Source organism: Gossypium arboreum, chromosome 2 (genome assembly GCF_025698485.1).
Source record: "Gossypium arboreum isolate Shixiya-1 chromosome 2, ASM2569848v2, whole genome shotgun sequence".
NCBI classification, from domain to species: Eukaryota; Viridiplantae; Streptophyta; class Magnoliopsida; order Malvales; family Malvaceae; genus Gossypium; species Gossypium arboreum.
This window is the reverse complement of record NC_069071.1, coordinates 67,760,112-67,832,200: the sequence shown is the minus strand read 5'-3', so window position 1 is coordinate 67,832,200 and position 72,089 is coordinate 67,760,112. Positions and strand designations below refer to the sequence as shown.

General features: G+C 35.9%; 1 non-coding gene across 1 annotated transcript; it reads right to left on the bottom strand.

The window, feature by feature from the left end:
* Window positions 1-44,894: 44,894 nt before the first annotated feature.
* On the bottom strand, window positions 44,895-45,000 carry LOC128289452 (small nucleolar RNA R71). The gene has a single exon (XR_008279100.1). It is a non-coding gene; the product is annotated as a small nucleolar RNA R71 (small nucleolar RNA).
* Window positions 45,001-72,089: the final 27,089 nt, after the last annotated feature.

Here is a 72,089-nt window from a genome sequence, read left to right as displayed (position 1 = left end):
TAAAATTTATTATTAAAATAAAATTGAAATATTAAATCATTTATTAAAATAATAAATTATATTTATTATATTAATAATTTATTATATGACTAAATATAAATAATTAAATATGTATGTTTAATAATATTGAAAAACATAATATTTTAAATATTTTTAAAATAAAAATTATTATAATATAATAATATTAAGCTTGATTTAAGTTAATTTTATATAAAATAAAATTATCTATAGATGAGTTTTTTTCGAAAATGATTTACGCTTTTCAAAGTGGTAAGTCATTTTACAAGAAAATGACTTATTTTACCTTGACCTGTTGTAATGACTTAAAATTCACGGGCATCGGAAAAGTACAATATCGGGCCTCTGTTTTAGTAAAATGGGTTCGTAAATAATTATTAGAAGTACTTGAGTCTAGTGGTGTGTATAATTAAATTTTGATTAAGTGAATTTAGCGTAATTAAGAGAAATCGGAAAAAAGGACTAAATTGAACAAGATGTGAAAGTCTAATTATAGATTAAAAGAAAATACGAGGATTAAATAAGAAATTAAGCCTATTCCATTAAATGAGGAGGCAAACAAAACAAAAATCTAAGATTTTTGTTTGTTTAATAAATATAAATAAATAGATTAGTTATAAATTTAATTATGTTAAATTATAATAATTATATTATAATTATATTATATTATATTATGAAATAAATAAAATAAGGACAAGTGGATGGTAATGATAATATACAATTGTAAAAAAAATATGTGTGCACAACTGTAATACATATATTTGTTATTAAATAGATGTTTGTTATTATTATTTAATTGATATTAAACTATAAATTAAATTAAATAGTTGACAAATGTAAGGTGATGATAAAACACATTTGTAACAAATATATATAAACATTTGTAATATAATTATTTATTTACTTATATTTTAAGCTAAATATATTTATTATAATAATTATTATTAAATTAATTTATTATAAATATCATATTATGAATTGAATTAAATAAAAGTCAAGTGTATGGTGATAAAAATATACAAATGTAATAATAGTATTTATACATTTGTAATATATTTATTTAATTACTTTTAAGTAAATAGATATTTATTATTATTATAATATATTATTATTATTAACATTATTAACTAACATATATATATATATATGAAATAAATAAAAAAAAAAAAACAAAGAAGAAAAAGAACAGAAGCTATTTCGAAACAGGGAAAGGACGGAAGGAAAGAAAAATAAAAGGAGAAATTCAGGTTTTGAAGTTTTAAACTTTAATAGGTAAGTCAATCAAGTCTTTTTTACTTAATTTTGATGTTTTAGAAGATTTAGGACAAAGTTTTGTTGAAATCAAGTTGAAATTTTGGAAATTCTTAGGTTTTTGAACATAGTTCATGTTGAATAAAATAATGAATTAGGGTTTAATTGAATGAATTTCAAGTTAGAATTTATTAAAGAATTAAATTGTAAATTAGGCTATAAGTTTTGTGTTGTAGGGATTAAATTGAAAAAATTTTACATTAGGGTTTTATTATGAACATTAGATAGTGAAGTAGAATATGGAAGGAAATTGAATGGAAATAAAGTATGAATTGAGTTAGAAAAGTAAAAGAGTTAATTAGGATTAAATTGAATTAGGGTATAAATTGGATAGAAATTCAATTATTATTATTATTATTATTATTAATTAGTGTTGCAATTAATAGTGTAAATTATTATTATTTTCGTAGTTAGCAAATAACCCGAGGCATTGGCACCGAAAGGAAAAGAGAAAGTTATCGATGAGTAATTACGAAATCCAGGTTTGTATTACTATAATTCAAATCTATTTATTATTAATTGTTATATTTTAATTAAAATGCATGGTAAGTAAAATTAGGTAAGCAATTGAGATGACAATATTGATTTGAATGAAATTGATTCAAAAATGTTTATGGCTATTGAAATTGAATGTGAACAAATTGGAAATTAAAAGTGATTTAAATTAAGTAATTGAATTATGAATTATGTGAATATTTGAAAGTATATTGATTGGAAACTAAGAGTGATTTGTATTGAATCAAATTGAATTGAATGAAGAAAATATGTGAGTATTTGAAATGTATTTTGATTGAAAAATAATTAGTGATTTGAATTTGATTGGAAAATGAATTGAAAATATGAATTAGTTTATGAATATGTGTGAATATGTGAATTGAGTATTGATTGAAAAGTGGTTTGAATTGAATCGAAATATGATTATATGTGATTATCTGAAACATGTATTGGTATTGAATTGTTTATTGATTAGAAAGTGGAAAAGTGAATTTGAATTGAATGAGAATTGAATTGAATTGTGAATTTGAATCAAAAGTGAAATTGACATTGAAAGTGATTTGAAATGTGAATTTGGAGACCCTATTAACTAGTCGGGCTGAATCGGATATAGTTGGCATGCCATAAGATTGGAAGAGTTCAGGGATACTTCGACCTTGAGTTGATGAGACACTGGGTGTCACTATTTTACTTCGGATAGATTCGATGAGGTACTACGTACCACTTTGGTCCAGCTCTGCCGATGAGACATTGGGTGTCAACTTTGCTTCGAATTATCAGATGAGGCACTGGGTGCCAATCTGGTGTGTTTGGTTGGATCCCCGTATCCGCCAAAATCTGAGTCTGTTAATAGGGGTAATTAATGGAAAGTTAAATCAACGGAATTGAATCGATTGAGCCATTGGAAAGAAATGAGAAAGTAGATTATAAATTGAAAATGTGACTTGAATTTGTGAATGGAATTAAGATGTGAGATTTGAAGCATGAACTTAAGGTTTATGAATTTGCTAAAATATCGAATTATTGATATTGAAATCAGTTGAATAAATGAAATGAGAAAATTAAATGAATTGATTGATTGAACTATTGAAAGTATGAGAAAGTGAAATTATGAATTGAAATGTGAATTGAAATTAAGATATAGAAATAAGAAGTGAAAATAGAATGAATTGGAAATAATGAAATAGTATATGAGTTAATTGAATATAATCTTATGAATTAATTATAATTATTTTTATTGAAAATGTTGGTTTAAATAATTATTGAAAGTCTAATGTTGTAAAGTTTTAGATATGAAATAGAATAAGTTATTGAATTGGGATATAGAAATGAAATATATAAAATAATGATTTTATGAAATGGTTATTGATGAAATGCATGAATAAAATGGATATTGATATAATAATTAAAATAAAGAAAAGCTATTTAAAATATATATTATTAGAATAAATTTAAAGTTTAAATGCATAAATGATTAATTGAAGGTAAAATAGTGGTAAGATTTAATGTGTATATATATTGTTTTTACCTTAAGTATTTGAATTATAGTAATACCACTGGGTGTATACTCAGTGTACGGTTTGTTTCCATGCACAGATTAGGTACAAAAATTTTGAAGAGTTGAGATTACGAGTCTTCATCTCATCACATCTTCAAGCAACAAGAAGGTACGCTTTAAAATTTTGAATAGAATGATATGTACTTAGAAAAAATTAAGTATGTCCCAAGTAGTAGTAATGGATTTAAATATAAATTATTTAAATTTATTATTTGTTCGTTTTTATGTTCAAATATAATAGTAATTACCCAAGAATTACTTTGGCACCAAATGTAATATTCCTATATCAGGTTTCTTGAGTCGAACATGGTATAGGGTTGTTACACCTGTAAGTCATTTTCCGTTGACCAAACTATTTTCTGTGAAACAAACACAGGAAAATACAGAAAACGTTTTTCTTAAAATCTTTTACATGTAAACAAACAGACCCTAAATTCAATAAAAAATAATTAAAACATCATTTAAAACAAATCATTTTCAAATAATTAAAATTTATATTTAAAACTTTTAAAACAATTTAGAAAAAAATTTAAAATGGTTCCCAAGTTTTTAGAGGTGTTCAAGATTAAGTACAAGTCTCTTTGAGGGTCGAAAAAAATAAAATAAAGGAGGGACCTTGTTCTGACCTTGTTGTATCGATACAACCATGGACTTGTACCGATACAAGTCCCTGGTACTATTCACTTTTGCTTACTAACTTACTTGTATCGATACAACTAACCATTTGTACCAAAACAACTTTGTTTGAACCCAAAAATCACCTCAAAGCACCCCTATTTTGACCCAAAATAATACCTTAATTAAATCAAAACTTGGATTACTCAAAAATGATGTTTAAAACACCATTCCCACTCACATTAACATATTCAAACACTATAGACACAATCATGAACAAGAAGAATCAAACTTAGCCAACAAGCAAGATTATTTGGCATGCAAGAAACGAGTTATTCATATAAATACCTTCATATTTCTAGTTCTCATTTTAACCATGACTGGATTATTCTATAACATATTCAATATGATTAACATAACACACAATTAAGCTTAGAATACAAAAATCTTCCATGTTATTCATTTGAAATCGACAAAATGGACTCCAACAACTACTTATATTCTAGGTACATGCTAAGACACTTCTAGTGTTTACTATGAGCAAATCAATTTTAACGGAGCTGGGTTATAACCTTTGGATGCCTTTGAACTGTACGAACATGATCCAACATTGTTGACACCTACGTACAGAACAAACATGTCTGCACGCTAAGCATTAGATATAAAGTGGTGTTAGTATAATTTGAATTCAATACATAACATATAAAATATATAAACTTATTATTAGTATACTATATAATATCATCTAATCAAGTCCACAATGGAAAATCAATATCTCATAAAATTATTTGCTTAAATTTTCTCAAGAATATCATAATTTCAAGCCATTTATCATTTGTTAGCTTACCAATGCACCCTCAGATCTTTACATCTCATTTTCATATAGCAAATAAAATTAGTTTATTTACACAGTAGAACATGCCCCCCAGGGCTTTTAACTAGTAATAAATATGATCTTTCACATGCTTTTCATATGTTTTCATTCTTGTTTTTGATCATATTAGTACGCTTATAAGGCTAACATTCTAATTTCATGTATCAAATATTTCGGTTCATTTTATAACATCATTTATATCTCAACTCACATTAATTAATTATCAATTAATGAGTTCAAGCAGGATTCATTTAGTATTTCATTTACAAATCATTTTTGTATTTTCAACCATATTATAACAACCTAATTTTTAGTTGCATCAAAAATGCAATTTCGGGACCCCATTTTCATAAACCAAGTTCATAAATATAAAATAGGAATATTTATAGAGCTAATATAAGAATCTAATAAAGAATGGTCAAGAAATTTAGCTAGTAAAATAGTTAATTAAAGTTCGGGATTAAATTGTAAAAATCCAATCGCTATTGAGTTTTAATTAAAAAAATGCTTGAGGACCTAGATTGCAATTATCCTAAGGAATAAAATGGTAATTAAAATATTGTTTTCTTAAAGTTAGTGGATGATGATAAAATTCCCATTAAGCTTAGTTAATAGTTAGTTTATGATGATTAAAACATGATTAAGTTAACTAAACTAGATTAATTAATGAAAAATTAAAGTATAAATAAGTAAATTAGCGGGATTTTCATCATCTTCTCTATTCTTGCAACCGTCCATACTTAGGAAACCTAAAGAAGAAAGCTTTGAACCCCTCCAACATTCGGCCATCAATTAGGTAAGAAAACCAAGCCTTTTTCTTGTAAATTTTATAGATTTATAATAGGTTCCCTAATAAAAGAATGTGAAATTGTATTATGATCAATAGCTAGGAATCGAAAGACATGCTTATCCCGATTTTAGGGACTAAAACTGAATAAAACGTAAAATATGTGTGTAATAAAAAGGGAAATTAATTAGGATCATGCATTTCACAACATTGTTGTTGTGAGCCAATTAATGGCTATTGTATGTTAATATATGATATTGATTTGGTATGTATATGTAACACCCCTAACCCGTGTCCATCGCTGGATTAGACTTACGGGGCATTACTGATAAAATCACATCAATTTTACATACTTTAAACATTCATAGTCATAATTATACAGAACACAATCATATTGTCCCTTACAAGGCTCTTCAAGGCCTTAAAACATGCTTAGAAGTGGTTCGGGACTAAACCGATAACATTTGCAAACTTTAGAAAATACATAAAATTTTCAAACATTAAGGGTCACAAGCCTGTGTGAGCAGGCCGTGTGCCTCACATGGCCACTAGACACACCCTGTCCAAGCCGTGTGGAAATAGGGCATACATACTGATTTGCATCACACGGTCAGAGACACGCCCGTGTTCCATGGCCATGTGAAAATTGGAGGGTATACTTACCTGGGTCACACAGCCGACCACATGCCTGTGTGCCAGCCCGTGTGCCACACACGACCAGTAGACACGCCCGTGTGTCTAAGCCGTGTAACTTACTGACTTGTTTTAACTAGGATTCAGGGGTCACACGTCGAGTCACACGCCCGTGTGCTCAATCCTGTGGCATGAAAATAGGCTTGATTTAAGCCATCTTTCCCACCTATCTTTCATGTACCTAAAAGCATTCTTTTGGCATCATTTTCACATACAATAGGCAACCAAAAATGACCATTTTATGCACATTTCATACCATTTTATATCTATTCCTTTACTACTCATCTAATGACCATAAACTAGCTCAAAACTATACCAACTCCATATGATTCATCATTCACTACTTACTAAATCATATACCAATTCATCAATCTTCGCCAAACAATATGACATTCAAACATCAAACAGTTAGCTAACCAAAAACATCATTTCCAATCATGCCATTATACACCATCAACAACTAGTCATTTGTGCATCTCAAAACCATACCAAGATTTCCAAATTCACAAGGCATACATATATACATCACATACCATATTGCAATTCATACTATAAGCCAAATACCATTCCATCATCAAAATTATTTTCAAGCCAACTCACATGGCTAAATCTACAGCTCAAAATATACCATAATGACACTAGCCTATACATGCGATATACCATATTTACAAAGCTTCAAAAGTACCAACTAAGTGATCGATAGTGTGACGACATTTCCCGTCGATCCCCGAGTCCGAGCTAGCTTCGATTATACAAATAAAAGCTCAGTAAGCCATATACAAATAAAATCAGCATATAAAACAATTATATTTCAATTCAATTATACAAGCATGGCTAAAACATATACATAAGTATCTATCTTTCTCATTTAATATACACAACCACATCTAAACTCATCACTTACCTTTCCTTTCAATACACATAAGAATTTCATACGTACCTGTGTCATTTAATTTCATTTACACAATCTTTCTCATCTTTGCTTTGCCCGTTGAACCATTCGGAATCGTTAAAGATACTAGAAAATCACATATAGCTCGTACAATGCTATATCCCGGATATGGTCTTACATATTATCACATATCGATGCCACTGTCCCAGACAGGGTCTTATACAAAATCATATAACGATGCCAATGTCCCAGGCATGGTGTTACACGTAATCACATCTCGGTAAACTAATGTCATGACATTTGTATCCTATACTATTCCTAAGGTTCGTACGGGTCTTTTGAACGTCGTAACCGTGTCGATACTTGCTCGTATTTGATCATTCAGTATTCAATACAATTCAATGGTAAATAAATACTTATAATTCAATTTAAAGACATTTATTTACATATTAACTTACCTTGTATATACGATGAACGGATCAGATCAACTACTCGATAACTTTCAATTTCCCCCGATCTAAATCTAATTTCTTTCTTTCTTGATCTTATTTAAGAATTAAAGGTGACGAACCCTAAAGCTTGAATATAGCTTTCTTTTTCTTCAAAATTCAGTGCAAAAAGATGATACATGGCCACCATTTTGTTTTGTTTTAATTTAATTAAACTTAAATCACAAATTACTTAATTAACCTTTGTTTAAACATTAATAAAACATATAATGGATGGCTATTCAGGTCAATTCCCACTATCAATGGTCTATTCACAACATAAGGACTTCACATTTAATTATTCATAACAAATAAACACTTAAACAATTAGAATGCAACTTTTGCATTTTACGTGATTTGGTCCTTTTGTCAAATTAACCATCCAATCGATAAAATTAAAACACGAAACTTTTACACATATCTAAAAACATGTTTTAAACACTAAAAATAGTATTAAAATATTTTTTTGACCTCAGATTTGTGGTTCTAAAACCACTATTCCGTTTTAGCTAAAACCAGGCTGTTACAGTATATATATATTTATATAGAACAAGAGTTGGATAAAAGTGGAGCTATTAGAGGAAAGGAAAAAATTGTAGAATAGTCCCTGAGGAATCTACTTGTTTTGTGTTTTGAAAGGTAAGTTCGTTCTTGTTTAATAGGTATGCTTCCTTGTGGAATATTCCCTTCCTTGCTTACATTAAGATTTTGGTGGAAATTAACATTATTGGCTAGAAAATGTAATTGAACTGAGATGAATTTAGATAAGTGTTTTAGGCTATATTTAATGATTGTAACTAGAAGAAAGACAAAAGATATTAAATGTATCATTAAATGTATGTATGATTTATTTTCAGATTCAATCGAAGGAATTCAGAAATTGATATGTGATAGTCACTATTTATGTGTATGCAAATATGAATGATTGATGACCATGTGAATGTAGTAAAATTCTAGGATACAATTGGCATGCTAATAGAGTCATATATGCGCTTGTTTAAGGGTTAGTTGACGATGTGGAGATTATGAAATGTTATTTCTGGATCCAACACTTGATATGGATTAACGAGTATTCATTGTCTCACAGAGACCTGGGTATAGTGGAGGGATGTATTGAATATGCATATAAATTTGATGCCTACGGAATTTGCACTTTGGTGCCTTGGTGTGGTGTAGTTTATGCACAGATGAGCTATCTTGGTGTGGTGTAGTTCACCTATCACAATTGAAACTATTAAATTAAAGTTTGGTCTTGATTAAAGATAAGATATTAATTAAAACAATTATTTTGAATTAAATTCCACGGTAAGCAAGGGTATCAAGTTAAGAAGTTTTTAGTTCAAAAGGGCTTTACTATGAATTATTGAATCTTGATAATCGATTGGTAGACAAGTTGAATTTCAATTTTGGTCCCATTACATTAAAACTAGATGGTATAATTAGGGAACAACATGATTATAACTTAAATAATTTTATATTAAATTTTAGAATTGGTGAATAGAGGTGAGAGGAGTATAAGTAATAGAACCGAAGATTTTATTCTTCGATTATCTTGTTATGATATTTATCTTCTTCATTTTTCCTTTTCTTTTTCTAAAATATTAAGGAAGTAAGGAGCAGTTTGCATGAAGGAAAAATAGACGTGTTAGCTTGAGAAATTAAGAATTTGGCGAGCTGGTAACCTTTCTAACCTTTCTATACCTTTTAGCTGAAGGGAAGAGGCAAGAAACTTGTAAGTTGCGATAGAGTTCATGGTATTGAACATAAGATCTTAGATAGCTTACAAAAATATTCTGCATGCTAATGAATTTCGATTGTCTCACTTACGAATGCTTTTATTTTGATTGACAAATGGTTATTTTCCTTAGCCAACTAAAGAGGAGGTTAGAGGGACAAAGGAAAGGCAAAGCAAGTGTAGGGTTCTAGGATCTGAGCGTTTTGTGAGTGAGTTTTTGAACTCCAACTTTTATTTACATTTTGTATGCTGCAAGGTTATGTTTTGCTAGAAAATTCTATTACATAATCTGGGGATGATAAACTTAGTAGTAGCTGTGTGAAAGTGTTGTCAATGATGTTTTGTTTGATTGTGAATATGAGGTCTAAATTTAAGACTACTTGCATATATAATTGTTGTCTGCAAAAGCTGTTGAAGTATTAATTGGTAGTGAACTATTGTTTGTTTGTGATTCTATGGTTATTGAATGAATGCGGTTAAATGGAATATGAATTGCTCTTTTGTTGGCCAGCTGTAAAACTAAAAGTTGAAGGCTTGTTAATGTAGGAATGCTTATGCCTTCTTGATATTAATTGAATAAAGTATCAAATTTGTGGTGGGATGTTAATTGAAAGAATTATTGGTGTTGTGGTGGGACGTTAAATTGGAAGAAGTATCGGTGTTGTTGCGGGATGTTAAATGAATGAAGTATCGATGTTGTGGCGAGAAGCTCATTAAAAGAAGTATTAGTTTTATGGTGAGATGTTAAATGAATGAAGTATCGATGTTGTAGTGGGATGTTAATTGAAAGAAGTATTGATGTCGTGGTGGACTGTTAATTGAAAGAGAAGTTTGGTGTTGTGGTGAGATGTTATTTGAAAGAGGACCGACTTTGTGGTAAGATTTTTCTCCAAGTCGCAAGTTATGGCAGTTTGTTAGGACTTTTCCTTACGTATACAAGCTGGTGATAGTCTACAGGACTTATCTTTAAGCGTACAAGCATGTGTCAGCACCAGAATGAATCTATATATATATATGATAATCAACCAAGCATGATCCACTAGGATCATCCATGAAACCTGAATCTGCGTGTAAAAATTCACTACATATGTATTCGCAAGTGGGTTTCTCTAAATGAGAATTTAGGTTTGTAAGTTTGCGAAAACCATAATTGAAACAAGAGTTCGCATAGATTACCATCCCAATATGAGTTCACCGGATCAACCGTAAGTATAAGTTCGTAAAAATTATATTAAAAGCTAAGGAAGTCTAGGACTTGTTCTCAAGCTCCTAGGATAAGTCAGTCCTTTGGGACTCCGCTATATGAAAATTAATAGAAATAAGTCCACCAAGCAAGTCTGAGCAAACAATTTCGCATAGTGAGAGTCTGAGCAAACAAGTTTGAGCACAATTGCATGAGAAATATTCATTGAATGTGGGTTCGCAAGAGTTATCTTTAAGAATAGATTTGTATATATAAAGACATGTATGTGTAATATCTCGAATTAGGGCCTAATCGGAATAGTGGTTTCGTGACCATAAATCCAAGATAGAAATAATTATTTTATAATTATTTTGAGGTTTATGATATGATTGCATGATTCTGTGAAAAATTCGTGATGAAATTCTATGCCTAAGGTGCTTAAATTGAAAGTAGGGACTAAATCGAATAAGTTGCAAAACTTGCATTCTAGAAGTTTTTAGTATGAAATTGATTTGGAATATTAATGAGGAGGTCTTAAATAGAAATTTGACCAATTTTAAGTTCATGGACAAAATTAGGACATGGAAGGAATTTTTGGAAAGTTTAGTAGTAAGGGTATTTTGGTCATTTAGTTATTAAAATGAATTAAAAACAAAATTAAAAGCCAATTTTTGTCCATCTTCTTCATTAGGCCGAAATTTCAAGGGTTCTCCATAGCTAGGGTTTGTTTCAAGCTTCCAAGCTCCATAGTAAGTGATTCCAAGCCCCGTTTTTAATGATTTTTACGTTTTTGAGATCCCGATAACTCGATAAAGCTTATGTTAGCAATAATTTAACCTAGGGTTTATATTTGGAAAAATACCCATAGGTGAAATTTGTGTATTTTGGTGTTTTATGATAGAATATGAGGTTTTAAATTATGTTAGACAACTTGTACTACTCGATTTTAAGCAAAAACGAGTAAAAGGGCTTAATCGGTAAAAATACCTAATAGTCATAAGTACATGTTAGAGTGAGAATTTGATGTTGCCATAGAAGAGAAAAGTGATCAGCATGTTGTAAAACATAAGAATAAGGAATAAAGTTTCATCCCGAGCCTAGGGACAAAAATGTAAATATGCAAAAGTTTAGGGGTAAAATTGTAATTTTGCCAAAATTTGAGTTAAGGATTAATTTGATAATGTGGGTATTAAATAAGCTAAATGTGTTATTTTAGATCAAGAAAGACGTGGAATCGACCTCAATCGAGGAAAAGAAAAGATTATGGACTAAAGTGCAAAATCTTTGTATTTTGGTACCAAGGTAAGTTCATGTGTAAATAATGTAGCATAATGGTTATTTTAAGTTATTGATGTTAATTATATGTTATGCTGAATTTTATTATGAAATGTATGCTTTGTGGTTAATTTCAAATAATATGTAAATTATGTGAACTACTTGTTAAATATAATTGTTACCAGTATTGATTTGGCATTCTACTAAGACTGCAAGGATAAGTGTTCGAGGAAAAGCCCGTTTGAACCTTAGGAATAGATTAGGATACAAGTGACATGTCACTAGGATGGTTGAGCATCCGAACTCGTTGAGTTGAGTCCGAGTTCACTTATGGATGCGAATGTCCGAACTCGTTGAGTTGAGTCCGAGCTCGTGAAATGTAACTAGGCATCCGAACTCGTTGAGTTGAGTCCGAGTTCACTTATGGATGCGAATGCCCGAGCTCGTTGAGTTGAGTCCGAGTTCGCTTATGGGCGGGTTACATGATTGCTTGATTGCATATATGGCACTTATGTGCAAGTTATCCATGTATCCGAATTATATTCCAATGTGTTTAACGGGTAAAGTCCTACTCAAATGGAGGAATATTCGAGATGTAAAGAGACGTATTGGTAAGTGATGTGAAATGGATATTTTGGACAGGTATGTATTTAACCCTCGGGTTGAGTATTGATACAACCACGATAAGGTAATAAGATGATGAAAAATGATTAAAAATGTGATATGTGTTTTAGTGATACATGCTAATGTTGATTGGTATGACTGTTTGTTATGTTACTTATTATTTGCATATGAACTTACTAAGCATTTATGCTTACTCCTCCTTCTTACTCATTGTAGTTTTGGACAAGCCACTTCGAGAGTCGGGATAGGTCGAAGGCTCACCACACTATCCTAAGACTTTTGGTAATGGCTTGTAAATTTAAGTATGGCATGTATAGCAATATACCTTTTTGTGTAAATGATCTTATGGTATGGTGATGGAATGGTTGAGGAAATGCTTGATAATGATAAATTATGAAAATAGTTAGTTTAGATTATATTTGATGTTAAGGAAAATTTTTAAGATATTTAGTGCATAAAAACTCATAAAAGTGATGAAATTTGCCATAAATGAATCTTTGCAAACAACAACACGCGAGTTTAAAATTTACTAAAATCATAAAAATTGAACTTGGTGATGGACTACATATCAAATTGAAGCTTATTATGTCTAGTTTCACATGAAACAAATGAAACAGGTAATGGAATTATATGTTACAAGATATTTGAATTTTAGTGAAACAGGGTCATAGCAGTTTCTGAATCCCCTGTTCCAACTTTAGAAATTCACCATAAGATATAATTAGGTATTGTATTTTATATTCTCAGAATCCTTATTGAGTCTAGTTTCAGGAGAAATAAACCTCATAGTCATATGGATTTTGTACAGAGAGAAATATGGTTCGTAGTAAATGCAGAGTCGACCAGTCAAGTCCTGAAACAGGGGTAACTTTAACTAATAAACTGTACTAATTGGCCCAACCAAAAATTCTAGAAACAAATTAGTAGATAGGTATATGAGTCTAGATTTAGGGAAAATTTACGGATCTTGATTTTGAGTTTCGTAACTCGAGATATGATTTTTCTTGTGACTGTGATGCAAGTAGCTTAAAAGCTGTGAATGTAGAAATAAATAATCCAAAGTTCTAAATATGTTAAATTAAGCTTAGTAACACCTCATACTCGACTCCGACGACGGTCTCGGGCGTGGGGGCGTTGCAGTATGAATCTGCAAACTTGAGTCTGTAAGTATGTGTCCGCAGACAGGAATCCATAGGCATTTGTCTGGTGTATATTAGCCAAGTATGGTTTTGCCAAGAATTTTCACCTGTATAAGTTGCATTGGGTAAATACACTTATACTTACTGTAACATATATGTTCGTAGAGAGTGAAGGCGAATTATCTATTTGAGCAAAGTGTATTGTATGCCTGTTGTTTATATTCTTACGTGAATTGTTTAACGTATTAGTTGTCCTTATACATGACTTATATTCTGTAACGCCCCGAATTTTGGGCCTAGATGAATTGGGCTTTGGGCTTTGGGTCTCATAAAATTTTTAAGTGAGCAAGAAAATGAAAATGAAATGTTGGCTTTAAGGGTTTAAGGAACTTGGAGTGTCCAGGTATGTTGGAGAAGTTTTGGGTTCGAGTTTTGTGGTGGAGGAATTTTAATTTAATTATTAAAAGAACCAGGGTTGGGAGTAGTTGGGCTTTTAAATAAAAATAGGGGAAAATGACATCAAACAGCCTTGTGGAAGAGTGGCTAAGTGACGCAACTTAGAGTGTAGGGAGGTGGCGTTAGTAGCTAGCAAGGAGATCCAAGGTTCGAATCCTAGCTTAGTATTTTTAGGAGTTTAATTTTGGGCCTTCTAGAAGTTTGGAAGTGGGGTAAAGATAAGGGGAGTGTTCAAAAGAGAAAATTTAGGAAATAGATTGGGGAGTTATCAGGGAGAAAAACGAGGAGATGAGAAGGGGGAAGTGATGGAGCCGAAATGGGAATTTAGCCATAAAGAATTCAGCTATAGGGGCTATAAATAGGTGCCGAATGCAAGGTTTCCAGGCTAATGCCAAAATCTTTGTCACCCTTTTACCGAAAACCATTTTCTCTTCATGATCCAAAAAGCTGAAAACCCTTGCTTCTTTCTTTCTCTTCTTGTGCAGATTTTCTATTCTTTTTCTACTCAGGTTTTTGATTCATCTTTTTTAGTCTAGCCGACTTCTTCTTTCTTGAAGCCGAATAACTCTCTTTTGCCATACAAAATTCAAGGGCAGAAACTTTCTTGGCCAAATACTCTTGGTGCCGCCAGTACCTTTTCTAATCAGTCAAGCCTAGTGTAAGTGCTTTGTTCTCATAATCAGTTTTTGCTAAGTATCGAGTATATAGTCCCTCACTTCTTCTAATAGGTTTTGGGTAGGAATAGGTAACGAATCTCAGTTTTTGGATCTCTGCCGATTTGCTCCTCAGGTGAGAGACTTTGGTATCTTGATCTTCGTTGGCCAAATGGTCACAGTTAAGGTAAGGGGACTTGTGTTGGATACGAGTCACCTATTATTCTGGTTTTAATAAGTAAGATTAATGCAGATCTAGGGAGTACGTGATCAAGGAAAAGCTATTAGGGATTGGTGTTCAAGGTAAGGTTAAGGTAAGGTTTCGGTTTTAGTAAAGATATGTATTAGGCATGCGATTAATTGAAGGGTGATATCGCTGTAGGTTGGTGACTGAGGGAATCGTAGCACGCTTGCTTACCAGGTGTGTACATACACTGCACACACAAGTAGATAGACATATCCCGAAAAGCCGAAATGCCGAAAAGCTGAAAGTTTGGCTACGGTAGTCTTGCGAGTGTGCGAACACTCACAAGGGGGAAAACGATAGGTTTCCTGGGGCCCATGGGCGATTCCATGGACCTGGGTTGTGAATTGGCCAAATGGGCTAGAATGGGCTAAATGGGCTCGATGGGCTGTTGGGCCCATAATAGGCAAAAATTTATATTTGATGCTATGTGATGGAAAATTGTATGTGAGTATGACTGTAATTGTGATTTGGGCCTAGTGGCCATATGAATGTGATTTGGGCCTAATGGGCCACATAAATGTGAATGGGCCTAATGGGCCATATGAAAGAGATTAAGCCTAGTAGGCCATATATATAAAAGTATGTGGATTTTTCGGGGTTTTGTAAGAGGTTATAGGCCTAGTATATGATGACTGCATAAAACTTAATTAATATATTGTGATCATGGACAAGTCATAGGGTTAAGGTGTGGCAGCGGGTATATGCATGTCTAGGATTGGATCTAGGGAGAGCTTGGTACTTAAGCGGTCTTAATGACTCACCTCCTCTTCTCTGGAATCCTACCTGGTACATATTATTCGTTCATCTTAGCTCACGAGATTTGTTAACGGGCCGAGGTAGGTGGAAACCGTATTAAATAGAAAATTATTGAAATGCCCCTAAGGGCAAAAATGACCAAAAATACCTCTAGGTGTTGAATGTAAATTTTATGGATGTGACACGCATATCTGCTGCATACATATCATATTCTGCTTAGGTTGCATATGGGTTGGGAAGTATGGAACGGAGGAAGTATATGAGGATCGCATGGTTGCTTGACAATCGTGGATCCACCGACGGTTTTTAAAGCCCAATATGTAAATGAAGGTAGTTCCGCAACCAGGCTACCATTGGTGTGTGGGTTGGGTGGGTTGATATCTATATCACCCACATGGTGTGACGGGGGACGGAGCTGGTGTGTAACGGATGGATAATTTGGAAGGGATTGCATTGCATGTTTGCTGATATCTCTTTGAATGCTTGTTTTTCCATCAAGGGTTGTACACACCGAGTTTGCGAAAGCTCACCCCCTATTTTATTTTATTTTCAGGTGATGCTCAATAGAAGGTTAGATGTTTGGAGGGACTCTGGGTGGCCGGCTAGCAAGATAATTCCGACTTGGTTTTTTTTTTTAAGCATTTAAGTTTTTATTTCTTTTTAAGTGTGTTCAGACCAGGTTGTAATAAGGTTTTCATTATGTTATTATTACTTGAATTATTATTATTATTTTCAATTTAATTACGAGAAGTTGAACATGAATTTATTAAATTATAGTATGTTTTCTACGTTTTCGCAACTTAATTTTTTTTAAAAAAAATCAAAATTTTAAGCAAGGCTTTCGTAACTGAAAGGTTATTTTTTAGTTAATTAGGGTTTCTTTTATTTTAAGAAGGGTTTTTAATGAAAATACGGTTTTTGCTAAAACACTTCAATGTGACACGCCGAATTCGGCCATAACGTCCGGGCCAGGTTTGGGGTATTACATTTAGTGGTATCAGAGCCCAGGTTGCAAAACTCAGGCTGTGAAGTGGGCCTTATTACTTGGTTCTTTTCGTGTTTTTAAAAAAATTGAATTACAATGTTTTTTGAAAAGGGGAAGTCTTTCTGAGCGGCACACCGAGTCTCCGACGTCAAACCAATTAAGTTCTTCTATTCTTGAGCCTATTTAAATTGCTATACAGTAGATAGTTAGAGGGCTACTTTAGACGATTATGTTAGAATGAAACTGAAGCCCTAGGATCTTGAAACTGTAGAGGATTTATGAAAACAGCTCTCTCTTCAAATGCTTTCATAAAACATCGGGTTAATTATTGAAACTAACTAAAACTTCATAAAAATTTTAATCTAGAAAATACGTGAATTGGTGATAAGTGCTAGAAGAGGTGCGAGAGGCCACGGCCGAGGCCGCGGAAGTGTGAGGGCTGAATCATAGGCATCGGGCCATATGCCCATTGTTGGAGTAGAAGAGGCTCCGGCCTCACCTGTGGCTGAGAATGGACCGTATGATCGGGCTGCGGGAGAAGATGCATTGTCGCAAGCAATGTTAAGAATTTTGGAAAGGGTCGCTAGGCCCAATAATGGCACTGGAAATCGGGGGTCCATTCCGGAGCGACTTCGATCGAACGGGGCTGAGGTCTTTAAGGGCGTGGCTGGTATGGCTCTTAACGTGGCTGAATATTGGTTGGAGGCCATGGAAAGGGTAATGGAGGACCTAGACTGTTCACTGGAACAAAAGCTAAAAGGAGTAGTGTCACTACTTAGGGAAGAAGCCTATCAGTGGTGGTTGACAGTGAAAGAGGGCACCCAACCGGAGCGGGTCACTTGGGAGTTTTTCAAAGCTGCATTCCAAGGGAAGTATGTGGGTGCAAGCTATGTGGATGCAAGAAGGAAGGAGTTCCTGAACTTGACCCATGGAAACAAATCGATGGTGGAGTATGAAACAGAGTTTCTACGCCTTAGTAGGTATGCAAGAGTAATGGTGGCAACGGACTATGAGCGTTGCGTTAGGTTTGAGGGTGGACTTAGAGGTAGCCTCAGGGTATTGATAGCTCCACAAAGGGAGCGAGTTTTCTTGAGTTGATGGAGAAAGCAAAGATAGCGGAGGAGGTGAAGCGCACGGAACGCCTAAATCGGGAGAAAGAAATGGGTAAGAGTAAAAGAGAGCCTGAGACTCCTAGTGTTGGACAGATGCCTAGGGTTAGAGCCAAAGTTAATGGGTCAGATAGAGCAAGGCCCCCTGCTGTTAATCTAGGGGTGCCACCTTGTGCTGATTGTGGGAGAAGCCATGGAGGCGAGTGTTGGAAGCGGATGGGAGCCTGTTTAGCTTGTGGGTCTATGAAGCATAGGATCAAGGATTGCCTTCGAATGCTAGGTCGAGAGCCAGTAGTGGGCCAAGGTGGTGCTCAACCACCAAGGGGTGGTCAACTACCGCCAAGGGGTTGTGGCCAGGCCAGGGGCAGTGATGGCAATGGACGTGGACGTGGAGCACCAGGCGAAAATGCAGGCCATGCTGAGGCAAGATAGCCAGCTTTGGTTTATGCTGCTTGTCCCCGAGAAGACGAAGACGCTCTAGAAGAAAATACTGGTACGTACTTTATCCATAGTGTGCGATCTATCTATTTCAGAATTAGAAATAGAGTGCGCAACAGAAGCATAGTGGTGTAACCTAGGTGGTACGGCTATTGGGTAGTTGGAAATTTCGAGGACGAAATTTCTTTTAGGGGGTAGAGTTGTAACGCCCTGAATTTTGGGCCTAGATGAATTGGGCTTTGGGCTTTGGGTCTCATAAAATTTTTAAGTGAGCAAGAAAATGACAAATGACATGTTGGCTTTAAGGGTTTAAGGAACTTGGAGTGTCTAGGTATGTTGGAGAAGTTCTAGGTTCGAGTTTTGTGGTGGAGGAATTTTAATTTAATTATTAAAAGAACCAGGGTTGGGAGTAGTTGGGCTTTTAAATAAAAATAGGGGAAAATGACATCAAAAACCCTTGTGGAAGAGTGACTAAGTGATGCCACTTAGAGTGTAGGGAGGTGGCATTAGTAGCTAGCAAGGAGATCCAAGGTTCGAATCCTAACTTAGTATTTTTAGGAGCTTAATTTTGGGCCTTCTAGAAGGTTGGAAGTGGGGTGAAGATCGACTCTAAGGGGAGTGTTCAGAAGAGAAAATTTAGGAAATAGATTGGGGAGTTATCAGGGAGAAAAATGAGGAGATGAGAAGAGGGAAGTGATGGAGCCGAAATGGGAATTTAGCCATAAGGATTTCGGCTATAGGGGCTATAAATAGGTGCCGAATGCAAGGTTGCCAGGCTAATGCCGAAATCTTTGTCACGCTGTTACCGAAAACCCTTTTCTCTTCAAGATCCAAAAAGCTGAAAACCCTTGCTTCTTTCTTTCTCTTCTTGTGCCGATTTTCTATTCTTCTTCTACTCAGGTTTTTGATTCATTTTTTTTAGTCTAGCCGACTTTTTCTTTCTTGAAGCCGAATAACTCTCTTTTGCCATACAAATCGCAAGGGCAGAAACTTTCTTGGCCGAATACTCTTGGTACCGCCAGTACCCTTTCTAATCGGTCAAGCCTAGTGTGTAACACCTCTAACCCACATCCTTCATCGGAACAGGGTTATAAGATGTTACCGAAGTTTATGGAATAATTATACAAAAATCCCATTATTTACCTGTATTCACATCAAAGCTGTCCACTCAAGTCATAGTCACCAAATTATTTATATCTGGAGCTACGGAACTCCAAATTAAGATCCGCTAATTTTCCCTAAAACTAGACTCATGTATCTTCCTACCACAAAATTTTCAGCATTTTTGGTTTAGCCAATAAGTACAGTTTATTCTTTAAATTCTCCCGTGTTTCACTACTCGATAGTTCTGACCACTCTTCACTAAAATTTAATTATCTATTTGTACAAAATTCAAATAATGTTATGGGTTATTTATCTTAAAAATAGACTCATTAAGGAATCTAACCATATAAATTATGTCCCATAATTATTTTTACAAGTCAGAACAGGGGAGCTCGAAATCACTCTGACCTTATCTCACAAAAATTCAAATATCTCCTGATATGAAAGTCTTTTGCTTACACCGTTTCTTCTATGTGAATCTAGATTCAATAGGCTTTAATTTAATATCTTATTCAACCTCTAATTATATTTTCATAATTTATGGTGAATTTTCAAAGTAAAACTACTGCTACTAATCAAAAATTGTTTTAGTACAAAATATTGTTAACTAGTTTATAACATCTTTACTTCAATTTATTTAAACTCTATACATGCCATATAAATCTTTAAACATAAAACAAAAGCTACTGGAATTGATCTGGATAGTGTGCCTTGTTGTGTTGATCCGATCTACCAATTTCACTTCAATTCAATCTACATAAAAATATCAAACCCACACAAGTAAGCTTATTGAAGCTTAGTAAGTTCTTAGGTTTAAAAGTAATGCTTACCAAACATAATATTTCCAAACAATACCAAAACATTTACTAAAGTTTCCTGCCATTCACAACCACTGTTATAATACTTCACATAGTTGAGCTCAACATTAACAACTACTCAGTCTTTTTCATTTGGTTCACTTCTCTTGTATTACTTATTATCAAATTAGGAAACGGCTTAGGAAATTGAGTACGTCGTTGTTCAGTGCCACAATTCATAACTCAGTATGGTTTTCCTCATTGAAATACCATACGTACATTTTACAACTCGGTATGGGAAATGCCATACCTACGTTTCTTAAGTCAGTATGGATTTGATAAAACCATACCAACATTTCACAACTCAGTATGGATCATACCATTGTAACACCCCGTACCCGAGTCCGTTACCGGAGTCGAACACAAGGTGCACACAGACTTAACTTAATCATTTCACAGTCCATTTAAAATTTTCGATTTAATTTGGTTCTTGCATCACCGTCACCTTAAAAATCATATCTTGAGTTCCAAAGCTCAAAAATCAGTTTCGTAATTTTTCCCTGAAATTAAACTCATATTTCCATCTACTATATTTTTTCTAGAATTTTGGTCGGGCCAATTAGTACAGTTTATTAGTTAAAGTCTCCCATGTTACAGGGGTCGACTACACTGACCTTCGCGCGTTACAACTTGAATATCTCCCTGTACAGGGCTTCAATACTGATGCCGTTTGTTTCAATAGAAACTAGACTCAAAGAGGAATCTATAAATATATGGTATGACTCCTAATTATCTCTGGTTAATTTACAATGAATTTCCAAAGTTGGAACAGGGAATCCAGAAACCGTTCTGGCCCTGTTTCACGAAAACCTAAATATCTCTTAACATACAACTCATATGACCGTTTCGTTTCTTCCATATGAAAGTAGATTCATCAAGGTTCATTTACATAATTTATTCTCCATTTAATTCCATTCCTAAAAATTTTAGTGATTTTTCAAATCTACACCACTGCTGCTTGTCAAGATCTGTTTTCAAGGTAACTTTACCTATTTCGTGGTTTCCATGGACCAACTAGAGTTTTGTCATACATAGGTCTACCTATGATCATGTTTAACCATTCCAAGGGCTGATCATTGCCCAACACTTCCATTCCAGTCCATAGTCACATCATGAAACCACATATACATACATAAACACAAATGGTCTAATGCCATACTCCACTTCTACGAGCCATTTTCGCATGGCCGTACACACATACATCACAAAAGTACTTGAAAAACAACAAAGGGTAGTCCTATACATGCCATATCTAGAGTTCAACTAAAGAGTACCAAAAGGGCTTTGATAGTGTGGATGACTTCGACTTCAATGATCCCGAATCCGATAGCTAACGAGCAAAATCTATAAAACAGAGAGCCAAAGCAACGGGGTAAGCATTTTAATGCTTAGTAAGTCTCAAGTAATGAAATCAGCTTTGACTAAAGTATTGCATTCACATAGCTAAATGAATCACTTTAGTAATACACATTCTCATAATCATATACACACACAAGGTATCAACCTATCTAAGAGCCGAAAGTTCGTTAGTCGATCGAACGAACACTATTTCAAACGAATCGACTTTTCCGATGCACATGTAAACATACCTTATCGTATGGGTTTTTCGAGCGTATTAATTGAATTTATTACAGCACCAAAACGCTCACCTTCAAACCGAGCTTCTTCGGAATTTAGCCGGATATAACCACAAGCACAATTGCCTTCGGGTCTTAATCCGGATTTGGTAACTTGCACAAATGCCTTCGGGTCTTAGCCCGGATATAACAACTCACACGAATGCCTTCGGGTCTTAGCTCGGATATAATCACTAGCATAAATGCCTTCGGGACTTAGCCCGGATATATTCACTAGCATAAATGCCTTCAGGACTTAGCCCGGGTATTATTCAAATGCTCATGTACACATATATCAATAATCACGACACATCCATATTTCATTCTCGTTACTAAGGCTCAAACACAAAACATTTATCAAACCTTTCCCATTTCGGCTCAATAGCCACACACAAAGAGCATGATTTCAATTGACTTTATAACTTAGTCCCTACGCACATTCGGCTGTCCACCATAATAGGACAAATCATTTCAATATAATTCAAGTAGGGTCATTACTCGAAGACTTACCTCGGACGTGGTCGAGCGATTTCAACGGCTACTCGACTACTTTTTCCTTCCCTTTATCAGATTTAGCTCCCCTTTGCTCTTGAGCTTAATTTAACAAATAAATTGATTTAATCATTTGAGCATCGAAAGAGGAATTCAAGGTACTTAGCTCACATATTTTCATTAGACATTAAAGTCACATATGTACGAAATCATGAATCAAACTCAACACATTAGTTAGTACTCTCCTTAGCGAATTTTCTAAGCCAAGAATAGGCATCAATATGCTTGCCTCTAACCGAATGCATGCACACCAATTCCCTCCTGTGGTCGAATATGCATGTCCATGTTGAGGCCAATTATACACTTAATACCACACAAAAACAAAGATACATTTTACTAACTAACGATTCCATATTGTAACTCAATACGCATCAATCATTTATTTCATAACCAAACATCATCATATGCAAATATATACCTTGAGATGGTATATATGTCATACCAATACATCATGTGCAAACATGTATATCTATATATATATATGCTAGAGCCGAATCTCAAAGTTGCTTATCCAAATATAAACATATATCCAAAGCTCAAATCTTACCTACCATGCAATATGCATAAACCATACTTATGGATATACCATGGCGAATACACCACAACACCATACCGTTTCAATTTTGGTCATGGTTAAACAAAGAACTTAATGTCTTACTCAAAATGCTAAAAAGAAAGTCCAAGAGCCATCAATCCACCATCACATGTATCATTAGCAAGCTTCATATTTAACATGAAATGGCATTAACACAAAATCCACCTTGGCCAAATACCATCCCCATGATATAACAAAGATTTGAACCATGGGCTAATAAAAGCATCAAGCTATCAACTAAAAACATGCATGAATCTCATGGCACAACCTCAAACATACCTTAATCTAGATACAAGTATGGCCAAACCTCCTCCTAATCCTTTTCCAAACCAAGCATGAAGCAAAAACCCCCTCCTTCTTCCTTAGGATTTTCGGCCAAGAGAGAATGAAAGGATGAACAAATTTTTTCTTTTCTTTTCTTCAACTCACGGCAATGGGGAGGAGAGAAGCCTTCACACATTTTTTTTTCATTTTTTATTACCCATGCACCTTATTTTATTTATTCCAACATGAAACACTTACACAACATGTTTCATGACATGTTTTGCCCATACTCCTTGTCATGGCGGCCACTAGCAATTAGGGGAATTTGACATGCAAGTCCTCCTTTTGATTACATGCACTATTAGGTCCTTATAGATGAGCCTATCACATTTCAAAGTGTCACACAAGTCCTATTGACTAAATTCACATGAAATTTACTAAATCGAAACTTGAAATTTTCACACATTCACATATACATATTCTAGACAATAAATATTACGTCCAAACATTTCGGTGACTCGGTTTAGCGGTCTCGAAACCACTTCCCGACTAGGGTCAATTTTGGGCTGTCACAACTCTCCCCTACTTAAGAAATTTTCGTCCCCGAAAATCTTACCGTAAATAGGTTTGGGTATCGCTCTTTCATAGAGTTCTTGGGTTCCCGTGTAGCTTCTTCTATCCCGTGTTTGAGCCATAACACTTTCACTAAGCGGAACCCTTTTGTTTCGCAACTCCTTCACTTCACGAGCTAGGATACGAATCGGTTCTTCTTCATAACTCATATCGGCTTGAATTTCAACCTCGATGGACTAATTACGTGCGATGGATCGATCTATAGCGTCGAAGCATCGAAACATGAAAGACGTCGTGAATCTTTTCGAGTTCGGGGCAAAATCAAACGATATGCAATCGGACCGACTCGTTCGGAGACTTCATATGGCCCGATGAACCTCGGACTCAATTTGCCTTTACTACCAAATCGAGTATCTTTTTCCAAGCGAAACTTTAAGAAACACTTTATCTCCCACGATACTCAATGTCTTTTCGCTTCAAATCCACGTCACGATTTACGATGATCTGGGCGCCTTCGGACTTTCACGGATTACCTTTACTTTCTGTCAAAGATCTTTAATCAAATCAACTCTGAAAATTTTACTTTCACCGAGCTCGGTCTAAAACAATGGTGTACGGCATTTACGATTGTACAAAGCCTCGTAAGATGCCATCTTAATACTTGATTGAAAACTATTGTTGTGGCGAATCCAATCAAAGGTAAGTACTGCTCCCATGAACCATCGAACTCGAGGATGCAACATCTCAACATATCCTTAAGTATCCGAATTATCCGCTTGGATTGACCATCGGTTTGGGGGTGAAAGGCGGTCTTTGAAATGCAACTTGGTACCCAAAGCTTCTTGCAATTTCTTCCAAAATCGCGAGGTGAATCTCGGATCTCTATCCGACACAACAAAATCGGTACCCGTGTAATCTCACAACGAGAAACGTACAATTCAGCTAGTTTATCCAATGAAAAATTAAATGCACGCGGGATAAAGTGAGCCGACTTAGTCGATCTATCAACAACAACCCAAATCGCATCCTTCTTACTTGCGGACAATGGCGGTCCGGACACAAAGTCCATTGTGACTCGATCCCATTTCCACTCGGTATCTTGATCGGTGAAGTAATCCGAAGGCACTTGATGTTCCGCTTTCACTTGTTGACATATTAAACATCTCAAACAAAGTCGAGATGTCTCGTTTCATACCATGCCACCAAAACCGACGTTTCAAATCGTTGTACATCTTCAGATTCCCGGCGAATTGACATTCGGCTACAATGGGCTTCGTTCAGAATCATCGAAATGAGTTCAATTCCTTGGAACACACAAACGACTTCAACCTCAAACAATCATCATCATCAATTTGAAACTCCGATTCCTTGTTCTAACACACTCATTTCATTTGCAACCAATTTATCATCGACTTTTTGAGCTTCACGAATTTGATGAATCAATAATGGTTTGGCTTTTAATTCACTACTAACACATTGTCGGTAGAAACGCATAAGTGTACATTCATCGTTCATAAAGCTACAAGTGATTCCGCTTAAGGCGTCCGCAACCACATTAGCCTTTCCCGAGTGATAATCAATGACCAGCTCATAATCTTTCAACAACTCGAGCCAACGTCTTTGTCGCAGATTCAAGTCTCTTTGAGTCATCAAATATTTGAGACTTTTGTGATCCGAATACATGGCACTTCTCACCAAATAAGTAATGTCGCCATATCTTTAAGGCGAATACGATGGCGACTAATTCGAGATCATGGGTCGGATAATTTTTCTCATGTGGCTTTAATTGTCTCGACGATAGGCCACAACTCGACCTTCTTGCATCAATACGCAACCTAACCCAAGTAGGGAGGCGCCACTATAGATGACAAACTCTTTGCCGATTCGGCCGCACTAATCTCGAGCTTCCGTCAAATGAGTTTTCAATTGATCGAAACTTTTTGACACTTTTCCGTCCATTCAAACTTGACATCCTTCTCAAGCGGTTTACGTCATGGGTGTGGCTATCATCAAGAATCCTGTTACAAACCGTCGGTAGTAACCAAGTCCCAAAAAGCTCGAACCTCGATAATATTTCTGAGGCTTCCGTTAAGTATGGCTGAAATTTTGCTCGGTCGACTCGAATACCGTCAGATACCACATGACCCAAGAAGCTAACCTCTTAACCGTAACTCACACTTCTTGAACTTAGCATATAACGCTTATCCCATAAAATTTGCAACACTAATCTCAGGTGCTCCACATGTTCGGTCTTATCTCTTGAATAGACCAAGATGTCGTTAATGAACACAACTACGAACCGATCCAAATATGGTCTGAAGATCCGATTCATCAAATCCATAAATACCGCAGGGGCATTAGTGAGCCCAAACGGCATCACTAAGAACTCGTAGTGACCATATCTCGCTCAAGGCGCTTTTGGGTATGTCCGAATCTCGAATTCAAGAATCGATAATAGCCCGATCTCAAATCTATTTTTGAGAACACTGAGGCTCCTTTCAGTTGATCGAACAAATCATTGATACGTGGTAACGGATATTTGTTCTTTATTGTCACTTTATTAAGCTGACGATAGTCGATGCACAACCTCATGGTTCCGTCCTTCTTTTCACAAACAACACAGTGCACCCCAAGGTGAAAAACTTGGTCGAGCGAAACCTCTATCCGTCAACTCTTGCAACCGAGCTTTCAACTCCTTCAACTCGGTTGGTGCCATACGATCTGAAGCTATCAAAATTGGCGTAGTCCTGTACAAGCTCAATACCAAACTCTACTTCCCGAGCAGGTGGTAAACCCGTAATTCTTGGGAAAAACATTCGGTATTCACAAACCACCGCAGCCAGATTCGGGTTTCTTTTCCAATTCCTTGTCATCAAGTACATACGCAAGGTATGCTTCGCACCCCTTTCTTACATATTTCTGGGCCAACATTGCTGATATTACAGCTGGCAACCCCTTTAAGTCCGTAGACTCAACTCGGATTATCTCGTTATTTGCGCACCTCAAATCAATAGTCTTGCTTTTGCAATTCACAACCGCATCATGCACGGTCAACCAATCCAAACCAAGAATAACATCAAATTCATCAAACGACAAAAGCATCAGGTCTGCCGGAAAGCAGGAACCTCGAATTACTAGGGGGCATTTCTTACACACTTTGTCAACAAGCACGTAACGACCCAAGGGATTTTACACCCTAATTACGAACTCAGTAGACTTAATAGGTAAAGTCTTACTGGATGCTAAGGTTTCGCATATATAAGAATGAGTAGAACCAGGGTCAATCAAAGCAATCACATTAGTATCAAACAGAGTGAAAGTACCGGTAATAACATCCGGCGAGGAAGCATCCTCGGCGTGCGCGTACAGCATAAGCCCTAGCAGAGCGCGAGCCTCGGATCTGGTCGTAGCATCTCTAGATCCTCTCGACCACCACTAGCATTGCCCATATTTCTAGATGGTCTACCTCGGCGATGGTAGCGCCCGCTTTCCACTCGATCTACATTTTGTTCGCACAACCGGGCAATCTTTAATGAAGTGGTCAACGATCCGCACTTGTAACAGGCGGTCACGGAATCTACAACTTCCGAATGCCATTTGCCACAATGTCGACACTCCGTTCTATCTCGACGTTCATTCCCAATCACGGCAACCGAAGTGCCTCGTGTACCCATTGTGGGTCGATCACGATCTCGTCTAAAAAGGCCCGAAGTGCCTCTAGACCGACCCACATCATCTCGAAATTTCTTCGATGCCTGTTGAAGAGACTTTCCCGAGGATCTTTTACGAAACTCCCCAGTTCCCACATCAACTTTTTGTTTTTCTTTTCTAAGCTCTTCGGCTTTACAAGCTCGCTCGACAAGTACTACGAACTCTCGTATTTCAAGAATGCCAACAAACATTTTTATATCTTCATTCAGCCCATCCTCGGCGTTTACACATGATAGCCTCGGACGAAATACATTCCGAGCATATCTACTAAGTCTAACAAATTTTCGCTCATAATCGATGTGACATAGAACCTTGCTTAAGCTCAAGAAATTCCTTCCGTTTTGATCAACAAATCTCGATCGATATACTTTTTCCAAACTCGGTTTGGAAAAACTCCCAAGTTACTTACTCTCGGGCACAATAGAAGTCGAGTACTCCACCAATAGTAGGCGAAATCGCGTAGCAAGGAGATAGTACACTTTAGGCATTCATCGGTGTACAAGATAGCTCATCGAGTGCGGATAGTGTTGTCCAACCAAAATTCAGCTTGCTCGGCATCGTCGCTATCCGTAGCTTTAAATTCAGTAGCCCCATGTTTTCGGATTCATCAACTGGGGCTTATTCGACCTTATTTGGTCGATTCTGGGAGGCATTGTAGGTGCGGAGGTCAGTGTTTGTTGGGAATGGAGGTTGTGGAATAGTCAGTATTAGTTCGAATGTATTGGTTGAACCAATCATTCATCACGCTATAAAAGGCTTGCCTAGCCTCATCATTCGGATTGCTAGCAATAGGTTGAGAGTCCGCGGCGCTGTCCCTTGTCGGGAGCAGCGCCACACTCTCCACATCATCACTATCGCTCGGTTGGGATCGAGATCCATTACTATAAATAAACACAAATTCAAATGTCAGAAATCACCACACTATCAATTAATCACAAAATGGCATGTATAGCTAGACCCAAACGTATTACGGTAGTCCTAGAATCGACTAAACCGTAGCTCTGATACCAATAAAATTGTAACACCCCGTACCCGAGTCCGTTACCAGAGTCGAACACAAGGTGCACACAGACTTAACTTAATCATTTCACAGTCCATTTAAAATTTTCCAGACGAGCTGGTTACTGCATCACTGTCACCTTAAAAATCATATCTTGATTTCCAAAGCTCGAAAATAAGTTTCGTAATTTTTCCCTGAAATTATACTCATATATCCATCTACTATATTTTTTATAGAATTTTTGGTCGGGCCAATTAGTACAGTTTATTAGTTAAAGTCTCCCATGTTACAGGAGTCGACTACACTGACCTTCAAGCGTTACAACTTGAATATCTCCCTGTACAGGGCTTTAATACTGATGCCGTTTATTTCTATAGAAACTAGACTCAAAGAGGAATCTATACATATATGGCCTGACTCCTAATTATCTCTGGTTAATTTACAATGAATTTCAAAAGTCGGAACAGGGAATCCAGAAACCATTCTGGCCCTATTTCACGAAAACCTAAATATCTCTTAACATACAACTCATATGACCGTTTCGTTTCTTCCATATGAAAGTAGATTCATCAAGGTTCATTTACATAATTTATTCTTCATTTAATTCCATTTCTACAAATTTTAGTGATTTTTCAAATCCACACCACTGCTGCTGTCAGCATCTGTTTTCAAGGTAACTTTACCTATTTCGTGGTTTCCATGGACCAACTAGAGTTTTGTCATACATAGGTCTACCTATGATCATGTTTAACCATTCCAAGGGCTGATCATTGCCCAACACTTCCATTCCAGTCCATAGTCACATCATGAAACCATATATACATACATAAACACAATTGGTCTAATGCCATACTCCACTTCTACGAGCCATTTTCGCATGGCCGTACACACATACATCACAAAAGTACTTGAAAAACAACAAAGGGTAGTCCTATACATGCCATATCTAGAGTTCAACTAAAGAGTACCAAAAGGGCTTTGATAGTGTGGATGACTTGACTTGATGATCCCGAATCCGATAGCTAACGAGCAAAATCTATAAAACAGAGAGCCAAAGCAACGGGTAAGCATTTTAATGCTTAGTAAGTCTCAAGTAATGAAATCAGCTTTGACTAAAGTATTACATTCACATAGCTAAATGAATCACTTTAGTAATACACATTCTCATAATCATATACACACACAAGGTATCAACCTATCTAAGAGCCGAAAGTTCGTTAGTCGATCGAACGAACACTATTTCAAACGAATCGACTTTTCCGATGCACATGTAAACATACCTTATCGTATGGGTTTTTCGAGCGTATTAATTGAATTTATTACAGCACCAAAACGCTCACCTTCAAACCGAGCTTCTTCGGAATTTAGCCGGATATAACCACAAGCACAATTGCCTTCGGGTCTTAATCCGGATTTGGTAACTTGCACAAATGCCTTCGGGTCTTAGCCCGGATATAACAACTCGCACGAATGCCTTCGGGTCTTAGCCCGGATATAATCACTAGCATAAATGCCTTCAGGACTTAGCCCGGATATATTCACTAGCATAAATGCCTTCAGGACTTAGCCCGGGTATTATTCAAATGCTCATGTACACATATATCAATAATCACGACACATCCATATTTCATTCTCGTTACTAAGGCTCAAACACAAAACATTTATCAAACCTTTCCCATTTCGGCTCAATAGCCACACACAAAGAGCATGATTTCAATTGACTTTATAACTTAGTCCCTACGCACATTCTACTGTCCGCCATAATAGGACAAATCATTTCAATATAATTCAAGTAGGGTCATTATCAAGACTTACCTCGGACGTGGTCGAGCGATTTCGACGGCTACTCGACTACTTTTTCCTTCCCTTTATCGGATTTAGCTCCCCTTTGCTCTTGAGCTTAATTTAACAAATAAATTGATTTAATCATTTGAGCATCGAAAGAGGAATTCAAGGTACTTAGCCCACATATTTTCATTAGACATTAAAGTCACATATGTACGAAATCATGAATCAAACTCAACACATTAGTTAGTACTCTCCTTAGCCAATTTTCTAAGCCAAGAATAGGCATCAATATGCTTGCCTCTAACCGAATGCATGCACACCAATTCCCCTCTGGGTCGAATATGCATGTCCATGTTGAGGCCAATTATACACTTAATACCACACAAAAACAGCATACATTTTACTAACTAACGATTCCATATTGTAACTCAATACGCATCAATCATTTATTTCATAACCAAACATCATCATATGCAAATATATACCTTGAGATGGTATATATGTCATACCAATACATCATGTGCAAACATGTATATCTATATATATATATGCTAGAGCCGAATCTCAAAGTTGCTTATCCAAATATAAACATATATCCAAAGCTCAAATCTTACCTACCATGCAATATGCATAAACCATACTTATGGATATACCATGGCCGAATACACCACAACACTATACCGTTTCGATTTTGGTCATGGTTAAACAAAGAACTTAATGTCTTACTCAAAAATGCTAAAAAGAAAGTCCAAGAGCCATCAATCCACCATCACATGTATCATTAGCAAGCTTCATATTTAACATGCAATGGCATTAACACAAAATCCACCTTGGCCAAATACCATTGTAACACCCCTTACCCGTTACCGTCGCCGGAACAGGATACAAGGTATTACCAGAACATAACACATACCATTAAACATAACCGAAATATAAATATGTCTTGAACAATATTAGCCAACTTTAATGGCTTGTACAAATTAGCTGGTCGAGTACTGTAACTAATATTTTAAACCTAGACAAATATGACACGTAACAAAATAATTAAGCCTACTATACATGCCATAATTCAAAACGTTTAGTTCAAATACCTAAAGTATGATAGTGCGGATAGATCTTCACGATCCTTAACTCCCGAGCAAGCCAAGAACACTATAAGACAAAGAGAGAAACAAAGTAAGCTTATAGCTTAGTAAGTAAGTATGTAAATACTAATTAAAAAATCTAACATGTTTACACAACAATTCAAGTACATCTACTTTAACTTCACTATTCATTCCACTTTGATTAAGCTGTCTCTGCTGCGTCATATTCACTAAATAAATCATAACTCGAGTTACAAAACTCGAAATTCAAATCCGTAAAATTTCCTGAATCTAGACTCATAAAGCTTTTTGCTAATTTTTTTCTATAATTTTGGTTCAGCCGATTAGTACAGTTTATTAGTTAAAGTTTCCCTGTTACACAGCTCGACTGATCTGACCTCTGTTCACTACAAATTGAATTTCTCTCAGTACACAATTCAAACAACCCTGAAGTCTGTTTCATTTAAAACTAGTCTCAATAAGGAATTTAGGCATGTAAACTATATTTCTTAATTTGCTTTGTACAATTTTTAATGATTTTTAAAAGTTGGAACAGGGGATCACGTATTCATCCTGAGCAAGTCACATATAATTGTAAATATCTCAAAATATAGAATTCCTTTGCTTGCTCTGTTTCTTTTATATGAAAGTAGACTCATTAAACTTTAATTTCACATCTCATTCAACCTCTAATTATATTCCTCCTATTTTTGGTGATTTTTCAAAATCACGTCACTGCTACCATCTAAAAACAGTTTTAATGCTAATTTCACTCTTTCACAAATTCTTTATGCTAACCTCATTTTATCTTATATTTGTATATACCACAAATCATTTTCACCACATTTCATTCACCATAAGTGTAGGTCCAAACCACAATATCACCACAAAACCATCCCGTTGAACAATTCGGATCAATCCTCGATATTTAATGGTTTCAAGACACACCCCACCATCATACTTCGTTTAGTTCGGCTCTCTTGTACACATGGTGAACACTTAGTACCACTCATGCGACCTAGCCGATTTGTCTCGTAGCTCTCTTGTCTACATGGTGTCCGTCACTTGGAATCACGCATGCGACCTAGCTACATTTATCTTTCACGTAGCTCTCTTGTCTACATGGGATACATCTCGTATCACACATGTGACCTAGCTACTACAGGTGTCTCGTAGCTTTCTTGTACACATGATGTGCACTCGGCATCATACATGTGACCTAGCTACGCTCCTCTATTTCATTCGATCTCTCGAATGTTCAACTGGGATTTCTCTCTCTATATTTATTTCCATTCTTCCAATAGTCGATTTATATTTTAACATCAGCTAGTATATTTATATAATAGGCTGAAATATAAGAATGTACATGAAATTATTGTAATATTTACATACAAACTTACCTTGGTGCAAAATGTAGAAATTTTGCAATTTAGTCCAAAACTTTTTCCTTCCCCCGTTCGAGATCAATTCCGCGTCTTTCTTGATCTATAATAACACATTTAGCTCATTTAATACTCATACTATTTATTTCAATCCAAAAATCACATCATGGAAAAATTACATTTTGCCCCTAACTTTACAAAATTACATTTTTCCCCTAGGCTCGGAATTTAATTTCAGCCCTTATTCTTATATTTTATGATATGCTGAACATTTTCTCTTCTACAACAACATCAAATTCTCACTCTATCATATAGTTATGAACAATAGGTATTTTTACCGATTATCTTGCTTTTACTCGTTTTCACTTAAAACCGAGTAGCACAAGTTATTTAACATAATTTAAAACCTCATATTCTATCATAAAACATCAAAATACACAAATTTCACCTATGGGTATTTTTCCAAATGTGAACCCTAGGTTAAATTATTACTAGCATAAGCTTAATCGAGCTTAGGGATTCCAAAAGCGTAAAGAACATTAAAAGCGGGCTTGGAATCACTTACTATGGAGCTTGAAAATTGAAGAAACCCTAGCTATGGAGAGAGGAGAATTCGGCAGCAACTAAGGAGGATGATGATCAATTTTGTGTTATTTTTCCCATTTTATTTCATTTAATATCCAAATGACCAAAATGCCCTCCTTACTAAACTTTCAAAAATTCCTTCCATGTCCTAATTTTGTCCATGAACTTAAAATTGGTCAAATTGCTATTTAAGACCTCCTAATTAATATTCCAAAACAATTTCATACTAAAAACTTCTGGGATGCAAATTTTGCAACTTATTCGATTTAGTCCCTACTTTCAATTTAAGCACTTTAGGCATAGAATTTCATCACGAAATTTTCACACAATCATACAATCATATCATAAACCCCAAAATAATTATAAAACAATTATTTCTATCTCGGATTTGTGGTCACGAAACCACTATTCCGATTAGGCCCTAATTCGGGTTGTCACAACCATCCCCATGATATAACAAAGATTTGAACCATGGGCTAATAAAAGCATCAAGCTATCAACTAAAAACATGCATGAATCTCATGGCACAACCTCAAACATACCTTAATCTAGATACAAGTATGGCCAAACCTCCTCCTAATCCTCTTCCAAACCAAGCATGAAGCAAAAACCCCCTCCTTCTTCCTTAGGATTTTCGGCCAAGAGAGAATGAAAGGATGAACAAATTTTTTTTCTTTTCTTTTCTTCAACTCACGGGAATGGGGAGGAGAGAAGCCTTCACACACATTTTTTTTCATTTTTTTATTACCCATGCACCTTATTTTATTTATTCCAACATGAAACACTTACACAACATGTTTCATGACATGTTTTGCCCATACTCCTTGTCATGGCCTACCACTAGCAATTAGGGGAAATTTGACATGCAAGTCCTCCTTTTGATTACATGCACTATTAGGTCCTTATAGATTAGCCTATCACATTTCAAAAGTGGCACACAAGTCCTATTGACTAAATTCACATGAAATTTACTAAATCGAAACTTGAAATTTTCACACATTCACATATACATATTCTAGACAATAAATATTACGTCCAAATATTTCGGTGACTCGGTTTAGCGGTCCCGAAACCACTTCCCGACTAGGGTCAATTTTGGGCTGTCACAACCATACCTACATTTCACACTTTGGCATGGAACAACCATGGTCTTATCCGTCAATTCATCTCATGTCACGATACGAACGTACTCAATCCTGCGTTTTTCCTAATTTGCATTTCCATATTTATTCTTTCATTAAAAAAATTTTCACAATCCCACAACAAATTCATATATAATAACACATTATATCATTCAAGAATTCACAAATAAACATCTAAATTCAACCATATGAACTTACCCGGCTAATTTGTAGAAGATATTGAAATTTAGGGACTATTCCGCAACTTTTTCTTTTCCTCGTTCTTCTTTGGATTCTTGATCTATAATATAAAATATTTCCACTCATTAGCATTTATTTGATTTCTATTTCACTTCACAATTTATGCTCTTCAACTTTCAAAATTACACTTTTACCCCAAAATTTATAGTTTTTACAATTTAGTCCCTGCTCAATTCACCCATCAATTGAACTAATTTTTTTCAATTAACACTTTATTTTATCATTATAAACTATTTCAAAACCTTGAATATTCTGAATTTCAACACCAACCTTCAATTCACAACTTTTTCACAATTAGGTCCTAAATACCATTTTCTATCAAAATCACTTAATAAAACCACCTTAATATGAAATTAGAACTTAAATTTCATAATAATTCATCATAAAATTCCCTTAACCATCCAAGGTAACTTTCAATTTCACCCATAAAATCAAAAACTAATGAAATCTAAAAGTGGACCTAATTGTAAAAGTCATAAAAAGATAAAAATTATCAAGAAAAAGCAAGAATTAAAATCACATGATGTAAAAATATGAAAAACCAGCTTTCTCCAGACCTTCTATGGCATTTTGGCTGAGAAAATATGAAGAGATCTCTAGATTTTTCAATTTTGTCCTTATTTTATATGTTAAAATTATAAAATTTCCAATTTTACCCTTATTTCCCTTATTTTACTGCTGATTTTTTACCCTTACTGTCCAACCTATTCACTTTTAGGCTTAATTTCCCTTTAAATCCTCTTTCTTTTAACACTTGAGCTATTTAATCCTTCTAGCAAATTTTATTTTTGTTACAATTTAGTCCTTTTTATTTAATTGACTACCTGAACGTTAAAATTTCTCAACCAAACTTTAATACTAACTAAATGACACTGTATAAAAATTTATAAAAATATTTATAGCTTGGTTTTCAAATTCGAGGTCTCGATACCTCATTTTTGACCCGTTTGACATAATAAATTCTTTTAATTCACCAAATTCACCAATTCACAAATTCTTCTAAATTCTTACTTGACTTATAAATATTAAATTACTATCTTGTTTAATCTTACTTGTCGGATTTAGTGATCTCAAATCACCATTTCCGACACCACTGAAAATTAGGCCGTTACATAGTGTAAGTGCTTTGATCTCATAATCGGTTTTTGCTAAGTATCGAGTATACAGTCCCTCACTTCTTCTAATCAGTTTTGGGTAGGAATAGGTAACGAATCTCAGTCTTTGGATCTCTGCCGATTTGCTCCTCAGGTGAGAGACTTTGGTAAGTGCACTTGATCTTGGTTGGCCAAATGGTCATAGTTAAGGTAAGGGAACTTGTGTTGGATATGAGTCACCTATTATTCTGGTTTTAATAAGTATGATTAATACAGATCTAAGGAGTACGTGATCAAGGAAAAGCTATTAGGGATTGGTGTTCAAGGTAAGGTTAAGGTGAGGTTTCGGTTTTAGTAAAGCTATGTATTAGGCATGCAATTAATTGAAGGGTGATATCGTTTTAGGTTGGTGACTAAGGGAATCACAGCATGCTTGCTTACCAGGTGTGTACATACACTGCACACACAAGTAGATCGGCAAATCCCGAAAAGCTGAAATACCGAAAAGCTGAAAGTTTGGCTAAGGTAGTCTTGTGAGTGTGCGAACACTCGCAAGGGGGAAACTGATAGGTTGCCTGGGGCCCATGGGTGATTCCATGGACCTGGGTTGTGAATTGGCCAAATGGGCTAGAATGGGCTAAATGGGCCCGATGGGCTGTTGGGCCCAAAATAGGCAAAAATTTATATTTGATGCTATGTGATGGAAAATTGTATGTGAGTATGACTGTAAATGTGATTTGGGCCTAGTGGCCATATGGATGTGATTTGGGCCTAATGGGCCACATAAATGTGAATGGGCCTAATGGGCCATATGAAATAGATTGGGCCTAGTGGGCCATATATATATAGGTATGTGGATTTGTCTGGGTTTTCTAAGAGGTTATAGGCCTAGTATATGATGAATGCATAAAACTTAAGTAATATACTGTGACCGTGGACAAGTCATAGGGTTAAGGTGTGGCAACGGGTATATGCATGTCTAGGATTGGATCTAGGGAGAGCTTGGTACTTAAGCGGTCTTAATGACTCACCTCCTCTTCTCTGGAATTCTACCTGGTGCATAGTATTCGTTCATCTTAGCTCACGGGATTTGTTAACGAGCCGATGTAAGTGGAAACCGTATTAAATAGAAAATTACCGAAATGACCTTAAGGGAAAAAATGACCAAAATACCCCTAGGTGTTGAAATGTAAGTTTTATGGATGTGACACGCATATCTGTTGCATACACATCATATTCTGCTTAGGTTGCATATGGGTTGTGAAGTATGGAACGGAGGAAGTATATGAGGATCGCATGGTTGCTTGACAATCGTAGATCCACCAACGGCTTTTAAAGCCCAATATGTAAATGAAGGTAGTTGCGCAACCGGGCTACCATTGGTGTGTGGGTTGGGTGGGTTGATATCTATATCCCCACATGGTGTGACGGGGGACGGAGCTGATGTGTAACAGATGGATAATTTGGATGGGATTGCATTGCATGTTTGATGATTTCTCTTTGAATGCTTGCTTTTCATCGAGGGTTGTACACACTGAGTTTGCGAAAACTCACCCCCTCTTTTATTTGATTTCCAGGTGATGCTCAGTAGAAGGTTCGATGTTTGGAGAGACTCTGGGTGGTCGGCTAGCAAGATAATTCTGACTTGGTTTTTTTTTAAGCATTTAAGTTTTTTATTTCTTTTTAAGTGTGTTCAGACCAGGTTGTAATAAGGTTTTCATTATGTTATTATTACTTGAATTATTATTATTATTTTCAACGTAATTACGAGAAGTTGAACATGGATTTCTTAAATTATAGTATGTTTTCTACGTTTTCGCAACTAAGGTTTTTTTTTTTAAAATCAAATTTTTAAACAAGGCTTTCGTAACTGAAAGGTTGTTTTTTAGTTAATTAGGGTTTCTTTTATTTTAAGAAGGGTTTTCAATGAAAACACGATTTTCGCTAAAACACTTTAATGTGACACGCTGAATTCGGCCATAACATCCGGGCCGGGTCTGGGTTGTTACATATTCCACCAAGTTGTATGTGTGGTCGGGTAAACATCATGAAAACTCACTAACTTCATCTTGAACTTAAAATGTTCCTTGATTTATTTCTTTCATGTATCAAATGTCATTTTGAACTACGGGAAAGGGACTAAGCCATAACCTGTTATTTTTGTTGTAAGCCTATTAATTGTATATTTGTAACATGTACATATCAGGGCAATCCACAGGCTAGTAAACTAAGAATTTGGTTTTACTGTATTTAGCCAAAAATCTTTTAAAAACAAGACAATATGTATGGTTAGATTAAATATACATTTTGTAAACTTTTAAGTATTTTTCAAAAACGAAATAAGTTGCCAATTCATGTTATTGCACATACCAATAAGTTGAACGTTTCAAAATCATTTAAGTATTCGGTAATAATATCATCTTGTTCGAGTCTGGTGACTGGATCGAGATTATACATATCGTCCCTTAAATGGACCCTTGAGGCCCAATACGAGCATTAGAATCAAGTCGGGACTAAATCGAAAAATCTAAGAATTTTTTGCGACATTTTAAAAATTTTCCAAGTTACAAGGCTCACATGCTCGTGTGGTCCAACGGACATGCCCGTGCTGTAGGTCATGTTCGTACCTGTGTAACTCTCTAACTTGAGCACACAGCTATGCCACATGTCCGTGTAGCACACACGACTGAGACACACGCCCGTGTCTCTACCCGTGTGGTCAATGCTGATCATCCTGTTTCTCGAATTAAAGGTGTAGGGGACACACAGCCTAACCACACACCTAGGTTCATTTCTCACCCAAAATTACACCAATGACCTGCACTTAAACTCACATCCAAATACCAACCATTTCAAGCATTCAAATTAAGCAAACTCTATCATTCAACATGACATATCATTACATGCATACATGTTTATAATCTTACCTTGGTATATTCCATATGTTAGACATAATTTGAACAACCATTAACATGTATGTAGCTACCATAGTATGACATTACAAGTATATCAAAAACAACCATTACTAGTCATTCCAATGGCTAGATTACAAACCACATATTTAAACCATCTATGACCAAGTTAGCGTATACATGTCATTATACCCAAATGATTTTACTATATATACCCAAAAAAAGCCAGTGGATAGTGTGATGACGCTCTAATGATCTCCAACCTTCGCGAGCTTCTGAGTACCAATTAAGCCATGAAAGTTTCTTCTATCTCTCCTAAGGTTTCCATGTATTTTTGGGAAGAATATGAGTAAATAAGATGATATTTTCTTTTTCATCTTTTAATTAATTAAATTATTTCAAATTCAAATTTAGTCCTCACCCTTTTTCTAAATTTCCATGGATGAGTCACCAAAATATCTACATACTTTTCTTTAATGGTCTAATTACCATATAAGGACCTCAATTTTTGAATTCCATAGCTATTTAATCCTTCTAGCTACTAGAATTCAACTTTTTCATTTTATGCGATTTAGTCCTTCTCGTAATTAAGCACATAATCAATAAAATTTTCTTATCAAAATTTTCACATGACATTTCTAACATATTACGAACCATGTAATTAAATAAAAATAAATTTTATTTTCAAATTAGATTTGTGGTCCCGAAACCACTATTCCAATTTATCTGAAAAATAGGCTATTACAACTCTCCCCCTTACGGATTTTCGTCCTCTAAAATCTTACCAGTAAAAAGATTCAGGTATTGCTTCCTCATAGAATCCTTTGGTTCCTAAGTAGCCTCTTCTATACCGTGTCGTTACCAAAGAACTTTTACTAATGCTACCTTTTTATTTCTTAACTCTTTTGTTTCTCGAGCTAAGATTTTGATTGGTTCTTCACTATATGTCATATCAGGCTAAATCTCTACCTCTGTCGGAGATAACATTGGAAGGATCGGATTGATATCGCCGTATCATAGACACACGAAAAACATTATGAATCCGATCAAGTTCTGGTGGTAAATCTAACCAATTTGCAACCGGTCCAATTCTTTCTGTAATCTCATATGGTCCAACGAATGTGGACTCAGTTTTCCTTTACGACCAAACCGGAGAACTTTCTTCCAAGGCGATACTTTCAAGAATACTTTGTCACCGAGTTGAAATTCTATTTCTTTTCGTTTAAGATTAGCATAAGACTTTTGACAATCAGAGGCTGCTTTCAAACTGTCCCGAATTACTTTCACTTTTTCCTCGGTTTCACAAACTAAGTCAGCTTCGTGTAACTTTTTCTCACTGAGTTCTGTCCAATAAAATGGAGTTCTACATTTGCGACCATACAAAGCTTCATACAGTGCCATTTTATTGCTGGACTGATAACTGTTATTGTAACCAAATTCAACTAAAGGAAAATAATTTTCCCAGTTACCTTCAAACTTAAGTATACAACACCAAAACATATCTTCCAAAATCTGTATAACACGTTCAGATTGACCATCTTTCTGTGGATGAAATGCAGTGCTAAATAGTAACTGAGTATTCAGAGCTTCTTGCAAGTTGCTCTAGAATTGAGAGGTAAACTGAGGGTCTCTATCTGAAATAATGAAGACAGACACTCCATGCAATCTGACAATCTCAGAGACATATAATTCAGCCAATCTATCCAAAGAATAATCCATACATACTGGAATAAAGTGTGTAGACTTTGTGAACCGATCAACAATCACCCAAATGACATCTTTCTTCTTTAGAGACAGGGGTAATCCCGATACAAAGTCTATGGTAATTCTTTCTCATTTCCATTCTGGTATCGTAACTGATTGCAATAGTCTAGAAGGCAACTGATTTTTAGCTTTATCTTGCTCACATATCAAACATTTAGACACAAACTCAGAAATATACCGTTTCATTCCTGGCCACCAGTACATCTTTTTCAGATAATTATTTACTACTACTAGGATGAAGAGACATGTTACCATTATGGGCTTCATTCAAATCTTCTGTACTAGTTCTGAATTTTTCGGTACACATACTCTGTCTTTGAATAACAAACAACCATCAATCCTGATCTGAAATTCTGAGTCAGGAGTCAATTCACTTTGTATCCGATTTGCTTGCAACTTACTATCATTTTTCTGAGCTTCAGATTTCTGTTGCAAAAATGTCGGTCTACCTTTTAACTCAGCTATAACTAAACCATCATCACTTAATGGCAATCGGGTATTCATTGCTCACAAAGTGTACAAGGACTTTCTACTCAGAGCATTTGCAACTACATTGGCTTTTCTAGGATTGTAGTCAATAACAAGATCATAATCTTTCAGTAATTCAAGCCACCTGCCCTGCCTCAAATTCAAATCTTTTTGTGACATCAAATATTTCAGACTTTTATGATCTGTGAATATATGAAATTTTTCACCAAACAAATAATGTCGTCATATTTTCAATGCAAACACTATGGCTACCAATTCAAGATCATGTGTCAGGCAGTTTCTTTCATGTAGTTTTAGCTGTCTTGAAGCATAGGCTACTACTTTACCTTCTTGCATCAAAACACAGTCTAAACCATTCAATAATGTATCATTGTAAACTATAAATTCTTTACCCGATTCTGGCTGAATTAACATTGGAGCTTTTGTCATTAAAGCTTTTACTCTGTCAAAAATCTGCTGGCATTTATCAATCCACTCAAATTTCACATCTTTTTGCAATAGACGGGTTAGTGGATAAGCTATCATTGAAAAACCTTTTACAAATCTCCGATAATAACCAGTTAGTCCCAGAAAACTTCAGATACATTCTTCTATGGCTTCCAGTTAACAATGACTAAAATTTTATTTTGGCCCACCTTGAAACCTCCAGTAGATACTATATGCCCAAGAAAACTAACTTCCCATAGCCAAAATTAACATTTACTAAATTTGGCATACAATTGTTTCTCTCGTAAAGTTTGCAACACTATTTTCAAATGCTCCGCATGTTCATTTTCATCTTGGGAGTAAACCAAAATATCATCTATAAATACCACCACAAACCTGTCTAAATATAGGCTGAAAATTCTATTCATCAAATTCATAAACACTGTATGTGCATTTGTCAAACCGAATGGCATCACAAGAAACTCATAGTGTACATACCTAGTTTTAAAAGCTGTCTTTGGTGCATCTAAATCTTTTGTCTGTAACTGATAATAGCCAGAACGGAGATCAATCTTTGAAAATACAGTGGCATATTTTAACTGGTCAAAAAAGTCATCAATATGAGGCAATGGATACTTGTTCTTTATTTTAACTTTGTTGAGTTGTCTGTAATCAATGCACAACCTCAACGATCCAACTTTTTTCTTTACAAACAAAACTGACACTCCCCGGGGTGAGAAACTAGGTCAAGCAAAACCTCTGTCAATCAATTCTTACAACTGTGCTTTCAGCTCCTTCAATTCAGTAGGAGCCATTCTGTAAGGTGCTATGGATATCGGTGTTGTACCCAGAACAAGATCTATAGAGAATTCCACTTCTGTATCTGATGGTAAACCAGATAATTCTTCTGGGAATACATCAAGAAATTCACATACAACCGGCGCTGATTGAATCTTTGACTCAGATACTTTAGTATCCAACACATATGCGAGATAAGCATCATAACCCTTTCTGATATATTTCTGTGCTGATATTGCTAATATCACATTAGGTAATCTATCCAGTTTTTCAGATTCAACATGAAGTAATTCACCACTCTGACATTTCAATACAATATATTTCTATTTACAATTTACCATTGCATCATATTAGGTTAAGCAATCCATTCCCAAAATCACATCAAATTCATCAAATGGCAATAACATCAAGTTAACCAAAAAGCAATAACCTTTTACCATCAACGGACAATTTTTACAAACTTTATCCACCATAACACACTAGGCCAGGGGGTTTGAATAACCACAAAGTCAGTGAATTTGATAAACCGTAATTTATACATATTTCTATTCCATGCTTAGCACATTTTATTGATTATTTTTCCTTAAAATTGGTGAATTCGATGCTCCTAATGCCTTAATTTCATGTTTTATACATAGGTGAGCATAGGAAAGTGAAGGGAACGAGAAACGGGCCAAAAACAGAGAAAATGGGCTAACATACGAAATCAACACGGCCAGGACCTCTTCACACGGGCAGACCATACGGCCGTGTCAATTTGGCAGAATCGAAGCATGACTCACACGGGTGGACCACACGCCCGTGTATATTTAACAGGCTTGACCACAGCCTGAAGTAATCACACATGGGCGTGTCCCTGCCGAGCCCAAGTTTAGTCCAATTCGGAAAAGGCCATTTTTGAGGGTTCTTAGGCATTCCAAATCCTATAAATACACCCTAGAGGAGGAGGAAAAAGGACACACAGAGAGGGAAGCAGGGAACTGTTCAAGGAAAGTTGATTGATCCATCTTAGAAGCTAGATTCATCATCAAGACTGAAGATCTCCCCTTAATTTCTCTTCAGGAGTTTTAGGTTTTTCTTTATGTTTTGTATTCATTATTCTTCTAAGATCTTTACCTTTTTAGTTATGAACTAAAACCCCTAAATACCAAAGGGGAATGAAACCTAAGACAGATCTTGTTATTATTATCTGAATTGTATGATAAATATTTGACTTGTTCTTAATTATGTGTTTTTAATTATTGTTTTGATATTCCAGGATATTGATTCAAGTTAAGCTCTTAGTCAGAGGAGGAATAGACCCTGTCTAAGAGTACATTTCTCATAATTAAGAGGAGTTGGTTCCATTCCTAGAGATAGGGCAACAAGATTTTACCGAATTAGGGTGAAACCTAATAAGAGGATCCATAGATCGAGTTAATGCAACCCTTTCAATTATTGAACCTAAGATTAGACGTTGTTAGTCTCGAGAGAGATAATAATATAACTTAGGGATTTCTACGGATCAAGTCAAATGAATAAATCGTCCGATTCAGAGTCAAATAACAAGTGAAGTCTAGGTGGATTTTTCCTTAGGTATTGTCTTAATTCAATCATTTTTTTCAAAAGTAATTCCCCAATTCTATTTTCTATGATTTCTTAGTTTAGTTAATTAGTTAGTCGAAACAAACCCCATTATTCTTAGGCTAGATAATAAAAAGAAAGTTAATACTAGTACTTTTAGTTCCTTTGGGTTTGATAATCGGGGCTTGACTAACGCTATACTACTGTTTAGTAGGTACACTTGCCTTTATCGTGATAATAGTTAGTTTCAAGAACAATTCATTATAAAAATTTAAAACCTGTCACGAATATCACATACAAAGTTTTTGGCACCATTGCCGGGGAACTAAGATATTAGGAACACTCAATTTTTATTACTTTAGCCATTTACTTTTACTGCAATTTAAATTTTATTCTAATTTTTATTACTAATTCTTTCTTTTCCCTTTTTCTGGTAGGTTCTTATAGTTTATGACTAGAAGAAACCCGTCAGGACCATTACTTTTTGACAGTGAGATCGATCGTACAGTTCGCGGAAACCAAAGAGAAATAAGGTGAAACTTAAGATACACAGAGAACGAGCAAGAGGATGATATTCAAACCACAACCAAGGAGATGGATGAAAACCAAAAAAATCCGCTACCTCCTGCGATTGCTGTTAATCAGAATCCTACTCCGCGCACTATGTATGATTATGGTAAACCTAATTTAACAGGAACTGAGTCAAGTATAGTCAAACCTACTATTGCTGCAAATAATTTTGAACTGAAACCTAACACAATTCAAATGATACAACAGTTTGTTCATTTTGATGGTTTGCAGGACGAGGATCCCAACGCTCGCTTGGCAAATTTCCTAGAATTTTGTGATACATTTAAAATAAATGGCTTTTTTCATGATGCCATACGTCTTCGGTTGTTTCCCTTTTCGTTAAGGAATAAGGCTAAACAGTGGTTCAACTCATTACCACGAGGGTCAATCACTACTTGAGAACAGATGATCGAAAATTTTTTATTAAAATATTTTCCACCGGCTAAAACAGCCAACTTACGTAATGATATCTCTTCTTTTGTGCAGATGGATTAGAAACACTCTACGATGCATGGGAGAGATACAAGGACCTTTTGAGAAGGTGCCTTCACTATGGGTTACTGCTTTGGCTACAGGTTCAAACGTTCCATAATGGCCTGAATCTTTTGAATCGACAGATGATTGATACAGCTGCTGAAGGAACTATCAATAATAAGACACTTGAGGTGACTTACGAATTTATTGAAGAGATGTCACTGAATAACTATCAGTGGCAAGTTATGAGAACAAAGCCGATGAAAGCAGCCGGTGTCTTCAACCTCGACGCGGTTACTATGCTATCTAACCAAGTAGAACTCTTAAATAAAAATATTGACGGTTTGTGTGGTTCTATTCAGGTACATCCAGTGATGAGGTGCGATTCGAATGGAGGAGGAGCATGCACATAATATCAACCCTTCAAACCTAACATCGAGGAGGAACAAGTCTAATATATGGGTAACAATAACTTTAGACCCCAAAATAACCCATATAGTAGTACTTATAATGCAGGTTGGAGGAAACATCCCAATTTATCATGGGGCGGTCAAGGAAATCAAAGGCCACAACATCCTCCGGGTTTTCAACAACCACCCTACCAACAGGAAAAAAAGCTGAATCTTGAAGAGATGCTCTCAAAGTTCATATTGGTGTTAGAAACTCGTTTTTAGAATATTGAGACAGCACTTAAGAATCAATAAGCATCAATCCAAGGGCTCGAAACTCAAATTGGACAGCTTGCCAAGTTGATTTCTGAACGACCACAAGGTAGCTTGCCAAACAACACAGAATCTAACCCAATGGAGCAACTTAACGCGATTACTTGTCAGGATGAGGAAGGCTTAGTCACACCTGAACTAGAAACAACCAAGGAAAGAAACTGATATAAGCAAAGGTAAAGGTGAGGCAGACCATAATGAGCAGAAACCGGTAAGTACAGAATACAAACCTCATGTGCCATACCCTAATGCGACAAGGAAAGACCGCTCAGATAAACAATTTGGTAAATTCCTAACTCTTAAAAAAATTACATATTAACTTACCATTTATTAAAGCTCTATCGTAGATGCCAAACGCAATGAAATTTTTAAATGAGCTTTTAGCAAATAAGTGGAAGTTGGACGAGGCTTCGCATGTAAAGCTAAACCTAATTTGCTCAGCTATTCTACAGAATAAACTACCCAAAAAATTGAAAGATCCAGGGAGTTTTACAATTCCTTGCTTAATTGGTAGTTTAGATGTTAATAATGCATTAGCCGATTCAGGGGCTAGTATTAACGTCATGCCTTACAAGATGTTTAAACAACTAGGTCTTGCGAAACCCAAATAGACTAGGATGAGCATTCAATTAGCAGATAAAACTATAAGGTTTCCTAGGGGTATTATTAAAGATGTGCTAGTTAAAATCAATAAATTTATATTTCCCATTGACTTCGTTGTTCTAGACATAGAGGAGGATAGCAACACTCCTTTGATTTTAGGAACGCCCTTTTTAGCAACTGCTAGAACGATTATTGATGTTGGCATAGGTGAGCTCACACTTCATGTGGGAGACGAAACAATCACCCTTCAAGCTCATAATTTCGGCAACACATCGAAAATTGAAGGTGATTGTCTAAACCATTCTACTAAAACTGACAATATGGTGTAACCTACTTTGCAGGAAATGAGCTTGAAGGAAGTACATGAGCCATTTTCAAGCAATAGTAGAGGACCTATTCGTGAAGAACAAAGGCTACAAATCGAGGAGCTAGATGAATGGCAAACACATAAACCTAGAACACATGATAGACCAAAACTACGCCAGAACAAGCTCAATACCTTTCCAAATGAACTTAAGGTTGGAGATAGAGTTTTATTAGATGCCGCAGATCCTCACATTGTCACTGCCAAACCGAATGAAGAAATCCCTTTTACGGTACTTAACATTTTCCCATTCGATACAGTCGAGGTAAATCATCCCAAGTTTGACACTTTTAAGGTAAACAATACCCACCTAATACCTTATTTTGACGAGATTCATAGTAGGAATGAAGAGTATAAACTCCTCGAACCACCATGACCATTCAATGGAAAGGTAAGTCGAGCTTAGACTATAAATAAACGCTTCTTGGGAGGCAACCCGAGCACTAACTGTATTAACTTCTTTAAATTTTAGGGTTTAACACCTAACTTACTAACAAAACTCTTGAATATAGGTTTACCACACAGACACGGCCAAGCACACGAGCGTGCTTAGGGCCACGTGAAAATAGGGCAAAGATTTCCCCAACACGGGCTACGATAAATCGACTCGACCGTGCGACATAGCTGTGGGCGAACCTGTCAAAACAAAACGGGTGTACGACATGCCCGTGCCTGGAAATCGTGGCCGAACCTATCAAAATAACACGGGCGTACGACACGCCCGTGCCAAGCAACCTTGGTCAAACCTGCAAAAACAACACGAGTGTGGACCTTCATACACGGGCGTGGAAGAAGCGAACAAAGACAGACACGGCCATGCGACACTGCCGTGTGCACTAACACTCCCAAGGTACACGGGCGTGGGGAAATTGTCAGACGCGCCCAAATTCAAAATTCGCGAATCACACGGGCAAAAATTGGGGAACACGGGCGTGTTCCCTGGCCGTGTGCCCCAGAATCTATAAATACCCTTATATCATCGACACAGGTAGACACACGGGTGTGACACACGGTCAACCCCATGGGCATGTTGTTCGACCGTGTATCCCCTACACCATGAATTTGCAAGTCAGTATGCATGGTAGTAAACACACAGGCAGAGACATGGTCGTGTGTGTCAACTGTGTGGAGAACACGGCCTCTAGCCACGGGCTTGTGCCTTGGCCATATGTCCATAATTCATTGCTAACGTCAGAAACAGAATGTTAAGATTTTTACACACGGGCTACAACATGGGCGTGTTATGACCGTGTGAGGGACACGGGCTGTAGACACGGGCGTGTGCTCGACCGTGTGAAACCAATGTAGGTTCGAATTTGGAATTTAATTCACATGGGCTTGGGGCACGGATGTCCCCTTGTGAATAGGCTGTGTGAACCACACGGGCGTTCAGCACGGCCAAATCAAAATGGCCACACGGGCGTGTCATCTTTCCACATGGGCGTGTGCCACTATCTCAAGTGACATTTTTCAAAGTCTTTGAAGATGTTCGGTTTAATTCTGGATAGTTTCTGATACGGTCATTGAGAGCACCAAAAATATCCTATTCCCTATAAAATAGTAGAAATAATGAAAAAGAACAGTAAATGGGAAGTAGGGTCGAATCCTCAGGGACCGGATTATACTAATGCTTGTTTCTCGAAATCTTGGGCAGAATCGTGCCCAAGAAAACCTGCGTGACAGAGGGAAAATAAAAATAACAGAATTAAAGATTTGATTTGGAAAAAATGAAAAAAAACAGAATCTAAAGTTGACTGAAATTGTGATTACGAAATTAATAAAAATAATAAAGAGAGTTAAAGGAAAATAAATTTTTATTGGTAGATTCCAGCCTCCAGTTGTCTCATTTCACCTTGGGTTCAATCCTCGGCTTTTAAATAACCCTTCTCAACTCAAGTAAGCTAGTTATAATGGAAAAGAACGCCTACGACCACCAGCTCCAAAGATTAGACTTATGATTTTTAGGGAACTTGACTATAGCCAGTAATCTATACTAGATCAATGCTTCTCAATGGCGAATCCCACACCATTTCATCTCTTTGGCTTACCAACCTCTGACGCAGTAAGTTAACGAACCGACTATGCAATCCTTCCAAAACATACAAAGCGGACACCTTTGCATATGCTGAAAAACTTACTTCTTAAGGGCCATGGACCAGGCGTCACTCATAGTGAGAAACGATGAATACTTGGCGAGAAGGCTAAAATCTGGATTCTAGGCCTCAAGAACCCTTTTGGGGAATATTGACAACTTTCGGCTAGATAGGTTTTAGTGGCTCATGATAATGGTGGAAAAGAAAATAAATATAAAAATAGAAAAGGGAGTTTTATTGAAAGAAAATATGAAGAAACAAAAGCCTAGAATTTTAGGGGGAGAGTGTTTACAGAAAAAGATGAACACCCAATAGAGTCACTTCACCCCTATTTATAGTGCTAGGGAGATAGTCTGATAGTCTAATTTAACTTAAATTCTAAAAAGATAAATACAATTAATTAACGATAAATAAAGATAATTAAAATAAAATCCTAAAATTAAATAATCCTAATAATTATCTTAATATTAATTATCCTAATAAAATGGAGTCTTATAAAATAAAATCTATTCTTTTTGCGTTTTTAATCCTTGTGTCTTCCATGCTTGCACTTTTGGCACAATCTTTTTCCTGCGTCGCATATTAGCCCATTGTGTCTCTAAATTCGCACTTTTGTCCCTTAATTTTGCTTTTTCCTCCAAATCAGTCCCTAATCGATAAAAAGACATAAATAGCTCAAATTAGTAGGATCAAGCCCAAAATAAACACATGATTAATACATAAAAATACGTTATTCTAGAGCATTATCAAATTAAATAATCCTAATAATTATCTTAATATTAATTATCCTAATAAAATGGAGTCTTATAAAATAAAATCTCTTCTTTTTGCGTTTTTAGTCCTTGTGTCTTCCATGCTTGCACTTTTGGCACAATCTTTTCCTGCGTCGCATATCATTATTGTGTGTCTCCAAATTAGCACTTTTGTCCCTTAATTTGCTTTTGCCTCCAAATCAGTCCCTAATCGATAAAAAGACATAAATAGCTCAAATTAGTAGGATCAAGCCTAGAATAAACACATGATTAATACATAAAAATACGTTATTCTAGAGCATTATCAGTTTCCCAAGGATGATTTGGGCCTTGTAGGTCTATATTGAGAATTTTTAGATTAAGAGCGAAAAGTTTTAAATTTTATCTAGTTTTTATATCTCAGAAGTGATCGTATACATATGTTTAAGTCAGGTAATGCCTCATGCCCAGTCTCAGCCTCTGACTCGGGTAAGGGATGTTACATTTAGTGGGATTAGAACTATAGTTTAGTCGATTCTAGGACTAACCTAGCGTGAGTACGAGTTTAGCTATACATGCCATAATTGTTTATTGATAGTGTGACGACTCTTGATGAAATAAATTGTGTTTTTTTATATAGTAAATGGATCCTGATGTGGCTACAGTGGATGAAGTGGAAAGTAATGCGCCAGCTCCCTCTGAAGGGACCACGCCAGTAAATAGTGGGCCCGTGACAATGAGTTAGGGCAAATGGGCTAGAGAAGCTTACCTCCACATGATGGATGCATGGTACTCGGAGTGTATTCGTGTGAATCTGAATATTCCACCTCCCCCACCTCCCCCAATTCCTCAACCCATACTTATAGCTCCTTAAGGAGCAGAAATGGCTAAAAGAGAGAAACCTCCAGTAGACAGAATTCGTAAGCATGGGGCTGAGGAATTTTGGGCAAATGTCGGTAATGATCCAGAGAGGGCCGATTTTTGGTTAGAAAATACCATTAGGGTATTTGACGAATTATCATGCACGCCAGAGGAATGTATAAAGTGTGTAGTGTCACTCCTACGAGATTCGACCTATCATTGGTTCCCCCTTTGTCAGTGGTACCAAAAGAGAGAGTAACTTGGGGATTTCTTCCAGAAGGAGTTCTGTAAAAAGTATATTAGTCAAAGGTTCATAGATCAAAAGAGGAAAGAATTCCTTGAGCTGAAGCAAGGCTGTATGACGGTGACGGAGTACAAGTGTGAATTTGTGAGGCTCAGCAGATATACGCGGGAGTGCGTATCTACAGAAGCCATCATGTGCAAGAGGTTTGAAGATAGTCTGAACGAAAACATCCATTTATTAGTTGGTACCTTAGAGTTGAGGGAGCTTGTGGTACTTGTCGAGAGAGCTTGCAAAGCCGAAGAATTGGCCAAAGAGAAGAGAAGAGCTGACATCGAGTCTCGTGACTCAAAGAAAAGACAGATGTGAAAATTACATCAAACCTCATCCAAGAGATCGAGAGAGTTTCCCACTTGATTGAAAGCATCAGTGGGGTTCTTGAGCAAGAGCAAGAATAAGCAGTATATGGTGACAAAAACCCAAACCACTTCTATCGCAAGTGTTGGTAGTGCTCACCCGAATAGACCAGAATGTTCACAGTGTGGTAGACGTCATTTTGTTGTGTGTCGAGGTAATGAAAGATGTTGTTTTAAATGTGGGTCTTTGGACCATTTTATTCATGACTGTTCCGAGATGATCGAGAAAGATAAAAATCAAAGCGTGAGATCGGGTAATGCTCCTTCAAGGGGTAGACCACATAAGAACCCGAGAAGTGGAGCTAGCAGTAAAAGTGTGCCTAGAGATGCTGTTGTGAGGTCAGAGGGTAGAGCTCCTGCAAGGACTTATGCTATACGTGCCCGTGAAGAGGCAGACTCTTCTGATGTAATTACGGGTACCTTTTTTATCCATGATATATCTATCTTTGCTTTAATTGACCCGGGGTCTACCCATTCCTATATTTGTATAAAATTGATACCCTGTATGAATGTGATAGTCGAGTCCACTAAATTTGTGGTAAAAGTGTCCAACCCGTTAGGTAAACATGTGTTAGTTGACCAAGAATGTAGAAATTTTCCTTTGACAATTAGAGGTCATTGTTTTCTAGCTAACTTGATGTTATTACTATTTAATGAATTTGATGTAATTCTTGGGATGGATTGGTCAACTTATCATGGTGTTGTAGTGGATTGTGGACGAAAAGAGATTGAGTTGAAATGTGGAAGCGAGGTTGAATCAGGTGAATTTGACAATTCGCCTGTAGTAATACCGTCCATGTCGGCAGTGAAATATTTGAGAAAAGGGTATGAAGCGTACCTCACTTTTGTATTGAATACTCAAACATCTGAAATGAAGATTGAGTCAGTACCAGTGGTATGTGAGTTCACAGATGTGTTTTCGGAGGAATTACCTAGATTGCCTCCGATGAGGGAAGTTGAATTTGGAATTGAATTAGTCCTTGGCATGGCACCCATATCGATTACTCCGTATAGGATGGCTCCGATGGAATTAAAGGAGTTGAAAGTCGAACTACAAGAGTTAACGGGTAAAGGTTTTACGAGACCGAGCTTTTCTCCGTGGGGTGCTCCGGTACTTTTTGTGAAAAAGAAAGATGGGTCGATGAGGTTATGTATAGACTACAGACAACTTAACAAGGTGACTTTAAATAATAAGTATCCCTTGCCAAGGATAGATAATCTGTTTGACCAATTGAAAAGAGCCATCGTGTTTTCCAAGATAAGCTTGAGGTCTGGTTTTTACCAAGTTAGAGTAAAAGAGCAAGATGTACCAAAAACCGCGTTTAGGACAAGGTGTGGGCACAATGAGTTTCCTATCATACCCTTCGGTTTAACAAATGCCTCTGTGATATTTATGGATTTGATGAACCACATTTTCTGGCCGTATTTGGATAAGTTTGTGATCGTATTTATTGATGATATATTGATTTATTCTTGAGATGTGTGTGAACACGAAAAGCATTTGAGAACAGTTTTGCAAACCCTGATAGCTAAGTAGTTGTATGCTAAGTTTAGCAAAAGTGAGTTTTGGCTCTGAAAGATCGGATTCTTAGGACACATCATGTCGAGTGATGGAATTAGAGTTGACCCAAGTAAGATATCGGATATTGTAGAGTGGAAACCGTCGAGGAATGTGTCAGGGATTAGAAGCTTTCTGGGCTTAGCCGGGTATTACAGATGATTTGTTAAAGGATTCTTGATGATAGCTACTCCGATGACTAGACTGCTACAGAAAGAGGTCAAGTTCGAATGGAATGATAAGTGTCAATAAAGTTTTGAAAAGCTAAAGGCTTTGTTGACCGAAGCCCCAATTTTAGTGCAACCGGAATCAAGAAAGGAGTTTGCAGTGTATAGTGATGCATCCTTGAATGGATTAGGGTGCATGCTCATGCAAGAAGGCATGGTAATAGCCTATGCCTCAAGATAGCTAAAGCCACATGAGAAAAACTACCCGACGCACGATTTAGAGTTGGCTGCAATTGTGTTAGCATTAAAAATTTGGAGACACCATTTGTATAGCGAGAGATGCTGAGTATTTACTGACCATAAGAGTTTAAAATGTTTGATGACTCAAAAGGAGCTGAATCTATGGTAGCGAAGATGGTTGGAGTTGATAAAGGATTATGAGTTGGTGATTGACTACCACCCTGGAAAGGCGAATGTAGTCACCGATGCATTGAGTAGGAAATCATTATTCGCTTTGAGGGCTATGAATACTCAATTGACTGTGACTGATGATGGTTCGATTCTAGCCAAGATAAGTGCTAGACCAATGTTCCTTCAGGAAATTTGTAAAGCTCAAAAAGGTGATAAGGATTTGCTAGCTAAGATAGCTGAGTGTGAGATGGGAAATGAATCGGAATTTCGTGTTGGTATTACTAAGACAGGATTTGTGTGCCTAAGGATGATGAGATTATTCAGAAGATTTTACGAGAAGCACGTAGTGGTTGCTTATCTATCCATCTTGGTAGTGTGAAAATGTATAAAGACTTGAAGAAAATGTACTGGTGATCGTAAATGAAAAGAGACATTTTGGAGTTTGTTTCTAAGTGTCTAGTTTGTCAACAAGTGAAGGCCAAACACCAAGTACCTTCGGGTTTACTTCAACATGTCAGGGTTACCTTTGATGCCAAGGAAAAAGGATTCCGTTTGGGTTGTTGTTGATAGATTAACAAAGTTGGCACATTTTATACCAGTGCGTATCGACTATTCCCTTGAGAAATTGGTTGAATTGTATGTTGCTGAGATCGTGAGACTTCATGGATTACCTTTGTTGATTATTTTAGATCGAGATCCGAGATTTAGCTCGTGGTTTTGGAAAAAGTTGCAAGAGGCATTGTGAACAAAATTGAATTTTAGCACGGCATTTCACCCGCAAACCGACGGTTAGTCAAAAGAGTGATTCAGATCTTAGAAGACATGTTGCGGAGTTGTGTTCTCAAGTTTCAAGGCAGTTAGGAAAAGTACTTACCATTGGTAGAGTTTTCCTACAATAATAGTTATCAGTTAAGTCTAAAAATGGTTGTGTGGACGCAAGTGCCGAACGCCCTTATATTGGACTAAACTTAGAAAAAATCAAATTCACGGGGTTGACTTAATCAAAGAAATCGAAGAGAAGGTTAAGGTGATTTGCGACTGCTTGAAAACCACTTCGTATAGACAGAAATCCTACGTAGATTTGAAAAAAAAGGAAATTGAATTTCAAGTTAGTGATAGAGTGTTTTTGAAAGTATCGCCGTGGAGGAAAGTCCTCAGATTCGGTAGAAAAGGCAAGCTGAGCCCTCGTTTTATAGGGCCTTATAAGATTACTGAGAGAGTAGGGCTTATTGCCTACCGATTGGCCTTGCCCTCAGAGTTGGAAAAGATTCATGACATGTTCCACGTGTCAATGTTGCGTTGATATAGATCAGATCCTTCGTATGTGATCGCTCCAACAGAGGTTGAGATTTAGCCGTATATGACTTATGGTGAAGAGCCGGTTAAGATTTTGGCTCGGGAGGTCAAATAATTGAGGAGTAAAAGTATAGCACTCGTGAAATTTTTGTGGCATAGACATGGAGTCGAGGAATCCACATGGGAACCCGAGGAAACCATGAGAGATCAACACCCGAACTTATTCACTGGTAAGATTTTCGGGGATGAAAATCCCTAAGGGGGGAGCATTGTAACAGCCTGATTTTGGGCTTAGTCGGAACAGTGGTCCACAAATTCAAAGATGGAGAAATTATTTTATTATTATTTTGGTGTTATAGCATGATCATAATTTTGCATGAAAATTTTGGTGAATTAAATTTAGCATTTGTTAGCTTAATTGCAAAAAGAGGACTAAATCGCATAAAGGATAAAAGTTCTATTTAACTTAATAGATATACCAAATAACTAAAGAACCATAATTTAGGGTCTTTAAAGTGAAATTAGGCGCTTAAAGGAATCTTGGCCGGCCATAAGGACAAGATTTGACCAAATTGTCAATGTTAGGTGAGTGTAGGTGACTTATTTGATAAATAAATAAAATAAAGAGAAAATCTATCATATTTTTTTATCTTCTTCTCCACCAAAAATTTAAGCTATTCTAAGGGTTTTGGAAGCTTGAAACATTCAACCACTCATCTCTCTCAAGTAAGTGATTTAGATGGATATTTTTAATGATTTTGGTACTTTTGGAACACTTTAAGCATGGGCTATCTATTGAGGGGACTATTTTGCAAAATGGTGGATAGTCTAGGGATTTGCCATGAAAGGAATTATGATGTTTGCTGAGTTTTTATGGAAGAAAATGAATCTTATTTGTGTAGTAAACAACTTTTGTGAAAGGACTTCTCATGAAAACCCTAATAGCACCATTTTTTAAAGTTGCAAAATCGATAGTAATATTGTGGAATAATGGGAATTTTGGGTCACTATAAAAGTAAAAAGGGTTCAGCTAGGCTTAAGACTTGACGAAGTTTGATAAAAATTGAATTTTGAGACTTGGGGTAAAATGGTCATTTTGTGGAAGTCTAGGGGCAAAATGGTCATTTTGCCAGAAATGTGAATTTATGATTTCATAAATTTATTTAGTGATTAAATGAGTAAATTTTTATTATTTTAGATCAAGAAATACAAAATCCGAACCTAGACCGGGGGAAAGCCAAGCAAGTAGATTAAACTGACTAGGTTCCTACATTTTGTAATCCGAGGTAAGTTGTACGCAAATAATGCAAATTAAATGTTATCATGTATTATATATTTAGTTTGGAATGAATTTTTGAGTTGTAATGAGAATGTGAATTATGGGAATTAAGGTAATAAAGACTTCTGGTTGAACATTTGGAATAGACTTGGATGTTCATACCATGACATTGGGTGATATGTGCGCTAGTGTAAGACATGTCTGGGGCATGCATCGGCGACATTATGAGAGCCAGTGTAAGACATGTCTAGGACATGCATTGGCAATGAGACGAGAGCTAGTGTAAGACATGTCTGATGTAACACCCCCTAACACCAAGCCATCACCGGAATAGGGCTACGAGGCATTACCGGACTAATACACTAATATTTATACAAAACCGAGTCATAAACTTTACATTTCAGATCAATTCTTATCAAATTTCATCTTAAAGTCCTTAATATGGGCCTACGGGCCCCTATATATGTTTTAGAAGTGATTCGAAACTAAACTGACAACTTTAGAAATTTTTCCTTGAAGATAGGGGCACATGCCCGTGTGGCCTGGGACATGCCCGTGTGGCCTGGGACACGCCCGTGTTGCTTGGAACATGCCCGTGTGACCTACCCATGGGCAGATTCTGACTTCTCCACATGGCCTGGGCACACGCCCATGTGATTTGGCCGTGTGAAAACATAATTTTTGACCATTTTAAAGCTATTTTCACATACTAAACACACCCTATTCATGCCCAAAATATTTACTTGTATATCTTAATCAAATAACATTCTTTTTATCCATTTCTTGTACCTAAATACAATTATACACTAATAGAATCCAACCAATCAATTATTTCAAGCCAAAACATGTATATTTCATTTTCTAATCACAAAACATCACATTCAACATAGTTTGCATACTTAATTATTCATCTAATTACATTACTAAATCAAATCCTATACATGCCATATAAATCAAAATTTGTTTAACAAAATCTACCGGAGTAAATCTGGATAGTGTGACCCTTGATGTAGATTCGATCCTCCGTATGTATATAAGTCAATCTATAAAGCAAATCACATACACAAGTAAGCTGATAGAAGCTTAGTAAGCTCATGGGCATAATAACACAAATCTTACCGAACACTGTACACAATTATATATGTATTAATTAAACTATTTCATCCTACAATCACAACTTCATTAATAAACTCATTTGAATAATTTTCATGATGCAATTCACGAACTTAATTCTTTAGGGCCCATTTCTTATTTATTTTCATTGTCAAATTAGGGAACAATAATGGAATTGAGTGCTTCATTATCACATTACCATAGTAAACTATGGACTTTCACACTGTCACACATCACACACCGAAGCCATAGCCCTGCCATGGTCTTACACGGATCACATAACATACCGATGCCATATCCCAGATATGGTCTTATATGGAATCACATTATCAAATCACACCGATGCCATAGCCCAACTATGGTCTTATACGAGATCTCGAATCACATTGTACTGATGCCATAGTCCAGCTATGGTCTTATATGGAAGTACATATCACATCCTTTCCGTCAGTTCATTATGGTCACAGAATGGAAGCACTCAAACCATTGTTCCAACTAATTTGTTCTTTTAGTTACACATTATTCATTAGTTAATAGAATTTGATAATATTCATCTACAATAAAATACTTTAACAATCATAAGATTTTCATATCAAACATTGAACTTTGCCATATGAACTTACCTGGGCTAATTTGCAAAAGTCGTAGAAATTCAGGGACTATTCTTGAATTTTCTCCTTTCCACGATTCACTTCGTTTTCTTGATCTATAATTATAAAATCATTCCTTCATTAGCATCTATTTAAATTCTATTCTATTTCATAATTTATGCCCTTAATTTTCAAAATTACACAATTACCCTAAACTTTTTAATTTTTACAATTTAATCCCTACTCAATTCGTTCATAAATTAAACTAATTCCTTTAAAATATCATTTTATCTAAACCATACAAACTACTTCACAGCCTTTAACATTCCAAGATTCAACACAAAACTCTAATTCCAACAACTTTCACAATTAGGTCCTAAAATAAATTTGTATGCAAATCTCTTCATAAAATCATCATATAATGAAATTAAAACCTTAATTCCATAATAAATCATCATAAACTTTCAGTACTTACTCATGGTAACTTTCTAAAATATTCATAAAAGAAAAAACTAATGAATTAGATATTAGGACCTAGTTGTAAAAGTCTCAAAATCACAAAAATTACAAGAAATAATCAAGAATTGAGCTTACGTGTAATAAAATATTAAAGACCAGCTTAAAAGAACCCTTCAATGGTGTTTTTTCTGGAGAAGGTGAAGAAAAATAAAGAAAACTCCAGATTTTACCTAATATATCATATTTTACAATTTAATTTTTACCTTATTTCCAATTTTGCCCCTTGTTCACACTTGATTTTTATTTTTCTTGCACACTCATGCGTCCAGCCCAACAATAGGTGTTTAATTGCCTATTTAGTCCTCCTTTAATTATTACTAAAGCTATTTAATTTCAATTTAGTCCTTTTTACCTAATCGACTACCAAAACCTTAAAATTTCTTGATGAAACTTTAATACTAACTTACTAACACTTCATAAATATTTATAAAAATATTTATGGCTCAGTTCATGAATTTGAGGTCTCGATACCTCGTTTTTATCTATTTTAATCTACAAATTTTTTTAATTCATAATTTCACTAATTCAAAATGATTTCTAAAACCACACTTAACTTTTACTTACTAATATCTAAACTTACATGTCAGATTTAGTGATCTCAAATCACTATTCCGATATCACTAAAATTTTGGGCCGTTACAAGTCTCCCCCCTTAGGAAATTTTGTCCTCGAAATTTCGTACCTAAAAACAAATGCGAATACTGTGTTCTCATAGATTCTTCTGTCTCCCAGGTTGCCTCCTCCAATCCATGTCGATGCCGTAACACTTTTACTAACGGTACTTGTTTATTCTATAGCTCTTTAACTTTCCGAGCTAATATTTTCATTGGTTCCTCCGAATATGTCATATCTGATTGTAGCTCTATCTCAGTATGAGAAATCACATGTGAAGGGTCTGATCTATACCATCTCAACATAGATACATGAAATACATTATGAATTTTCTCTAGTTCTAGAGGCAAGGCCAATCTATAAGCTACTGGACCAATCCTTTCAGTGATCTCATGTGGCCCGATAAATCGTGAACTAAGCTTTCCTTTTCTACCAAACCGTAGAATTTTATTCCACGGAGAAACTTTCAAGAACACACGATCACCCACATTGAACTCTATATCTCTTCTTTTCAAATCCGCATAGGACTTCTGACAATCGGAAGCAGCTTTCAAACTTTCTTGAATAATCTAAACTTTCTCTTTAGTTTCCCGAATTAAATCCACTCCCACTAATTTCGATTCACTTAATTCTGACCAATACAATGGAGTTTTACATTTTCTTCCATACAGAGCTTCAAACGGTGCCATTTTGATACTAGCTTGATAACTATTATTATAAGCAAATTCAACTAAAGGTAAATACCTTTCCCAACTACCACTGAACTAAAGTATACAACTCCTCAACATATTTCCAAAATCTAAATCACTCGTTCTGATTGCCCGTCAGTCTAAGGATGAAAAGCTGTACTAAATTTTAATTTGGTACCTAAAGCTTCCTGTAGTTTACTCCAAAATCTCGAAGTAAACCTCGGATCTCGATTTGAAATAATTGATGTCGGCACCCCATGTGATCTCACAATTTCTGACACATATAATTTCACTAATTTTTCAAGCGAAAAATCCGTTCTGACCGGAATAAAATGCGCTGACTTAGTTAATCTATCTACTATCACCCAAATTGAATCTTTCTTCTTCGGAGTCACAAGCAATCTAGATACAAAATCCATAGTCACATGTTCCCAGTTCCATTCTGGAATCATTACAGGTTGTAATAAACCCGTGGGTACTTGATGTTCTGCTTTTACCTGTTGACAAATCAAGCATTTCGCTACAAATTCACAAATTTCTTGTTTCATCCCTGGCCACCAATACATTTTCTTCAAATAACAATACATCTTAGTATTGCCCGGATGAATCGAGTACATGCTACTATGAGCCTCTGATAAGATATCATTCTTCAATTCTGGATTATTTGGAACACAAATTCTATTGTGATAGTATAACATACCACCATTATCAATAGAGTACTCTAAGTTCATGTTATCTTGAACCATTTGTCGTTTTAGCACCAACTTCGAATCTTCATCTTGCAACTCTCAAATTCATTGAAAGAATATTGGTTTTTCCTTTAATTCGGCTAACACAGAACCATCTTCATTTATAGACAAATGAGCATTTAACGCCCGAAGAGAAAATAATGATGATCTCCGACTAAGTGCATCTGCCACTACATTTGCCTTACCTGGATGATAATCAATGACAAGATTGTAATCTTTCAATAACTCTAACCATCACCTCTGTCTCAAGTTTAGCTCTTTCTGTGACATTAAATATTTCAAACTTTTATGGTTTGTATACACATAACGTTTCTCCCCATATAGGTAGTGTCTCCAAATTTTTAGAGCAAATACTATAGTAGCTAGCTCAAGATCATGTGTAGGGTAGTTTCTCTCATGTGGTTTCAACTTCCGAGAAGCATATGCTACAACTTTTCCTAACTGCATTAGTACACAACCTAAACCATTCAGAGAGGCATCACTATATACTACATACGGCACAATTGATTCAGGTTGAGTCAACATTGGGGCCTCTGTCAACCTTTTCTTAAACTGATCAAAACTTCATTGGCATTCTTCCGGCAATACAAATTCAACATTCTTCTGTAGTAACCAGGTCATCGGCAAAGCAATCATTGAAAAATCCTTCACAAATCGACGGTAGTAACCAGCTAACCCAAGAAAACTTCGCACTTCCATAACATTCTTTGGAGTTTTCCAATTAATCACTGCTGACACCTTGCTTGGATCTACTCGTATACCATCAGCCGGCACAATGTGACCCAAGAATCCCACTTCATAAAGCCAAAATTCACATTTGCTGAATTTTTCATATAACTGTTTTTCCCTCAAAATCAGTAGTACAATTCTCAAGTGCTGAGCATGCTCAGATTCTGTCCTTGAATAGATCAGTATGTCGTCAATAAACGTAGCCACAAATCTATCCAGGTAGGACTAAAAAATTCGATTCATTAAATCCATAAAAGCAGCAAGAGCATTTGTCAAACCAAATGGCATAACTAAAAACTCATAGTAACCATACCGAGTTCTAAAAGCTATTTTCGGTACATCACATTCCTTTACCTTTAACTGATAATACCCAGATCTGAGATCTATCTTTGAAAACACCGCAACATCCTTAAGCTGATTGAATAAATCATCAATACATTGCAAAGAATATTTATTTTTAATGGTTACCTTATTCAACTGTCTGTATTCTACACATAACCTCAATAGACCGTCCTTCTTTTTCACAAATAAGACTGGAGCACCCCATGGCAACATACTCGGCCTGATAAACCCTTTGTCCAACAACTATTGCAACTGTGTCTTTAATTCTTTTAATTTAGCTGGAGCCATTCTATACGGTGTCATTGATATGGGAGCTATTCCCGGAAGCACATCTATCACAAACTCAACCTCTCTATCGGGTGGTAAACCTGGTAATTCTTTAGGAAATACATCCATGAATTCATTTACAACAGATAACTGCTCTAACTTTGATTTAGAACTTTGAGTATCAAGAATATAGGCTAAATAAGCCTCATTTCCTTTACGTATCAATTTTCGAGCAGAAATAGATGAAATCATTTTAACAGTATCATCCAAATTTTCAGACTCAACCAAAATAATATCTCCTGTCTGACATTTCAAACTAATTCATTTTTCTTGACAATTCACTACCCCATCATGTTTCATTAACCAGTCCATGCCCAAGATAATATCAAATTCCTGAAAAGGTAGCAGCACTAAATCAGCGGGGAAATCACAGCCCTTAACTTTTAGTGGACAGTTATGACATATTAAATTAACTACCACTCTTTGGCCTAACGAATTTGTAACTTGTACATTATAATCAGTAGACTCAACAAACAAATTCTTTTCAGATGCTAACATAGTACAAATATATGAATGTGTAGACCCAGGGTCTATTAAAGCATACACAGGATCATCATAAAGATAGAAGGTACCAGCAATTACATTCGGAGTTGTTGCTTCTTCTCTTGCTCGAATGGCATAAATACGAGCAAGGGCCCTAACTTCTAATTGACTAGTAGTATCTTTCATACCCGAACGGGTAGCCCCTGTAGCACTGCTCTGACCAGAGCATCTTCCTTTTTGGGGAGGAGTTTTTTGTTTCTCCTTCTGTACCACTTCTTCTACTTGTAATTGGGGACAATCTCGAATAAAGTGATCTGTGGCCCCACATATATAACAAGCTCCTAACTTACTTTTACATTCACCGGGGTGACTTCTTCCACAATGTTAGCACTTAGGCCTTTGGGTATTTTGTACACTACCCACACTAACAGCAGGTCTGTCAGATGCCTTATAATCAAATTGTCTTGGTCTACTATTTCCCGATCTTTCTGGTGCTGAAGTGGCTCGACTAAATTCCTCTTTAGATTTCTTCATTGGTAAAGCTGAAAATGACTTAGATACACTTCTTTTGAAAGATTCTTTATTTCTTCTATCTTGTTGTATCTTTCTATGATATACTTCTTCAAGTTTTTGAGCATGATCTGATAAAACAATAAATTCCCGTATATCAATGCCCCCTATCATCATTCTAATCTCATCATTAAGCCCTTCTTCGAATCTGATACACATTTCTTCCTCAGTGGGTACGATATCTCAAGCATATTTACTCAAATAAACAAATTCTCTTTCATATTCAGCCATTGACTTGTTTTCTTGTCGCAAGTCGAGAAATTCTCTTTTCTTCTTATCCAGATATCTTCTACCGACATATTTCTTCTTAAATTCATTTTGGAAAAATTCCCAAGTGATCTTTTCAGTTGGTACTACAGCTTATATTGTTTCCCACCAGTTATAAGCTTCTTCTTTCAGTAATGACACAACACATACTAAGTAATCATCTGGTGAGCACGCCATTTGCTTAAACACCCTCATTATACTTTGTAGCCAATACTCAGCTTTGACGGGGTCATCATCTGTTCTTGCCTAAAATTCTTCGGCCCCATGTTTTCTAAGCTTTTCAAATGGAGAACGTTTACCAGATTCAGTTGTCGGAGGAGGTGGAGGAGCAACCGGGGGTACTACCGATGTTGAAATAGGGGGAGGAGGTTGCTGAGTTTGATTTCTTTCTCGCATATTCTCATTATACCACTGATTCATGAATCCATAAATCATATTTTTGAGTTATTGTTCTCACTTCAATGAAATTGAAACTTCACTACTTGTTCCTTGTTTAGAGGTTTGTACTCTGCTATTAACTTCTTCTTGCTCAGTTTGTTCTGGTCTATCTAACATCTTTTCAAATAAAAAATAATCTACAATAAAAACAATGATTAGATCGGATCATACATATCACACTATCACAAATTTATATGGCATGTAATTCTAGACACTTTTCACATCATACATATTCTAAGAATCAGATAAACTGAAGCTCTGATTCCAATAAAATATAACACCCCCTAACCCCAAGCCGTCACCGGAATAGGGTAACGAGGCATTACCAAACTTATACGCTAATATTTATACAAAATCGAGTCATAAAAATTATATTTCAGATCAATTCTTATCAAATTTCATCTTAAAGTCCTTAATATGGGCCTACAGGGCCCTATATATGTTTTAGAAGTGATCCAGAACTAAACTGACAACTTTAGAAATTTTCCTTTAAGATAGGGGCAGATGCCCGTGTGGCTTGGGACACGCCCGTGTGGCCTAGAACATGCCCGTGTGACCTACCCATGGGCAGATTCTGACTTCTCCACACAGCCTGGGCACACGCCCATGTGATTTGGCCGTGTGAAAACATAATTTTTGACCATTTTAAAGCTATTTTCGCATACTAAACACACCCTATTCATGCCCAAAACATTTACTTGTATATCTTAATCAAATAACATTCTTTTTATCCATTTCTTGTACCTAAATACAATTATACACTAATAAAATCTAACCAATCAATTATTTCAAGCCAAAACATGTATATTTCATTTTCCAATCACAAAACATCACATTCAACATAGTTTGCATACTTAATTATTCATCTAATTACATTACTAAATCAAATCCTATACATGCCATATAAATCAAAATTTGTTTAACAAAATCTACTGGAGTAAATCTGGATAGTGTGACCCTTGATGTAGATCCGATCCTCTGTATGTATATAAGTCAATCTACAAAGCAAATCATAAATCATATACACAAGTAAGCTTATAGAAGCTTAGTAAGCTCATAGGCATAATAACACAAATCTTACCGAACACTGTACACAATTATATATGTATTAATTAAACTATTTCATCCTACAATCACAACTTCATTAATAAACTCATTTGAATAATTTTCATGATGCAATTCACGAACTTAATTCTTTAGGGCCCATTTTTTATTTATTTCCATTTTCAAATTAAGGAACAATAATGGAAATGAGTGCTTCATTATCATATTGCCATAGTAAACTATGGACTTTCACGCTATCACACATCACACACCTAAGCCATAGCCCTGCCATGGTCTTACACGGATCATATAACATACCGAAGCCATATCTCATATATGGTCTTATACGGAATCACTTTATCACATCACACCGATTCCATAGCCCAGCTATGGTCTTATATGGGATCTCGAATCACATTGTACCGATGCCATAGCTTAACTATGGTCTTATACGGAAGTACATATCACATCTTTTCCGTCAATTCATTATGGTCACAGAATGGAAGCACTCAAACCATTGTTCCAACTAATTTGTTCTTTTAGTTACACATTATTCATTAGTTAATAGAATTTGATAATATTCATCTACAATAAAATACTTTAACAATCATAAGATTTTCATATCAAACATTGAACTTTGCCATATGAACTTACCTGGGCTAATTTGTAAGAGTCGTAGAAATTTAGGGACTATTCTTGAATTTTCTCCTTTCCATGATTCACTTCATTTTCTTGATCTGTAATTATAAAATCATTCATTCATTAGCATCTATTTCAATTTCATTCTATTTCACAATTTATGCCCTTAAGTTTTAAAATTACACAATACCCCAAACTTTTCAATTTTTACAATTTAATCCCTGCTCAATTCATTCATAAATTAAACTAATTCCTTTCAAATATCATTTTATCTAAACCACACAAACTACTTCACAGCCTTTAACATTCCAAGATTCAACACAAAACTCTAATTCCAACAACTTTCACAATAAGGTCCTAAAATAAATTTCTATGCAAATCTCTTCATAATATCATCATATAATGAAATTAAAACCTTAATTCCATAATAAATCATCATAAACTTTCAGCAATTACTCATGGTAACTTTCTAAGATATTCATAAAAGCAAAAACTAATGAATTAGATATTAGGACCTAGTTGTAAAAGTCTCAAAATCACAAAATTACAAGAAATAATCAAGAATTGAGCTTACATGTAATAAAATATGAAAGACCAGCTTAAAAGAACCCTTCAATGGTGTTTTTTCTAGAGAAGATGAAGAAAAATGGAGAAAACTCTAGATTTTACCTAATATATCATATTTCACAATTTAATTTTACCTTATTTCCAATTTTGCCCCTTGTCCACACTTGATTTTTATTTTTCCTACACACTCATGTGTCCAGCCCAAAAATAGGTGTTTAATTTCCTATTTAATCCTCCTTTAATTATTACTAAAACTATTTAATCACATTTCACAATTTTGCACTTAATTCAATTTAGTCCTTTTTACCCAATCGACTACCAAAACCTTAAAATTTCTTGACGAAACTTTAATACTAACTTACTAACACTCCATAAATATTTCTAAAAATATTTATGGCTCAGTTCATGAATTTTAGGTCTCGATACCTCATTTTTATCTCTTTTAATCTACAAATTTCTTTTAATTCATAATTTCACTAACTCAAAATTATTTCTAAAACCACACTTAACTTTTACTTACTAATATCTAAACTCACATGTCAGATTTAGTGATCTCAAATCACTATTCTGATATCATTGAAATTTTGGGCCGTTACATCCGGGACATGCATCGGCCTCGAGATATACAAGCTATGTGAAACCTGTTTGGGACATGGCATCAGCTTGTTTTGTGTCAGTGTAAGACCTGTCTGGGACATGGCATTGACACTTATAGATGAGAGCCAGTGTAAGACCTATCTGGGACATGGCATTGGCCTCGATATATGAAAGTCAGTGTAAGACCGGTCTGGGACATGGCATCGACTTTGATGTGCTAGCCGTGTAAGACCATGTCTGGGACATGGCGTCGGTGTCTTATCCCATGTTTGGGGTTATTGAGCATCTTGTAGTAGTCTAAATAGTTCAACGAAAGATTCATAATTTATATCGAAAGGAGAAAGGTTATGACCATGTGGTGAGTGCTACAGGTACCTAATTGAAATTGTATGAGAGGTGGGCTCAATATATGCTATATGAATTATATTGGATGGAGATGAGTAAATTGTGCTTATGTCCATTTATTGTATTCGTGAACAAGCTATGAAATGTTATAAGCATAATATTGTATGATAATTAGTTGAGGTTTATTTACATGCAACTTACCAAGCTTTATGCTTACCCCTATTTCCTTTCCATTTTCTTATAGTGCCGCCAAAGTAGCTCGTAGATCATCACATTACGTCAGAGAAGCTAGTCACACTATCATTTGAAACACTTGGTATAGTTAGTTCTTTTATTTTGATTATGGCATGTATAGTATCTTTTGATTTTGTTTCAATGTCACATTATTTTGAGGTCAAATGTGTTGGCTTACTTTAGTATTTGACTCACTTTGTATAAGGCCACGAAAAATGGCTAATATTGAAAGTTGTTATATGAATACAAAAAGGTCTTTCATGAATGTGAGTTTGTTAGTATGGTTGAACATGTGAATTTCAGCATATGTTACAGGGTGGCCAAAGACTTGGTAGATAGTCTTAAATCGTCGATATAGGTAGACACATGGGCGTGTGTCTAGGCCGTATGTGACACACGGTCAGCCCCATGGGCGTGTTGTTTGACCATGTGTCCCCTACACCATGAATTTGCAAGTCAGTATGCATGGTAGTAAACACACAAGCAGAGACACAGCCGTGTGTCTCAGCCGTGTGGAGAACATGACCTCTGGCCACGGGCGTGTGCCTTGGTTGTGTGTCCATAATTTGTTACTGACGTCAGAAACATAATGTCAAGGTTTTAACACACAGGTATGTCAAGGCCGTGTGAGGGACACAGGCGTGTGCTCGACCGTGTGAAAACCTTTGTAGGTTCGAATTTGGAATTTAATTTACACGGGCTCGAAGCATAGGTGTGTCCCCTTGTGCTTAGGCCATGTGAACCACACGGGCCTTCAACACAGCTAGATCAAAATGGCCACACGGGCGTGTCATCTTTCCACATGGGCGTGTGCCACTATCTCAAGTGACATTTTTCAAAGTCTTTGAAGATGTTCGGTTTAATTCCGGATAGTCTCTAAAGGATGATTTGGGCCATGTAGGTCTATATTGAGAATTTCTAGATTAAGAGCGAAAAGTTTTAAATTTGATCTAGTTTTTATAACTTGAAAATGATTGTATGCATGCGTTTAAGTCAGGTAATACCTCGTGCCGAGTCCCAGACTCAGACTCGGGTAAGGGGTTTTAAAGGTTCCACACACTCGTTTATTTTAAGAGAGCTAGCTTGTGAGTTAGGAATCCCTTTATAAACCATAGATAAGGGTGTGATTATCACTAGTTCATTTGGGGACGATGTGTTGGTCAATAGAGTATATCATAGGTGTCCACTAATGATTCAAGGACAAGTCTTCTATGCAAACTTAGTGAAGTTTCCGTTCTATGGGTTCGACGTAATCTTGGAATAGACTGGTTAACTGAACATAAAGCCAAGATTAACTTCGAACTGAAGAGAGCCACCTTGTGAAGCAATAAAGGCGGGGAAATTGTTATAGTTGGTGAGGGAGCTTAATTTATGTCTAAAGTGGTCTCGGCGTTGAAGGAAAAAAAGATGCTAAGAACGGGTTGCGAAGCCTATCTCGCTTTTGTGATGGGTTCGCAGGACATGGAGAAAGGGGTTCGTGAGATATGAACTGTGAAAGACTTTGATGATGTGTTTCTTGATGAGTTACCTGGGTTACTTGATGAATCAAGTGTTCCATGAATACCTAGATCGTTGTCTGCTGGTATCTATAAATGGAATTCTGGTGTAATCATGAACTGGGGAAGAGCATGATATTCATCTATGAGCTGTGTTGCAAGTTTTGTGAGAGAAGCGATTATTCAAGAAGTTCAGCAAGTGCGAGTTTTGGCTTAAGGAAGTCGCATTTTTGGGGCACATAGTTTTAGCTGAAGGGGTTTGTGTGGACCCAAAGAAAATTGAAGCCATTGTTGAGTGGAGATCACCAAGAAGTGTTATTGAAGTGTGAAGCTTCTTAGGGCTCGCAGGGTACTATCTGAGTTTGTTGAGGGGTTCGCCACTATAGCATAACCTTATCAAAGTTGCTTTAGAAGAAAAAGGAGTTCGTATGGATAGAAGAAAGGCAATAGAGCTTCGACAAAATGAAGATGACACTGACCAAAACACTTATGTTGATTCAACCAGAACTTGGGAAGGAATTTTTTGTCTATAGTGACATATCACACACAAGGCTAGGATGCGTACTGATGCAGGAAGGGAAGGTGGTAGCTTATGCTTTTAGGCAACTAAAGGTCCATGAGCTTAACTACCCAAGCCACGGTTTAGAGTTAGCAGCGATGGTGTTTGCACTAAAGATTTGGCGACACTACTTGTATTGTGAGAAGTGTACCATCTATATAGACCACAAGAGTCGTAAGTACTTACTCATGTAGAAGAAATTAAACCTATGACAAAGAAGGTGGGTTGAGTTGTTGAAGGACTATGACTTTGTGATAGAGTATCACCCTAGCAAGGCAAACTTGGTAGCTAATGCACTAAGCAGGAAATCAATAGGCGAGCTGCGAGCTCTATTCACTCAGCTACGTGTGAAAAGTGATACAGGATTGCTCACAGAACTGCAAGTGAAACCAACTTTTTCATAGCAAATCAATAAGAAACAAGCCTCTGATGAAGAGTTGGTGAAGAGGGTTCTCCAAGTGGAACAATAAGTGCGAGAAGACTTCGCACTAAATGAAAAAGGGGTGCTCTGTTTTCATGGAAGATTTTTTGGGCCCAATGAAGGGGAGCTCCAACATGTTATTCTTAATGAGGCACAAATAGTCCTTATGCAATACACCTAAGAAGTAAAAAGATGTACCATGACATTCTCAAACTCTATTGGTGGCTGGTTTAAGTGAGTTGTTACAAACTTTGTGGTGAAGTGACTAACTTGTTAAAAGGTTAAAGTAGAGCTTCAGTATTCTTCAGGACTACTCTAGCCACTTAAGATTCTAGAGTGGAAGTTGGAAAGGATCACTATGCATTTTGTGTCAGGTTTTCCACTAACTACGACTAAGAAGGATGTTATTTGGGTGATTTTAGATTGCCTCATAAAGAGTCCACATTTCTTAGTTGTTCGCACAAGCTATACTCTATAGAGGCTCACGAAAATTTACATCATTGAGATAGTGAGACTTCACAACGTGCATGATGGTCACTAAAACTAACAAAAAATTTGACTAAGGCGAGCGCACCTATCGAACAGTAGTATAGTTATGGTGAGATTGGAAATATCGTATCCACGAGGACTAAAAGTACTAGTAATTACTATCTTTTTTATTATCTAGCCTGACAATTAAGAGAATGTTTTAAACTAACATTGATTATCTAATTAACTAAGAATGTTTTAAACTAACACTGATTATCTAATTAACTAAGATTACGACAGAGATTAAAGTTGGAAAATACTTTTGGAAAACTGATGGAGAAGATAATACCCAAGGAAGACTTCACCTAGACTTCACTTATTATCTCTGAATTGGACGATTTATTTACTTGACTTAATCCGTAGGAATCCTTGTCGCATTAATTAATCGAAATCTCTTTCTAATTAAAACCCCTATTGTCGCATTAACTCGATCTATGGATTCCCTTATTAGATTTGGCTCTAATTCGGCAGATTTATGTCGTCCTATCTCTAGGATTGCATGCAACTCCGCTTAATTATGAACGATCTACTCTTAAGCAGGGACTTTTGCTCCACTGAATAAGTACATCAAAAACCTGAATTAATATTTCGAATTATTAAAGCAAGGGTTAAATCTCATAATTAAGAATAAGAACAAATATTTATCATATAATTCAAAGAGTAATAAGATTCATCTTAGGTTTCATCTCCCTTAGGTATTTAGGGAGTTTAGTTCATAATAATGGAAAAGAGTAATAATGTGACTGAATAAATATAAATATACATTTTTTTTAAGAATAAGAACAATAATGGAAAGTACATAATAAGAGATAATTCAGCAAGTAGTATAAACAATCATAATTAGGTAACTAATCAAATCTCGATAAAAAGGAGTCAATGAAAAAGGAGAAATTCTTAACGAATCAAAAAGGGTTAAATTGTAGGTGATATTAGGGGGGAAAATCAAGAAATAATAGTCAAGGCTCAAAAGGGGTTCACTAGGGGTCAATTATGTGGGTAGGCTTTTTATGGGGTAAATGTGTTAAAACCTAAGTGCCTTTATCATTTTAGTATATCAAATCAAAGGTATGGTCTCGACATGTATTATCGATGCAAGTTCTAGAATAGCAAATCAATGTTGACACACTCATAAAAAAATCAGTGAGCAAGAAAGATATATGCTCTACAAGGCTCAAAATCTCACGAAAGTTATGGGTGTTTAATGTCAATCCTGTAAACTCAAAACTTCAAGATAATGCCTCAATTCAGGAAAACAACCTAGAAATTTTAATTCTCAAAAGTCAACTTATCATGCTTGATCATCTAATGTTTTAAAGTTTAAACAATCAATGCATAGTTACCTATGATTTAATTCAACACATACCAATAAAAATCATAAGTCAATCAGAATTCACTCTAATAATTATATGAGAAAATTATTCGAGAATAAGAAAAATTTAGGGATTTTCTGATAATCACATAAATAACCTCCCCACACTTAAGATGTACATTGTCCTTAATGTACAAAGATAGATAATAGCAATATCAGTATAATATCAGAAGAGAGGGAGAGAAGCGAAAGTGCCCTGAATTTTTGGATGAAATCCTTGGAATAACGAAAGCTAGAATTGTAGATAGTGCTAATGAAAGGCATGATTCTAAGTTACTAGTAAAAAAAATAAACACAACTGTGGAACAGAATCAAGGGGTTACTCAAAAAAACGATAAAGTTAAATATAGTTCAAAATATAAAACATAAGTCTTCAAAAATAGATAAAAATCAAAATAAAATTTAAATAATAATAATAATAAATAAATAAATAGTGGCATCGATGCTGTCGAATCGCTTAAAACACTGTTGCTTAAAGCGAGTGAGTTGCTCAGAAATATCTGTCAAAGTGGCAACAGGAGGTCGGTGACTCGGTGGTGGTGGGTGTAGGTCCTCGTGAAGGGAAGGGACATCATCAGTAATATCCTATGGCTCATCTTGGTCATCTGAGTGAACAAGTCTGTATTAAGGAGGGTCGATCCCACAGTGTTGCTCTATCATCCTCATATAGATTACACTAGATATTCCTTAAGGAGACATCTGGCCTACTAATATGAGTGTCGATGACATCTCTGGAGTGTTGAAGAGGCTGAAGTTTCGAGCGAGGCGAGTCATGTAAAGACCAAGGCAAATGAGGCCCCTCCTATGGCGATTTATCTGATGGCAAAAAGTGAGGGCGACAAAATATGCCAAGTCAAATACATGACCAGTCGCTATGCTCCATAAGAAGTAAGCATCAGTGGTGCTAACGGCGCCTATGCTCTCTCTCCTTCCAGTCAAGGTATGAGCCAAGATAGCATAGACGTAGCATAGTGCTAGAGGAAAAGAAGTCACCTTTGAGCGACTTGCGTCACAGAGAACATTACTCACCGTAGGGCCAGTCCAACGGCAAGAGGGTGAGTAGTGTATGTGACGGTAAAGATGTAAAAAATTCTTGGACGCCATGAACTCCTCTGTGTAGAGACTTAGAGCAGCTCCAAACTCTAGTACACTCATGTGCTTTACGAGTCTTCCAAGTCTAAAAATGATAGTACCAGCCTCATCAT